This window comes from Mus pahari, chromosome 1, assembly GCF_900095145.1.
Source record: "Mus pahari chromosome 1, PAHARI_EIJ_v1.1, whole genome shotgun sequence".
Taxonomy (NCBI): Eukaryota; Metazoa; Chordata; class Mammalia; order Rodentia; family Muridae; genus Mus; species Mus pahari.
The window spans coordinates 159,189,121-159,259,133 of NC_034590.1; the positions used below are offsets into that span (position 1 = coordinate 159,189,121).

General features: G+C 48.4%; 3 protein-coding genes and 1 pseudogene across 8 annotated transcripts; 2 read left to right on the plus strand and 2 right to left on the minus strand.

Moving 5' to 3' along the window:
* Positions 1–192, minus strand: part of LOC110317410 — a 395-nt pseudogene extending 203 nt beyond the window's left edge.
* A 6,481-nt stretch (positions 193–6,673) lies between these two features.
* On the plus strand, positions 6,674–16,747 carry Gsto1 (glutathione S-transferase omega 1). The gene is made up of 6 exons (XM_021191855.2): positions 6,674–6,781; positions 6,874–6,982; positions 9,620–9,842; positions 11,862–11,960; positions 15,322–15,428; positions 16,206–16,747. The coding sequence occupies exons 1-6, from the start codon at positions 6,748–6,750 to the stop codon at positions 16,357–16,359; spliced, it is 726 nt and encodes a 241-aa protein (XP_021047514.1). The 5' UTR covers positions 6,674–6,747; the 3' UTR covers positions 16,360–16,747.
* Positions 16,748–17,734: 987 nt separating this feature from the next.
* Positions 17,735–36,959, plus strand: Gsto2 (glutathione S-transferase omega 2). Of its 5 annotated transcripts, none has more exons than XM_029541796.1 (9): positions 17,735–17,846; positions 21,548–21,622; positions 22,073–22,296; positions 23,484–23,630; positions 23,834–23,942; positions 26,349–26,571; positions 27,763–27,864; positions 35,424–35,530; positions 36,687–36,959. In XM_029541796.1, the coding sequence occupies exons 4-9, from the start codon at positions 23,597–23,599 to the stop codon at positions 36,856–36,858; spliced, it is 747 nt and encodes a 248-aa protein (XP_029397656.1). In that variant the 5' UTR covers positions 17,735–17,846; positions 21,548–21,622; positions 22,073–22,296; positions 23,484–23,596; the 3' UTR covers positions 36,859–36,959. The 5 variants fall into 5 exon arrangements, with proteins under 5 accessions (XP_029397656.1, XP_029397650.1, XP_029397659.1 ...); XM_029541790.1 differs by having other exon boundaries at positions 22,104–22,296; XM_029541799.1 differs by having other exon boundaries at positions 22,109–22,296.
* A 7,837-nt stretch (positions 36,960–44,796) lies between these two features.
* Positions 44,797–68,392, minus strand: Itprip (inositol 1,4,5-trisphosphate receptor interacting protein). Of its 2 annotated transcripts, none has more exons than XM_021191836.2 (2): positions 68,192–68,392; positions 44,797–48,473 (listed from the first exon to the last, which is right to left on the minus strand). In XM_021191836.2, exon 2 carries the CDS (start codon positions 48,458–48,460, stop codon positions 46,802–46,804), a length of 1,659 nt encoding a protein of 552 aa, XP_021047495.1. In that variant the 5' UTR covers positions 48,461–48,473; positions 68,192–68,392; the 3' UTR covers positions 44,797–46,801. The 2 variants fall into 2 exon arrangements, with proteins under 2 accessions (XP_021047495.1, XP_029397647.1); XM_029541787.1 differs by lacking the exon at positions 68,192–68,392 and adding an exon at positions 53,196–53,259.
* Between the last annotated feature and the right edge of the window lie 1,621 nt (positions 68,393–70,013).

The window sequence follows — 70,013 nt, forward strand, 5'->3', positions numbered from 1 at the left end:
CAACTTGACATATGTGGGTTCATCAAGTACATCATGCAAGCACGCAGATGGGCGTGGCACTTTTCTACGTAGGCGTTGGCAGCTTTATACTGGGTGCTACGTGCTGGACCACCGTGGACGATGGTGGTCTTCAGCACCTCTTGGAGTATTGACAACCATCACACCTCTAGCGGCAATGCTTTCCTTGGCCATGGTGGTAGATCACAAGCCTCAGCAGTGGCAGGGAAAGGTGCTTGTCTATTCTAAAGAATCCAGGTCCTTAGCTGGGTTCGGTGCACACCTTTATCTCAGCCCTCTGGAAGGCAGAGACAGGTGGATGGATCTCTGTGAACTGGTAGCCAGACTGGGCTACGAAGTGAGTTCTAGTGTAGACAGGACTATGCAAAGAGACCCTGTCTCAAAAAGAAAAAGAGAAGATCATGTTCTTACTTTCTTTTCTGCATTACATAGTAAAAAATTGCACAGGAAGTTTTCTTGCTCCCGCCCCCAGTTCTACTTCATCCTGTGTCATAGCAGGGCCTTGGCTAGAAGCCATCTTCCAGTTGAACTGAAAGTGGACGAAACCCTTGAATCATCCCTTGGACAACATGAACTGGCCCTCCCTCCTCCCCCATTCCCTTCCTTCCTGTAGGAGGGACACACTCTCCTAATCGCTGGTCATAATGGTTTTTTTGTTTGTTTGTTTTGTTTTTGTTTTTGTTTTTTAATTCTGTCACATGCATGTGTGCTGCAGTTGCCAATGTCTTTCACTTTGCACGTCTGAAAGGTGACATGCATTCATAACATGCCTCCTATTGTTCCTTTCTTTCATGACCAGTTATATTTCTGGATGCATTTGAGTTGGTAGTGTATGAATGCCTATTAACTGTTCATTATATGAATAAGCCCAACTGCTATATCCACTCCAGTAGTGACCTGCCTGACAGGCCGAAAAGCCTGGGCGTGGTCCAGAGGCGAAAAGTTCACGGAAACTTAGTCTCCTGGAACCGTGGCATCCTGTATAACGAATGCTCCAATGTCCTTGTCCTTGGTAAACAGATCCGCGTGCTTTCCCTTAATATTGCTTTATTATAAGTGCTTCTAAGGATTGAATTTTTGACATATAGCTAAGTAAGATTCTTCACCAGTCCTAGGCAGTCAGTCCTTGAGCTGACCCTGGACATGGATAGTTATGTCAATGCCCTACCATTATCTAGGAAGAAGGAAGGTTGCTGTCTAGGGAGGAACCAGAGTAGATACTTACAATTATAGATAGCTGAATTACACCCATACACAGGAATTTACAATGGCCTAGCAGGAAGGTGTGTTATACAAGATGCTCAGATTAAAAAACATTAACATTTGAGTTAATGCAAAGTTCAGAGCAGTCTCAGGGAAGCTTGTGTGCGATGTTTCTTGTGTTTTTCAAACCGTGCCTAAGGAAGTTCTTGGGACCTCACCCCTCTCTGCCTTCAGGGGAATTTCTTTTTAGCTAAATGACCTTGTTTCAGATCTACCCAGGTGTTGTTCAAAGTAAAGTTTAAAGTTTAAATTCAAGATTTATAAAAGGTCAATCAGGCTGTAGAACTTATAAAGGCATTACAAGATGGGTTGCCTACTTCATATAAAATTATTATTATTATTATTATTAATTATTATTATCATTGTTTTGTTTTGTTTTTCAAGACAGGGTTTCTCTGTATAGTCCTGGCTATCCTGGAACCCACTCTGTAGACCAGGCTGGCTTCAAGCTCAGAAATCCACCTGCCTCTGCCTCCCAAGTGCTGGGATTAAAGGCGTGCCACCACGCCCGGCTATCATATAAAATTATTATAGATTTGAAAGTTTGTTTTTTCCTTTGCATCCTGTTAATTGTAAAGAGTTTGCTTCTAGTGAACTGGTGACCATTAAAAAGTTTTGCCCCTAGGTATGGCTAATAGTCTTACATTATGTAAGAAACTTTTATTTTCTCGGCTTCAATACAAGAAGGTAAGACTTTGAATCTTTCAGTGTACTGTTTCTTAAATGAAAAGTAATTTATTAGCAAATGCCTCTAAATAAACATTTACTTCAAATCTTTGCTGTCACATAATGAACTTTAAAGTTCTAGAGAGTAGCTGTTGCTCCATATAAGAGATTCAGAGGCAATATCTTTTTAATATTTAGGGTTTTAGTTATCCCAGAAAAATTGTGGTACAAGAAATTTTAAGAAAAAAAGGGATGTTGCTTATTACAAATTATTTTTGAAAGTTTCCAGGAGATGTTAATTGGCTAAGACCTTACCTTAAACTCACCACATAAAAACTTAAGCCTTTGTTGGATGCTATCAAGTGAGATTCAGATTAACTGGTGAGAAACAAAAAAGCTTTGCAGAAAGTAGAGAAAGCTGTGATCAATTGTTTTCAATTATAGTCAATGGTAATCAAATATTAGCTGCTTATTCTAGTTATTGTTACTCAATTTGCACACAGCAATTCTTTGACAAAAAAAAACATTAATGTAGAATCATCTTCCTCCATGTACAAGTAAAGTTTTAACATTTTATTATGGCGCTGAAATTTAGATGCCAAAAAAAAAAAAAAATCTCCTTGCTGAGCGAGTGCCTTATAATAGTCTACAACCAGGCCTAGGTGAAGTGAAAGGTCCACTTATTGGCACATGGCATGATCCTGTTCAGGTGTTTAATATGGGGAAGAGGGGGCATGTTTCTGTTTTTATTTTCCACAGAATGCTGCAGGAGCATGCTACCTTCCAGAATGATTCGTGTGACAGGCTGACCTATGATTTGCTGAGTGCCCTGACAATGGTGACAGGAAAAGCTGTATTGGGCGCACAGAGAAGGAAGCAGGGAGAACAGACACTTGCAAGGAGAACGAAGAGACTCTCCCTAGCTCCTGCCACAGACTGCGGCAATGAGAGCCGACCTGGTGTCAACTTGGGGACACTAAAGAAGCTGACTCATGAGGCGGAGGGACAGGTACAGAGAATGGACACGACGCTTTCGTCAGAGACAATGTGTTTGGCCATTCAGGCCAACTCCCCTTTAGCTGTGAAAGCTTGTGTTCCTTACCAGTTTGCTATATTGTTAGAAAATTTTGATAGAGTTAAGATCACCAATCTTGGCAAGTCTTTTCATATTCATTGTAATTCTTGTCAATTAACTAACTGTGTAGACCCTAATTTAGATAAGGGATCGGCTGTTATGATTTTGTTAAAGAAACCTGCTTATGTTTTGCTGCCTGTAGAGTTAGGATATGATCCTTGGTTTAAATATTCAGAAATGCAAACTTTGAAAAGGTTAAATGAGCTTAGAAGACCAAAGAGATTTGCTGCAGCTCTGATTTTAGAATTACTGCTTTAATTGCAGTTTTAACTTCTTTTGCAGTATCTACCACAGCCTTAGTTCAGCAGCTACATACCTCTCATTTTGTTAATGATATGCATAGGAATATTTTCGTAGCTTTGTCAGAGCTACATATTATAGATAAGAGACTGGAGGCAAAGATTAATGCTTTTAAAAAAGGTAGTTTTAGCAATAGATTGAGACAGGATATAGCAAATATTAAGGCTAGGTAAACAGAAATTTCAGATATTAGCAGAAGCCATTTGGATACTTGGAACATTGATGAATTGACCAGAGATTTAAAGAATAACCTAAGTGCATTGTTTTATATTTTGGGCAGATAAACCAAGCAGCAGACCAGGCCAAGGTGTTCCATGTGGGAGAGGTTTATTATGCGGGAATGGGGAGGCAGCGAAGCAGGTAGAAGGGTAGAGAAGAGGAGAGAGAGAGAGAGAGAGAGAGAGAGAGAGAGAGAGAGAGAGAGAGAGAGGGGAGGGGTTGGCTTCCTCTCTTATACAGAAAGTGACATCACACCAGTGAGGGCGGGAACTGAGCCAAGTGGATTGTGGGATAGAAGATCTTTGCCCTGGCAATGCAGGTAAAGAGTCACATGTTTAGGCGGGGCTTGCAGTATCCTGGTGCTAACACATTGAACTATTGGATTATACAATAGACTAGAATAGGAACTATGGCCCCTGCCCCTGGCTTCTAAGATTAAGCTGACCTTAGGTGGGGCTGCTTTTGATCCCAGTTGTTAACATTGAATTTTATCCCAGATGGTTCCTGCCAGTCCTTTGTGTTTGCATTCCTCTGTTTTGTGTAACAATCCAGTAACCTCATTGTACCTTGGTGGTGTGTCACCTAACTTCCCTATTTTCTTCTGTATAAAAAGTTTGATGCTCGATTTGACAAATTACATTCAGATCCAACACACTCTCTCGTGTCTGCGTCTGTCTGTCAATTCTCGCTGACTCTATGCCCATCTGTCTGAACCCCTGATTCCTACGGATTGAGGGGTGCCAACTAGGCCCAGTCCGTGGTACCCAACTAAGTCATTTTCCTCGCCTCTCCATTTAATTTAAGCTGCTTTATTTGTGAGCCATTTGTCCCTGCACGGCTTCTTATTGTGAGGTATATGTGTGTATGTGTATATATATATTCACTGACCAGACTCTGGGCCTTTCTAGCTTGTTCATTCAACTCTTTAGCCGCCAGTATCTTTCCATGGAAACTCTAATGAAGTCTGTTTTCCCTGCTATGGACAACTACAGACTTAATGAAATCAAACAGAAAAGTTTATGTAACCAAAGTCTTAGGCTAGAGGCCCAACTCTGACCCAAAGAAATAAATGAAAGTAATCGTAAAAATGTATGAAAAGGTTTTAATCAAAATTGTCATTTAATTGTTTCATCCTTTAAGCCATGCTGACATGCTGTAGATTTAAATAGAGGATGAATTTGGAGGAGTGTTGAGAGGCAATCTATTAAACAGTGCTGGCCAGGTTATGGCTTGGTCAGGCTGTGGTTTGGTTGAACAGTGGCTCAGTCTGTTTTTACAAGATGACCTTGAAGGAGTCTTTATCCCTTGTGTGGACAATTTGGTTCCCAAAGGATGGTGGCTTCTGTTTGGGGATAATTTTCTTTTTTTCTTTTTGTTTTTTTCGAGACAGGGTTTCTCTGTGTAGCCCNGGCTGNCCTNGAACTCAGAAATCTGCCTGCCTCTGCCTCCCGAGTGCTGGGATTAAAGGCGTGCGCCACCACGCCCGGCTCTGGGGATAATTTTCGCATGAGATGATCTATCTCCTGAATCCTTTTACTCCCAGAATTCATGGTGTCTTTGGGTTTATAGGAATGACTGGAGCTTATCTGGAACATTCTCTGATATCTGGAATGAGATGTTATAAAAGCTAATAGTCAGATATTTTAACTATTCGTAACTTATAGAAATAAAAGTTTGTATTAAAACACCATCTGCGAGGCAGTTAATAAGACCTTCAACAACTTGAACTTGATCTTGTCAATATAGATTATAAGTTAGACAGTATGAAATTACCCATCACTCTCCTGAAAAGTTACAGGAGGTTGCTGCATTGGGTGGACACATCTGGGCAGTGAAGGTGGACATTACATAGAAGGTTAAAAACTATTTCTTATCGCTAGGGTTTTTAATTTTTCATCTTCTTGCAATATAGTCGATTCAGATTGATCTCTTCAGGTTAATTATTGAAGGTTACAGCTACAAAATATATAGTCCTGTCGCATTTTGACTGTGGCCAATAGAGATATATGCCCAGATGTTTGAGGGCTATATTCTCAGCTGCTAGGACTTAGGCATGATCCTTACTATAATGGCCACCAGGAACGTAGCACAGTGGTTTTCTGTAACTGTATATTTTTCTTTCTTTATTTGAAGAATTCACTTTGGCACTTTGTTCTGTAGTTCTAGTGAGCACAAGGAGAAGCCAGGATCAAAACTGGAGCTAGCTCCAAGGGCATTCTCTGCTTCTCCAGTAATAGAGCTGGAAACAAAACCCAGGCACACTCTTTCATAAATAGCCCCGGAGTTAGTAGCTTTTGTTCACTAGCTATGTGAATCCTGGCGTGCAAGCTCTCCTCACGCCTAAGTAAGAAGACAGCAGATTTCGCATGCCCTCTGGCCAGATCCCCCCCCCCCCCATGGACTCAAAAGGCTAAATTCCCTCAGCCCACTTTGTTTAAACCAGCGTGTGCTCTTTCTAGGCTTCCAGACAAATGTTTTATGGATGGAATTTTGAAAGCACAACCGTGTCCGGAGGCTAATAACATCCAGATGTGTGCTCATTTCTATTATGCCAAAATATGCCTCTGTAAGTGACTATGGGGATGGCAGCTTATACTAAGCTAGTACTGACAGAAGAAAAGACTGTCCAGGTGGCTAGACCACCTCCAGGGAGTCATAGGTTACACCTAGACCCCTCTGGAATGTTGGAAATTTGGGGGCAGAGCTAGAGCTCACATACCAGTAGAGTGGGTGTGGGAGGTATGGAGGTCAGGGCCAGAGTCCTGTATGAAGGCAGACAGGAAACCTGCCTGAAGGGATGGGGTGGCTCTCTCTGAGCATCTCTGCTTTGGCCATCTCCAGGTGGTCATCACGTGACACAAGAAACCACAAGTCCCCTTGTGTGGAGGCGGGGTATGTGTCTCTGGTTTTGTTCCTCCTTGCACTACCTTGCAGCGAACCTGGGAGCCCACCGGTCAATGTTACACAGCATCAGGATCCATCCGCAGCGGCCGAAGCTTTCCCTTTAAACTCGGGGGCGGCTCCGGGCCAGGAGGCGCGGTCTGGGCGGGGCTGAGTTCTAGGACACTGAATAAGACCTCGTGGTTCCAGAGTCGCCCACAAACGGGAGCAGGACCCGCGTGGCTCTCGGCTTACACGGCACAGCGATGTCTGGAGCATCCGCCAGGAGCCTGGGGAAGGGTGAGGCTGCCGGTGGCGGGGACGCTCCGGGTACCGGGGATGCCCGGGATCACCGTGCGATCCGGGCCGTGACCGTCTCCTCTCTCCTGCAGGAAGCGCGCCCCCCGGCCCGGTCCCGGAGGGCCTGATCCGCGTCTACAGCATGAGGTTCTGCCCCTTCGCTCAGAGGACGCTGATGGTCCTGAAGGCCAAGGGAATCCGGTGAGGACGAGGGTGACGACTCCCGAGCCGCTGGCGGCCCGCTTCAACCCCTCGGGGCGTTGGCTTTGTGTTCAGGGGGAAATATTCTCAGCCTTTTGTAAGAGACTTTAGTTACTCACTCTTTTTTTCAAGGGGAGAATTGTCATGGACTCTAGGGCTCTGGGGCAGCCTGTTTAAGCAGTCTGGGGCTCAAAAAAGGCGCCCCCCCCGCCCCCGTGATGTTGGTGGAACCTCAAGATTTACACAAGATTGCGGAACCCTGGGCAGCTGTCTCAGCTCGGGTCCTGGGATTCTTGGTGAACTGGAGGCTTGCTTCATGCTGCACAAAGGTCACCAGCCTAGCAGAGTTCTGAGCCATGTGCACAGCCATTTGGGTTGTAAACACAGGGAAGTGTCAGTCAAGCGTCTGCAAAGCCTCCGGATCCAAACAGTCTTTGACCTACGCGTTATCTACAGTTGGCGAGTCTTTTGGCTTTTCCCCGATACCATGTTCGTTGGACCATTTCCCTTCCAATGTCTTGGGGGATCTTTTGAACAAGTATTAGACACCTGCTGTTTGAAAGCTCACCCTTAAGAAAAAATTCATGTATACAGTTACAATTCGTAAACTACTTTTAGTCTGTGGGGAGAATTGGCTAGGCAGGTAGTTCTTTTCCCTAAATGTTAAAATATGTAACCTAAGGAAGTATTTGAAAATTAACTGTCACTTTGTAACGATTTTAATTTCATTTGGATGGGAGATTTGGTTTTGAACACAAGAAAATATTTTTTTTCTTAAAAAGCAATTTTTCTATATTAGTTGGAACTTTCACTCTAAAAATAAATCAAACTGAATAGAAAAAAAAAGATATTGTTCTAAAACAATGAGAGAGTCCAAGAACAGGGCACAATGCCTTGTGTGATGTTTCCTACTGAAACTCTGTGTGGAAAAGAATTATATTTCGCACCAGGATTTTCCAAAACAACATTGAAATTACTTTACCATAACAGGGGTGGGGGCCCTAACGGGGAGAAGGGTTACTTCAGATAGTTGTTCACAGACTGATTTTGAACCAGGAAACTTTTCCTGGGGCAGTGGCATCTTACACAGGGCGTGTGTGTTGCATACTCTCTGTAAGGAGCATCCTCCAGCCAGTGGGCTCAGTGTGCTGAGTGTTGGCTCAAAATGCCAAGCTTCTAGCCTTCACTTGTGTTCTTCATCTCCAGAGCCCAGGACTTGCCTTCCATTTTCAAAATATAATTAATTCTCAGAGATGGACACTATTCTATGGCAAAGGCTTTGGTTTTTCCCATGACAGATGGCTTGTATGTTCATTATTCTGTAAACCTTTTAACATGCTTGCACACACACACACACACACACACACACACTTCAGTGTTCACACTGGCTATTTGTTCTTATGAAGGATTATGCATTGAAATCCATAAGCTAAATCTGATTTGTTGTGGGTGAAGATACAGGAAATGAGACGTGTTGGGATGGCTTACTTTTGAGTGGTCTCTCCTAGTGGACATCGTGCCTGATTTGAGTTATCCGGACATCTCTTTAAGGATTTGAATACTTTCCTTTCTCTTACAGTCTCTGCAGGATACAAGGCGTACACAGTTACAATCTGGATATAGCCTGACTCCAATGGATTCTTTTTTTATTTATTTTGTATACTTTTTAAAAATTATTTTTCTGTTCATGTGTGTGCACTTGTGCATGCGTTTATGTGCTTGCAGGATGCCACAGAGCAGAAGAGGGCATTGGATCCCCATGTACCGGAGTTATGACCCCTGATGTGGGTCCTGGGGACTGAACCCAAATCCTTTGCAAGAGCAGCAGGTGCCCTTACACTGTCTGTCTAGCCTCATACTTTTTATGATTTAGAAACCTTTTTAAAGAAAACACACCAAAGCTGGGTGTGGTGGCGCACGCCTTTAATCCCAGCAGAGGCAGGTGAATTTCTGAGTTCGAGGCCAGCCTGATCTACAGAGTGAGTTCCAGGACAGCCAGGGATACACAGAGAAACCCTGTCTTAAAAAAAAAAAAAAAAAAAAAAAAAAGGTCCATTTTATGAGATTTTTTTAGGATTAAAAAAAATACCCTTGTAAACAAGGATTTCAAAATTCATATTAGCAAAATGTATTCAGTTGAGTCCATTCAACTCATTTTGAACTGAATCAAAATGAAATGAGGTTTTGTCAGGCTGATTCCAATATATTGAGTGGACATGTGCACAATCCAGTTGGTTGCCTCCTGTCAGGATGCAGAAGACACCAGCCTTTCCATGTTTAGTTAGTATCGCACTGTTCACCATGGTGCACTGCCAATGGCCGCTGACAAATGAGTGGATAATGACAATGCTCAATACATGGTATTCCACTGTTCAAGAGAAGGAAAGTCTAAAGTGTGTGACCGAGGTGGATCATGGAGATGCTAAGTGAAGCAAGTCAGATGAACAGAAAAGTGAACATTGGCTGCTCGCCTGCAGGAGGGCATCTGGCCCAGGGTCTTAAACTGTGGGTGCAGCGCGGTCAGAACTCTCCTCCTCCATCCAAGGCTCCTCCACTAAGTGGATGGTGGACTCGGTCCACACTGATTCTGGGAGACAGAAACTGCCTTGCTCTCTTCAGTAGCCTTGTATCTTTCAGGCACGAAGTCATCAATATCAACCTGAAGAACAAGCCCGAATGGTTCTTTAAGAAGAATCCCTCTGGGCTGGTGCCGGTTCTGGAGAACAGCCAGGGTCACTTGGTCACTGAATCCATCATCACTTGTGAGTACCTGGATGAAGTGTACCCAGAGAAGAGGTTATTTCCAGATGACCCCTACGAGAAGGCGCGCCAGAAGATGACCCTTGAGTTATTCTCTAAGGTGTGTTTGAAAAAAAAAAAATTAAAACCAAAACCAAAACCAAAACCCTTGTTTTGTTCTAGGCTAAATCAGCACTGCCTTTGTGACAGTTCAGGCACTGGGGACCTTAACCAAATTCACCATGCCCTGCCACTCTGTGCTCCCTGCTTGCCTTGCAGTCAGCCCAGCCCTCCAGGCTCTTTTGCCTGACCCACCCCTGGTGAAAATATGTTTTTTAAGTCTGCCACACATTCTCCCTTCTCTCCCAGTTCTCACTGCGTGTCTTCTCTTGTTTTCACTAAGATTGGTCATTTTTGATATTTATGCTTTGTCCTGCTGCCTTTCTGAAACATGGCCAGGCTGCTCAGGACTACAGCTCTGTTCCTCACTGAGCTTCTCCTCATTGAGGCTGTTGGCCCTCTGCCCTCAGAACTGCCTGCCTTCTTGGCCTTGTTGCCCCAAGAACATGAGGACTGAGTTTCCCCTGCTGGTCGGTCGCTCACTATCTGGGTGTGCGAATAGTTTGGGAAGCTTCATACTGTGCATTTTGGGCCAGCCTCCCTGTTTTACTTCTAGTGGGTTAGTTCACCTGTGAATAGATCCAACATGGATCGGCTAGAGCAGACTCTGACACTGGTTCCTATTGTGTCAGCTCTTAATTGTCACTGCCAGTCTTTAGCAGGGACAGTGCACTGAGGTCTCTGGGGGAATGTGCCTGCATCTTAATTAGCATCAGAGTGGATTCATTCAAATCAATATTAGTAAAGAGACGGCCAACAGGTATGTTTTTAGACACCAAGAATAGCAGTGCTCCACTACATACGTTCAGATGAGTTACTTCCATAGTATGCTAAGTCTATAAAGGAATATTTTATCTATGAATGAAGAAAGAGCTTTTTAAAAGTATTTAGAAGAAGGGAGATTGACAAGGAGAACATTCTGTTTTGGAGATATTGCAAATGGCAAGGGAGTTATCTGCTTAGTAGGATAACAGTGAAAGAATAGTGGAGGTGGCTAGAACATTTATATGTCATACTGGGGAGATGAAAAATTAGTGTCAGGATGGCTGGGGATGCTCTGTGGGCAAGAGTGCTTCTGCAAGCACGAGGGCTAAGGTGCAGCTCCTCAGCACCCACATAAAAAGCTGGGGTGGCTGTGTGTGCCTGTGAGCCCAGCATCACATCGTGTGCGTGTGCATGTGCGTATGTGCGTACGTGTGTGTGTGTGTGTGTGTGTGTGTGTGTGTGTGTTGGCTGGGGGTGGGGGATGAGCAATACCCAGATCCAGAAAGCTTACACTGCAGTGAGCCCAGCCGGAACAGCAATCTTTCTTCTGACTCAGTGAAAGATTCTGTGGTGGCAGTAAGATTGCAGACGACAGAAGAAGTCACTGATGTTCCACTTTGACCCCATGTGCACATACACGGGTCTGTTACACCTGCACACCCCTGTGCATATAGCTCCTCCCCAACACATGCACACACACACAGAGTGTGGTCAGGGCATGCCTGTAACACCAGTCAGTACCCAGGTGACTGAGGCAGAAGGTGATGGTGTCTCTTGTCTGTTATAGAGGTGGTGGCAGTGGCTGCAAGACTAAATTCTGGGGAAGCAATGCAAGAGCAAATATCTAGTTACCTCAGCATGCAGCAGTACAAATGCCCGTTAGTGCTCGCTGGCACTGGCAGCAGCTGGTACCTCTTGGCTAGTCTATTTCTCAGTATTATTTTAGAAATTTCCCATAGTTCCAGGCCTATTTGTTCAATTCTAGTGCACTCAGTGTCCATTTATGAGATTTCTGGTTCAAACTTGATAAGTGGGTTCCGTTATCTGCAAATGACAAAATCTGGAGCAGCCCCACATCCTAGTCTACAAAAGAGGTTTGAAATGCCAGGCCATGGTTTCTGTAAACACTGCGATTTGGGCTACCCTTGGTCAAGCACTCTGGAGGGATTCTAGTATGTTTGTTATGTGTGTGTTGGCAGGGCAGGCCAGGGCATTAGCTTCACCCTGATAAACTAAACACTTATTTTCCCTTCAGGTGCCGCCTTTGGTTACAAGCTTTGTTAGGGCGAAGAGAAAGGAAGACTATCCGGGCCTAAGGGAAGCGTTGGAGAGAGAATTCAAGAAGCTAGAGGAGGTACTTGCTTCTCTTGGCCTTCACCGTAAGAAATGACAATCTATATCTGCATTTCTTTGTGCCTTTACAAGCTCACACTCCAAATCACTGACAATTAGAAATAGTATCCAGTCAAAAATAAATCACAACAGATTTCTGTAAGCTCTTCTACGCATGATATAAATCAAGACGCCTAAAAGTACCATCATTGACTTTAGTTTTAGTTTTTTGAGACAGGTGTCCCAGGCTAGCCACAAACCCACTGTTCAGCCCATACTGGCCTTAAACTCGTGATCCTCCTGCCTCAGCCATGTGAACGCTAGTGTTACAGGCATGCCTGACTACACATGGCTTATGGCTTGAGGTCCTTAGGACATCAACATTAAAATAACACCCAGGTTTCCCAGTTTTTTATTGTCCCCATTTTCTATTCTTGTTTTCAGCCTATGCTCATATATTTAAAATATAGATACCACTTCTTTCCTCCTAACGTAGTCATGGAGAAGCAGAAGCACTTCCTTCCATTGGTGTATCCTGGCATCCAATCCTAAGCATGGAGTTCCTTCCAGTATATATATATTTTCACTCTATTCTTAAGATTTTATTTTTGTTACTTTTGATTATGTGTATGCAAGAGGATGGTACAGGTGGGTGTGGCCATAGGTGTTGGATCCCCTGGAGCGGGAGTTACAGGCATTTCTGAGCCACCTCATGTGTTCCTCTAGAGAAGCAGGTCATGCCCTTATTCCCATCCATGCCCTTAAGCATCCATCTCTCCAGTCTTAATCTGCTAATTCTTACACTGTAAATGCTCAGTGTTCCTGGCACCTGTTACATTGACAGAATGTTCCCAGAGCCATCCCTTTAGCCTGATGCTTGGGGTCTCTAAGTGTCCCTGCTTACTTACCAGGCCAAGGACACCTGATATGGGTCCACAGCAAAACTTAAGTTGTGGCAATTTTTATTGGGAGCAATCAGAATTTTTATTCCTTTATCAGGAACAGAATATAATGGCAATTGCCAGGATCAATACGGTTGTAGTTGCCAGGATACAATGACATTTGCAAGCTATACCTGGTACACCAGATCATTAAGAGCAGTTGTTCTGTCAAGCTTCCACACTTCCTTGACTACCAAGGGAATACAGAGAACCACAGAGAGGCCCGAATGCTCGGCTCCACTGCCCGAGGGAGTGCCTCTATTTCTCAGGAACTGAAAGGCTCACAAGTGCCTGGGAAAACTACAGACTCTAACCTGAAAACCCTGTGACTCATGCAAGGCCGACTTCATGATTCCCTGAAGTGGTCTTACAGGTAGATTTTTCTGGTACTGAGCTATCTTAGTGTCACTGGGATGGCAGCTTGGTCTTAGTGGACTTTCCTGTGTATTATAGGCTTAATTAATGAAAGATTTCTCTTTGTGTACTCATGGGTTTAACTCATAATTTAGCATTCTGACATCTTTATTTGGGTCTGGCATCATGAATTTTCTAATCTCCTAAAATAACTTCTCTTTAATGGGGCATTTTGATTTGTGCCTACAGTAGTGTATAGTTCAGTTTCTTTACTGGTAGTTCTTTGTGGAGTTATATGTTTGTTCTTAAATCAAATTTTCTAATTCCTGCTTTTCTGTGAGACAGCATGGAAGTTGGAATCAGGTTCTTATTTTAGTGGAGAGAAGACAAATAATCATAAAGACATGAACAATCTATCCACAGTGCATAATATTACAAGGATCTCCAAGGAAAACCAGAGACTGTTTATAATGGGAAAGTTGGTTTGATTCTGGTCTTCTAAAAATCCTTTGGCTGTGTTATAAGTAGATAATGAATTTTAGTCATATGCACCCTATATCCTTCAGATTTAATTAACCTAATAATACTCTCGATTTCCCTCTTCGGTGAAACCTTCGCATCAATTCACCTTATGTTTCAGAAACATCCGATTTGGACTTTAGGGTTATCCAAATAATTGTCACCTGTTTAACTGTCAATTCTCTCTACTCCTAGGATGTTTTAACTGTGTTTCCAACTAAAAACTTACATGCAGAGAAGCACCTCATGCATAAAAGTGCATCTTGACAAATAAAAAAACAAACAAACAAAAAACAAAAACGAACACATCATAGTCCCGAGCATCTGTATTAAGAGCCAAGAGCTGAGTTTAGGTTGTTTCCTACTTTATACAAATGCAGCTGTGTACTGTGCAGGTTTTAATGGCTTCTTGCATTCCACTTTAGGGTTATAAGATTCATTTACGTTATGTGTCGTTCCTTCCTGCTTGCAGTAAGTGTTCTAAGGTTTGATTGTATCAAAACTTCTTTACTCTGGACAAATAACACGGTCTGGTTGAGCTATTCCATCAGTTTGGGGATCTCTGACCACTAGGGTCTCATCAGAGGAACATGTTGCATGAAACAAGAAGGAAATCTGGTTCAACATGACTCTGGAGTGGTGGGTTCAAACACCTAGAGTCAGACAGACATCGGGCAGTTTGTTTTAGGCAGTTTTAAACACACCGCAGTCCTCTGTGCACACAGGCATCATTCCAGTGAACTGTTCTCAAGGTACATGTCTGTGAAGATGGGCTCTGGAGATAGGTTACATGTATTATCTTAAGGGCCTCTGGGAGGATATGGTGTGGTCTTGGTCATACAGATAGTAGAGAGGTCATTGGGCTATCAGCCACTGTGGATGAGCCCCTGGCCATGCAGATAACACAGAGGTCGGCTAGACTGTTAGCCACCCCCAGGCCTGGCTGTGGAAGCTTTTGGGAAGCCAGGTATGGCTTGGCCCTACAGAGAACACAGGGGTGACCTAGGCTACTAGCCGCCCCCATCCCCAGCCTTCTGGGTAGAACAGGTTATACACCTTTTCTTTTGAGAAGACAACCCTGTGTGTTTAACATTCCTGGTTTCCCTGTTGCTGTCTGTGAGCACAAGGACCTTTGTACTCCCAACATATCTGTATATTATGGCAGTTTCAACCTGTGGGTTGTGACCCCTTTGGGGGTCAAATGACCCTTTCACAGAGATCACCTAAGTCCATTGGAAAACACAGATATTTACATCATGATTCATAGTAGTAACAAAGTTACAGATAGGAAGTAGAAATGAAAATGACTCTATGGTTGGGGTCACCACAGCATGAGGAACTGTGTTAAAGGGTCTCAGCATTAGGACGGTTGAGAACCAGTGGCATACTATCTGTCAGATTTCCGTTAAGAACTGCTGGGTTATGGAGGGTTTTGGATCATATTAAAATCCAACTTGACTATATCAGGATAGCAGGAGACTTAGACATTCTCTACCTAATTTGCCTCTGTTGTTTTTAATGATGTTTTTCTATCTGCACAAGTAAACTTCTTTTTCCTTTAACAATCAGGCTTTGACCAATAAGGAGAAGGCCTTCTTTGGTGGGGATTTAATCTCTATGGTTGATTATCTTATTTGGCCTTGGTTTCAACGACTGGAAGCACTGGAGCTCAATGAGTAAGACATTTGAATATTTTGTGCATAGTTTAGTGTGAGAGCTGTATTATTATATATGGATATATGGAATTTTTCTGAACCTAGATAGATATTGATATCACTGGCATGAATTGAGCCAGCAAGAGGGGAACGTCCTGGGGGTACACACAACCTGTCAGGTCACCCATTCGTTCCCACGTTCAGCCCATGGGAGGATGAGACATCTGTCTATGATATCAGGGTCTTAAAATTTACCCTCTGCTGGCTCAAAGTCCACACGGGTGTAGATAATTTATGTTAGTCATATGTAACCTACATCAGTACAAGTTTAATTAACCAAATAGTGTTCTTCATTCCCCTGTTTGTTGAAACCTTAGTATTAACACATCTTTCTTACTTCCTTCCTATTGTAAGAGTTCCACACTGCTTTTTAAACTCATGCTTTGAGTTTGTAGTCAGCCACGATGGCTTACTTCTATGTCCTAGAACCCATGGCAATCTGGGGCTACCTCTATTCCCGTTTCCTATAGAACGTTGGTGTTTAAGGCAATTGTCTGGCCGTCTCTCAGTTTGAAGTTCTGCTGACTGACCACGCAACTCTCAACTCGGCTTCCTCTTCTGAGAAACAAAGACCCCAATGCCACTCAAAGCTAAAGCCTTTTAGTCTATGGCTTGCATTTTAAAGAGTTGTGTTTCAAGATCAATTTTAAGAGTTTAGGGGGACTGTGGTGGTGGGCGAGACTCTGGGGGGCTGGTCTAGTTCCTCTGGCTCACAGCTCTCATCTTGTCTTCCCACAGGTGTTTAGCCAACACCCCAAAACTCAAGCTCTGGATGGCAGCCATGCAGGAAGACCCTGTGGCATCCTCCCACATCATTGATGCCAAGACTTACCGCAATTATTTACATCTCTACCTACAGGACAGCCCAGAGGCCTGTGATTATGGGCTCTGAAGGGCAAGAGCCCTCAGCAAATGCTGTTTCCCCTCACTGATTGAATAATGATTGCTTATTTTACCCAGTATTCTCACTGGTTCCTTTCTCATAATTTGACCTTATGGACTAAGTGGGTTTCCCCCAGGCCCCACTACTGCATTTCTGTTTCAGAACAATCCGTTCTAATGGTCCTGACAGTCTTCACTGCCACCACCCCCAAGACCATCACCTCTGGTTTGATCCAGACTTCTAGATTTGGATTTCAAGAAAAATGTCAAGTTTTTTGATTTCTCATGTCTGAAAACTGTGATTTCCCCATTCTTTCCATCATTATATCTTATTCCTCTTGTGAGCATCAAAAACTGAGTCCAAACCACCTCAGGTCAACATGACTGGGTAGCCTCTTGCTTGAGCTCTCAGCTTCTAATTTCTGTGTGTGTGTGTGTGTGTGTGTGTGTGTGTGTGTGTGTGTGCCGCGCTCGCGCACACGGGATCCCTTGGAGCTGGTGATCCTGGCAGAGGCTGTGGGGTGATGGGAAACGAATCTCCCTTCTGGAAGAGCAGCAAACACCAAACGATCTCACTAGCCCCTACTTCTAGCTCTTTCAAAGCCTTCCTTCCAAATAAGGCAGATATAGTTCTGTCTTATATAGGTGTGTCACATGCAATACCGTTAAGGTCACATCAGCCATATAGGTATATAAGACTGAATAAGTAATGGATGAAATCTCCAAAGGGAAAGGTTAATCTTAATACTTCTATCACTTCCATAAGAGAAGGTAGTGTGGGACCCTCACTCCATTCTAGGGATGGTGGGTCTGGTCCAGAGGTTAAGTGAGGCCTTAAGATGTTGGCAGAAGGATCTGGAGGACAATGCCCATAGGAATGGCACCCACCGACCGGCAGGTTTTCTGTAGTTGTTTTCTGGCTTGCCTGCGACAATCACGGGGGTGATTCCTTAAGGGCGCCTAATCTGGCAAAGCTCAGGGCCCCATTTAGGGTTTAGCTTCACGGTGATGGGGGTCGCATCCTGGGGAGCCAGGGACTGGCTGACTTCACAAACGGGACAACTAGCGTCCTGCTCCGAGCGGAGCCACCTGTGCCGCCGACCACCGGCCCCTGGGCAGGCCCTGGCGGTTCCTCGCGGATTTCCAGTAGGATGTGAGACCAGCGGCTGAGAGGAACCGCCTGCTACCGACTTCCTCTTTCGGTAGCCATAGATTTCCGACCTGACCCTCGTTTCTCGAGCTAGCTGCTGTAACGCGGTCGCCTATTGGCTCGCCCTTCCAGATGAGCCAGGTATTGGCTGGAGCGCGGGGCTCGGCGGCCAATTGCGGAGTAGGACCGTGAGAAGGGGCGGGCCCGCCTCCGTGTCCGCCCCGGGCGACCCAACTCCGGGTTGGAGCCATGGCGGCCCGAAGGTTGCTCTGAGATGCTTTTTCTGCCACCGCCACTGGGGGGTTCGGTCTCACCTGTGCTCCGTCGGAAGGGAAGAGGATTTTGAGGTCAATTCTGAACTTTGGGGACTTGTTAAATCTGGGCTTTTCAGAATAGGATCGCCAACTTTTAATTTTGCAGTTACATTTTAAAAGAAAACCCAAATGTTTAACCATAGCTAATGTTTCTTTCTCCTTTTTAAAATTTTCACTAAAAAAGTATAAGGGAGCCTAGAATATAGCACTAGGGTAAAGAAATCGTAAGAAAGAAAGAATAGTCAATAGTTTTAGATTATTGAGTGTTCTTTAAGCCAGAAACCTGTAATTGAAATTAATTTTCTGGTTTGTATGAAGACAGCAAGCAGAGTTCCACAGCTCTGGACTTTCGTTCCTTCAGTTCGGCATTACCAGTTGATGACACAGACAGGCAGGAGAATTTCGTTTTTTGAGACTGCCAGTCTTTTGAAGGCTACAAAAATCGTCCCTGCTACGTCCAAATAATAATAAACACAATAACAGCTAATGCTAAGTATTAGATGTTTGCCATACCGATCGAAATAACACTTCCCTAAACCACATGGTACTCTTACCTCTGCATTACAGATTAGAATGCCAGTGTGTTAGAAAATCAGGGTGTTGGAGGCTTTTATTATTTGCCCAGCTATTAAAAGGTGAGGTGATTCAAATGTAGCCTATGTTTGTTGTAAAAAAGACTGCTTTTTAGATAAGTTTATATATAAAGTTCCTTTTCTACAGCTCTAACATTTAGAGATTAAGTCAAGACAGCATATTATCTGTTATCAGTGGATTCCACATCATTCCAATTTGATTACCTTAGAATAGAAAAGAAAAATTGCATCCAAACTGAGTATATTCAGACTTCTCAAAATGTCAGTATTCCCTAAGCAATGCAATGTAACAAAGTTTACCTTGTGTTGGCTATTATAAGTCATCTAGAAGTGGTTTGATGTGTATAGGAGTGTGTGGGTAGATGAGTTGCAAATGCTACGTCATTTTATATAAAGTTCTTGAGCATCCATGGAATTTGATGTCCAAAGAAGGTCCTGGAAATCTGGGCATGTTCATGTCATATCTCTATCATGTCATATCTCTACCATGTCATATCTCTATCATGGTTTGGTTTCAGCAGGAGAGATGTTGATGCTTTTGCATGAGTTTACAAACTTTGATGTCAGACTCTTGAAATTTTGCGTTTTGACTATTCACATATTATTATCAGGATGTATAAATGTGTCACATGTCATAAAGACACAGGGATAAGGAAACAAGCACTTTGAAATAGGTCTCCTTTGACCCAGTTTTCCTTAAGTGGAAGGGAAGGTCCTCCTGTGGTAACTTCAGTAACCTCATTTCATATGTCCCAACGTGAACGCACTGGGCCACGAGCTTCCCTATGGTCCTCACTCCTTGCAACCCCTGAATAAAGGCAGCTGTGAGGGTAGGGCCCTTGCCCTCATCTGGCCCATGGAGTTCAGTGTACGATAATGGTCACCCAGTAACGTGGCCTTTTTTGTCAAGTGGACTTTCAAAGAGGCAAAATATAAGCATAGTCTAGAATTTGCTAATATTAGACTTGTGACCAAAAAGTTGTTTTTTTAAAAAAACAAAACAACAACAACAAAACTCAAGCTGGCATAAAAGTGCACACCTTTAATTCCAGCACTCAGGAGGCAGAGGCAGGTGGGTCTCCAAGTTTGAGGCCAGCCTGGTCTACAGAGTGAGTTCCAGGACAGCCAGGGCTATACAGAGAAACCCTGTCTTGAAAAAAAAAAATGAAGAAAGAAAGGCCTCTTTTCCTTAAAACAAACTGAAATCGAGTGAAGAAATTATTTCCATTCTGTAAACACATACGTCATTAATCACCATGACCAGAGATTCCTCTATTTTCAGAAAAGCAGCCCTGGGACAGGGGAGGTGGCTTAGTGGGTAAAGTGCTTGTTGAGGGAACACAAGAACCCGACTCCATCCCCAGACCCACAACAAGACCTGGTGTGTGGCCCGGGTTTGTAATCCCAGTGCCGAGGAGGAGGCTGAGTTGGGTTTCTGGGACTTTGGGGCCAGCTCAACTGAATTAGCAAGTTCCAGGTAAAAAGGTGTCTCAAAAGACCTCTGGCCTCTGCCATCCACGCTCACACATTGTGTGTGTGTGTGTGTGTGTGTGTGTGTGTGTGTGTACCTTCACACACAGAGATACAGTGGATATGGTTATATTTCAGATGTCTGAAAACTTATTTCTAATAGATTTCCGTGACCTTATTAAAATTGTTTTGTGCTTGAGTTGGTCAATATAACAGAGATGCAAACACGAAATAGCATACATGGAACATTTGCAAAAAAACCATTTAGGAGTTACCTACTGAAATTTTAAGAGGAAGCAGAGAACAAGCTTAAAGGTCATGATTAAAATCCTTCTGGGGAAACTGTTGTGATCTTTGGCGAGATTAAAAATCACATTACTGAAATGTAGCCTGAAGCATTCAACACGGTCAGCCAGCATTAAACTGTTAACGGGAGGAGTAAGTGTGGTGAGCTAGATTCTAATTCTCATATGCTCGACAAAGCTGAATTGCAACGTGTGTCTTCTTTATGGGTGCAAAATGGGAAGGTGTCGTGCTATAAAAATGCCTTCTTATTCATTAGTATTTCTCTTTAATTTTGAGGGTCACTGAGATAGAACTCTGCACAATTTCACTCCATACTCAAAGCCATCATGTACATACTGGTGGTTGTCATCTTAAGGAAGATGGAGGGCAAAGGGGCTAAGCATTGTGCCCAAGGGCCAAGACAGGTCTCAGAGCCCATCTGGTTCCATGGCCTATTTTGAGAAACCTGACATGATACTGTCTCCCATAGGTGGAGAATATGTTTCACCTTTGTCCTAACTACTCCAAATAGACTTGTATCTCAGAACATGACCTCCCATATAGGGACATACTTTTTCTCTTGAGACGTTGGTCACTCTGTAGCCCTAGCTGGCCTCTAAATTTGTGATTCCCCTTGCCACAGACTTTCAAGTTCTAGGATCATACCACATACCACAACAGCTTGCTCAGGCAAAGCTGTTATAAATGACATTCCCTGCTCTCAGATTTCGTTTCCTTCAGAAGGAGTGAATCATGAGGGGAAGGCTGGAAATGTTTGCCCTTCTGGCACAATAGAACCTCCCAGTTTGCAAATGGAATTCCCATCCTGACTGCTGCTATGTCAGCCACTGCAACATAAAAAAAGTATGAATGACCAAATCAAAACCACCTGGCTAACTCAGGCCGCCGGCTGGATTTCATGCAGCTCAAAGTGCTAAGAATGCTTTTCCAAACTGTCATTTTAAGCAGCTGAAAAATACCAAAATATATATCATAACACGTGATGTTGAGATCAAGTTGACCAGTACCGAGTTGTTTTTGTGAATTGGGGACCTGGAGTGCTGTGTCGATATATGTTCATCTATAGGTGCCACTCTGAAGAGATAGGAGGCTGTGTGTGGAGGTAGGGAGACTGTGAGGAACCTCTGTATGTTCTCCTTTATATTGTTGTGAACCTTAAGCATCTCTAAAAGTTAGAGGCTATTGAATATATATGTGTGTATGTATACATACATATACATATATGAATATATATGTTCATCTTTATTCATCTTGCCATTGGGATATCCATCCTGTAGGATGCATACGTACAGGCCAGTTTAAGGGTAGATAGGACCAGTCAAACACCAGCAGGTCAGTAACGACTCATTTTTGTTTTCCCTTTAGAACCTGGATGTGCACTCCTCGGTGGTTATCTGCTGTATTTATGTGAAAGGTGAATGAAAGACAAGAAATAAAAAGGTGGGCATGGCTGCTCCTGAGGTGGAGGGTTTCACAATATAGATAGAGGGGAGGATACAGGTGAAGTCAGAGGCAGAGACATCCGGGAGAGGCCAGAGCAGACAGAACCAGCAGACTGAGTTGGGCCCTGTAAGGAGAGGGTGGAGGGAGAGAGGAGAGCCAGGAGCAGAGGCTAAGAGGTTCAGATGGGTAAAAAGGCTGGGGTAGCCAAAATGGCTGCGTCATATAGGGAAAGCAGCTGGGGGAAGGGCAGCCCAGCATAGTCCCTGGGCTGGAGAAGATTAGGGTAGGGGGCAGGTGTGCCAGCCAGGAGGACTGCTGGGGAAACCTGGTGGCCACAGGCACCTCCGCTGTTTGTCCCGGGTTTGAGCCCTAACAGAAGGTACTTTCTTCTTCTCAGAAGCCATCTCCTTACCTAACAGGGCGTGGTTCTTATGCTCCTTGTTTCAGTCTTACCATCCAGCCTGTCTGTCTTGATCAGGGTAGTTCCAGGGGAGTAGCTGCCTGTGAGACCTGCATCTGCTGCAGTGGAAAGTGAGCCGCCTCCTCCCTCAGCGTAGCAAGGCAAGAACCCATCTGCACCAGGTTTCTGGCGATTCCTGTGCACTGAATCCAAGCATGATGCAATCCAAGCATGGATCCAGACATCCCTGCTGTTTCCTAAATCACACAGAGTAACTATTGACACGGGATCACGGATGGAGTTCTAGACTAAAACTGTGGTTGAGTCATTGTTCTGAAGATTTCAAAAGATTTCCTATTCTGTAGGGAAAATAATATTATCATCATTAGCCAAGACATTCTGGAGGGGTGAGAATTCCAAAGGCCCAGAGTTGCCCATCTTGCAAGACATGTGATAAGGCTTTGCTATTTTAGTAAAAAAACCGTTTAGATTAAAAAACGAAGCTGCCATTGTGTGCTCCGTTTTTCTGGACATAAACTCTCCATCATTGCAGCCCAGACAGTGGACCTTTTAAAAGTCTTTGAACTTTCAAAGTTCTTTCCCTCGATTAGGTGTTTAGTTTGGACAAATCATTTCGTTTTTTCTCGGGACACTTTTGTGAAGGAGTAGTATCGATTACATGACACAGAAGTTTGGGAACGGAAATAATTCAGACATAACTGAGTGTGAATGAGACTCTCAATGCTTTTCTTTCCTTTCTTGCTACTCTATAAACAGAATCATGTTGGTAAGCCATTTCCACTCCATCTCAGTCCTGGAAAATTTCACGAATTCCCCTTTTCACCTATGGAGGCGAGAATCTCAGCTTATCAGCCACTCCCGCCTCTCCCTCGTGTGGGAGTGGCCGCTGTGTTTCTGAGCTACATGTCCTTGGAAACTAAAACAACGTTTGTCAGAACTTGAGGCTGGAGGACTCAAACAGTTCTTGGCCTCCAAATGTTTTATTCACTGACAGTTTCTCAGAGGGTAGAAATCTCACAAATGGGATGAGGGAGGCCCAGGGAGAGGCGTGGCGTGATGCCAAGGTTGGTGTTTACTTCCCAAGTGATGCAAGGGCTCACTCAGCATATTCTAAGTCTGTTGTACCATTTGCTGAACCAAAAGAAGATGTGGCTGGTTTAAAAAGACTAAGTGTGGTGAACAAGATACAGAAGGAATGGTTATTTCTCTATCCAAGACTAGGATTTGTGATGGAAAAGAAAAATTAGCATTAGCCTGGTAAATTTGTATTCAATTTCTTTGAAATCCAAGTTGGGGTTTAAATGTTCAGTCTTTCCTGTGTGTCTAAAGCCAGAAATACTTTCTGGGGCTTGGTTTGGACTTCCATATCTGGGGCGGTATCCGTGAGGGGTTAGGTTATACCGGGGGTCCCAGTTCACTTCCTCTCTGCCCCACCAGTGCTGTCGACTGTTGAGAAATTCAGTTTGGGTCTGGAGGGAGCGCAGTAGCAGCAGAGGCCCACAAGGCGGCGACTGTGAGCTTTCCGGTACCGCATAGACACCTGGAGATTGATGTCCGGGGATTTGTCAAGATGCTTGGGAAAAGGTAAATCCTCTAGCCTTGGCTGGAAAAAGACACACGACGGAGCTGCTTTCTCTGGATAGGAGCACAAACTATGTGCAAAGAGCCCCTCTGGAGCCTTCGGCTCAGTGCGCAGACTCCTCCCTGAATGTCCATGAGGTGAACAAGTCCCCTCCCCCCTGGGCTAACCAGACTCTCCATCTTCTTGCTCTTGTTCTTCCCTGTAGGAAGCTGTCCCCCAGGGCCTGTCCCCGAGGGTGTGATCCGAATCTACAGCATGAGGTTCTGCCCCTACTCTCACAGGGCACGCCTGGTCCTCAAGGCCAAAGGCATCAGGTGAGACGCAGAGGCCAAGCGCTCCCTGGGCAGGGGGCGCACCCACCATCTCTGGGGGATTTTTAAAGTCTCTGGCTCCTAGAAGGGGCCCCTCTTCCCTTACTTCTGAGTTACTCCAGTGACTGATTTTTGGGCAGGCTCCCCTGAACTGCTGAGTTCTTTTCCAAATCAGGTTTCCATGAACTTTCAGACCAAGCCAAGTATACTGAATGCTGCCATTTGATTAAATGGCTCTCCCCATCCAGTTTGTTTAGAAAGGGCGCAGCCAAGCTCACTCAGGGCCTCTTAACTGCCCCAATGTAGCCCAACCTCTGCTGTAAGCAGCTTGGATTAACTCTTCTATTGACTTCTTCATGCCCAACATTTTCTAATTTGTTCTTTCATGTCTTCCCCTCTCCCCCGTGCTATGGCAATCATAGAATTCAAGAGAGGTAGGGTCTGCCTCATTTGAGGACTAGAACAGAGCCTGACACAGTAGGTATTAAAAATGAGTTTGTTGGGCTTGGAGAATGTAGCCGAGTAGGAGCTGCTTGGTCAGCATTCATGAACCACTGATTCTCACCCAGCTACCACATAAAACCAAGTGTGGAGGACCATCCCTGTGCGCCCAGAACTTGGGAGGTAGAGGCAGGGGGATCAGAAGTTCAAGACCACTCTTGAATGGCTTACATACCAACTTCCAGGTCAGCTTTGGCCACATGAGATCCTGTCTCACACAGAGAAAACAAATGTCCCACCAATCCTTCTGGGATTGGGAAGTCGTGGGAGTGACATCAGTTTCAGTTCATGTCAGTGAATAGAGAGACCAATGTGGAGATATTTGAAATGATACTATGTTAACTCTGCGTAGATGCATATGTAAAACATGCATTTCTAGATTCTTTTCTCTTGCTCAAATCTGTCTGGCCCTATGGTTACCTGTTCTTTGTTTGGTTTTAGAAAAACCAGAACAGTACAACATGGGGACAAGCGGGCAGCTTAGGAACTGATGCAAATATTTGTGGGGTTTCTTTGTATTTGAGACTGGGTCTTATGTAGCTCAGGCTAGCCACAAACACATTATGTATCTGAGGGTGATTTCAGACTTCTGGTTCTTCTGACTCTCCCTCCAGAGCATCACTGTGCCTGGCCTATGTGATGCTGGGGACAGAGCCAGGGGCTTCTTGTAGCTAGGCAAGCGCTTTACCAACCAAGCCACGTGTTCAGCCCTGTAGCTTGTTCTTCAGAGCGGACTTTCTCAACCTTAGCACCACTGACTGACATTTGGGGCCAGGTAAATTCTTTGCTGGGGAGAAGGAAAGGGGATTTTTCCTGTGCACCCCAGCTCATTTGTCAGTATCCCCCCTTTACCCATTTGGAGAATATCCCACTCCCAGGGTGAAAGCCAAAATGTCCCTAGATACCAGTATACATTCCTTAGATGGGAAGAGGTGGGGTAATCTTGTTGAGAGCCTACACTTGGAAGAATGTAGCCATCTGTTTCCTTTAATCCTTTTAAATATGTAACTGGCGGCTTCCTGGTTTTGATTTTATTTTTATTTGTATGAGTACACTGTAGCTGTCTTCAGACACACACCAGAAGAGTGCGTGGGACCACATTATAGATGGTTGTGAGCCACCATATGGTTGCTGGAAATTGAACTCAGGACCTCTAGAAGAGCAGTCAGTGCTCCTAACTGCTGAGCCATCTCTCCAGCCCTAAGTCTGATAATAATGGAGTAGGGAGGACTGAAAAGTGACCGATTGCTAGTGTACTGGACACTCCCAAGAGCTGCACATGATCAGGGTTTGGATGCTACGCTGTTGATTTGGGCACAGTTATCACCTCCTTACAGCTATGGACACTGAGCACTGCAAGGGGAAGGGGCCAGCTAATATCTCAGCTTGACCATACAGCTTGATGTGGGCTTGGTATTAACTGTTACCATTTACCAGTGTCTGTCCCGACCTGTAAATAGCACACTTGCGTTTTTTGTGGTTGTTAATGCTTTGGTTTGCAGACGGGGGTCTCACTGTGTAGCACAGACTGCTCTCTAACTTACAATCCTCCTGCCTCTGTCTGCTGGGTTCTGGGATTGTAGATCTGAGCCACCAAGTTCTGCTGGATTTGTCCTTTCAGGCTTTAAGCTCTAAGTGCTGTGCCTGAGTGTTTGAATATATAGAGCTGCTCAGCCTGGCTTTCTTCTTGTTATAGCTTCTATTTAGTAGATGATATCAGGCCTGGGATTCAGTCATAGGGACAGGTAAGAGAAGCCATAGGAAATACCTAATGCTACTGCAGGAATGAACACAAAGAAACAGTTCTAAGTACGAATGTCCATGTCATAGCTGTTCCTGCTTCTCACTTCAAATCTTCTTTTGCCTTTGTTTTTCTTTTTTGTTGTTGTTATTGTTATTTTTTTTAAGGCATGAAGTGATCAACATTAACCTGAAAAGCAAGCCTGACTGGTACTATACAAAGCATCCTTTTGGCCAAATTCCTGTCTTGGAGAACAGCCAATGTCAGCTGGTCTATGAATCTGTCATTGCTTGTGAGTACCTGGATGACGTCTACCCAGGAAGAAAGCTGTTCCCATATGACCCGTACGAACGAGCTCGCCAGAAGATGTTATTGGAGCTATTCTGTAAGGTACACTGAAGAGCCGCGCAGACCTGGCTTTGTTTGTGTGTGTTTCCCCAACTTCAGTCCATTCCAGAGTCAATCACGACCTGGTTTGATTTTGACGCTGTGAACCTCTGAAGAGTAGATCACCGGGGATTGGAGTCAGGTGTGACCACGGACATTAGTGGTGGGAGGCAGAGACTCACGAGGCTAGAAATGGGGGTGTTGAGACAGCTGGGCTTGCTGAGCCTTTAAAAGGAGCGTTTCTCAAGCTCCAGGTACAAAGTGTTGGCGAGAACTTAGGCCTGGAAGAAGGGCAGGCATGACAGCAATGTAGGAAAGATGAATAATGATAATGAGAGAAAGGTGATGGGGACATTAAGACCTTTGAAAATAAAGAAAAATGACTCAGTGTGGGGCTGCGGAGTATGCTCAGTGTGAAGCACTTGGCACACAAGCGCGAGGACCTGATTTTGGATCCTCACCATAACATAAAAAGCCACCTGGCAGTGCCTGACTGCAACCCCTGTGCTGGGAGGGCCACAGGAGGGTCCTTGGGACTTGCTGGCCACCTAGTCTACCTGAAACTGCAAGCTCCAAGTTCACTGAGAAATTCTGTCTTAAAAAATAAGGTGTTTGCCACCAAGCCTGATGACCCAAGTTTGAGCTCCTGGACACATGTGTTGGAAGGAAAGAATTGACAACTGAAAGGTGTCCTCAGACCGCCACACGCATTTGGTGGCATTCACACATTCATGCCATGGGTGCATGTAGACACACACCCCCCCACACACACACAAATATTCATGTGCCCAACTTAATGCTGTTAATAGCTGACATGCACTGATCATCAGGATGTTCCAGAGTTTCTCTGACTACTGATTCCCTCCCAACTGCCCTTGGAGGTGGGTATTGTTCCTGGATCAGTTTTTCACCTAGCGACACTGAAGCTTAAAGTGTCCCACCCTAGAGGATATTACAGAACGGAAGTAGCTGAGCAAGCAGGGGGCAGTGAGAACCCTGCTAAAGCCCTTGGCTAGAGCAGCTGCGGCCAGAAGTGTCTCTGGGCACAGAGATCCCGCACACCCACACCCCAGCCTCTCACCAAGGAGGGGCCAAGTCCCCCTGTGCTGGAGTCGGGAAGCTTCGCTGCACTCCGGTCAGAGTGGGAACAGTTCTCACAAACATCTTGACTAAGAGCCTGTGTCTTCTCACTAGGTCCCACCTTTAAGCAAGGAATGTCTGATAGCGCTGAGATGCGGAAGAGACTGTACAGATCTGAAGGTCGCCCTTCGTCAGGAGTTGTGCAACATGGAAGAGGTACAAAGGGCCGTCTGTCCCATCAGAGGCAGTGACTGGTCAAGCTCTGTAGTGTCTCTGACCTCGTCGCCTGATGTCGCCTGCTTGCAGACCTTCTGCTAAGCCTCCGTGTGGTCCCTTTCTAGTCATCCAACTGTGGTCCTCGGATGCCTGCATCCCTGACCTGCTCTGAAATGATACTTGACAAATTGTCCAGGTCGAGCAGTGAATTTGTCCTTTCCTGGTATGGTGGCATTCCCCAAGTATCTCTGCGGGGCTCTGCCGACGAGGCTGAAGTATTGGTTGAAGGCTTGTCTAATAATGGTTTATTCTCTCACATTATGAAGCCAGAAGGGGGCAGTTCAGGACCATCTCTGTGCTTCCTCATGAAGCTAGCAGGGACGGAGGCTCCTTGTTCTGTCTGCCACATTTAGTGCAAGGTTTCATCCTTCATCACAAGATGGTAGCCGGAACTTCTGCCATAGTCTTCCGCTCAGACTCTAGCTAAGAGAGTGGAAGGGAAGAGTGGCATGCCGCACCCTCCTAAAGGACTCACCCAGAAACCCAGCAACTGCTTACACCTTGGTGGCCAGACTTTAGCTGTCAGGTCGTGACCTCCAGTCAGCACTGGAGGCTGGCGGGGGTGGGGGTGGGGTTATTGTCTAGTTGGGGCACCCTGGGTAAAATAGTGTTGTGTAGTTCAGAAAAGGAAGGTAGGTGTGGATGGACGAGGGGCATCCTGCACAGGGCAGACATGAAACCGTTTTCTACCCACCCATCCTGGGGGTCATCTGTGCAACTGTGATTCCCTTTACAAACTGATGAATTCTTTTTATGAATGAGGTTGTTCCCCAGTACAACCAGGAAAAAAAAAAAGAGTCTTCATTCCTTTCAGAGAAGGCTAGCCACTCCTATTCTTCCATTTGACTTTATCAGCTAGAAGCAGAGAAAATTCACCCACACTCCAGTCCTGTCTTGGAGATGGACGGTTGCAGTGTTTGTGCCAGATGACTAGTGAGAAGTATTAACTTTGTCTTGAGGCCCAGAGGCAGTGGGTGGGAGGGTCTTGATTTTAGGTGTGGCTTGGCTGGATCCTAGGCTCATGGGCAGGAGGAGGTGCGGGTGGTGGTGCCACAACTGTGTCACCTACACCAACACTTCCTTTAGTCACAGCTGAAGAAGACATCTAGTAAGAGCGTCTTTGCCCAGGAAGGGCAGATGCTGCTTTATAAGGAGTTGAGGCCTTTCTGAATACAGACTTTAATGTCTCTATATTTTCTATATTTAATGGTGACTGTTATTTGTGTGTGTGTGTGTGTGTGTGTGTGTTGTTGTTGTTGTTGTTGTTGTTATTGTTGTTGTTGCTGTTTTTGAGACAGGACTTCACTATGTAGCCCTTGAACTCACAGAGACCTGCCTGTCTTTGCCCTCCAAGTGCTGGGGTTGAAAGTGTGCGCCATCACATGCAGCTGCCATCTTTTCTTAAAGGTCACCTGAACCAATCCCATCCTGCCTAGTTACTGTCTCACGGATCCATGAGGACTGGGTCAGATTAAGGAGCCGAAAACCAAACACTGAATTCAGAGACCCCTGAAAGTGTACTGCGATTGTTCTTGTGATTCTTGTACATGAATCTGTGACGTTAGGATGCAGGTGTGCATCTCTTGGGCCCCCTCTTGGGACAATGAAGCCATCATTCTGAGCCACACACTAAGATGCGGTGGTGCTCTGTAAATGTGGCTCACTGTGCTGCGTGGCATCCTGCTGAGGCCATCAGCTGGGACAGCCTTGGCTCTGGCAACTGCCATTCATGCCACATCAGGCCTGCTGAGGGTTTGGTTCTGTCTCAGTGGGTTCAGAAGGGAGTTGTGTCCCACACAGTGTTAGTAAGAACATTAGCTGTGACATATTGGACGTCAGACGCTGAAACAGCCAGTGGACATGAACCATTCGAGCCATTCCTCCAGATTCTAGGTCCTAAAGTATAGACTCTAGGAGATCCTCGTAAAGTTAAAATTGACGAGAATAATTCTGACAGAATTGCCCCTTAGTTCACGTTAGCATTGTTTTGTTGTTTGCTTTTGAGACAGAGTCTCACAGTGTAGCCCTGGATGTTCTGGAACTCACTATATAGACCAAGCTGGCTTTGAACTCAGAGATCTGCCTGCCTTTGCCACCTGAGTTCTGGGATTAAAGGCACGGTAAAACCCTTCAAGTGGGGTTTACAGTGGGATTTTGTGTGGACTGAAAACTATTAAACACAGATGGTATTTCTGATGGACAAGTAATCTGATATTCATTCTCTCTCTGTGTCTGTCTGTCTGTCTGTCTGTCTGTCTGTCTGTCTGTCTGTCTCTGTGTATTTCATGTATGGGGGTTTAGGAGGGCTAATGCAGAGAACAGTCTCAGGTATTTGTTGGAAACACAGTGTCTTAGTTAGGGTTTTACTGCTGTGAACAGACACCATGACCAAGGCAACTTTTATAAGGACAACATTTAATTGAGGCTGGCTTACAGGATCAGAGGTTCAGTCCAGTATCAAGGTAGGAGCATGGCAGCATCCAGGCAGGCATGGTGCAGGAGGAGCTGAAAGTTCTACATCTTCATCTAAAGGCTGCTAGCAGAGTACTGGCTTCCAGGCAGCCAGGATGAGGGCCTTAAAGCCCACGCCCACAGTGACACACTCCTACAGGTCACACCTACTCCACCAGGGCCACATCCTCTAATAGTGCCACTCCCTGGGCCAAGCATACACAAACCATCACACAGAGCCTGTCTTGTGTTGTCCTCTGTGTATGCCAGGTCTCCCACTGCACCACAGTAGCACTGTGATTACTGACACGTGCTCCATGTGGCCAGCTTGGCTGGTCCTGGGATTTGGTCTTGGGTTCTCATGCCTGCACCCACTCGGTCATCTCCAAGCCCAAGTTCAAGATTTCAATGCACAACATGACACGTGATAGCCTAGCAAGAGACTCAATCTGCATTTTGTGGCCCTGAGCTCCAGGGGATCCTTCTCTGTTGAAACATGACGTGTACTCTTTTTATTTAAAAGGATCTTTAAAACATCCAGTGTCCTGGGCCTGAAATTCAGCACGTAGAGGACAAGGGTAAGAGGGTCCCAAGTCTGGGCTAGCCTGGGCTGCGTAGTGAGATGCTGTCTCAGAAAAGAGCAGCAATCATGAAACCTTTAAAAATATTAAGAATTCACTTAAGGCTATATAAATAATATAAATAAAATCTTCGGCTTTGATGGTCAGACCAACAGCCTGCCGTCCTGTCTGTCTGTCTGTCTTGAATGCTGGCACGCGTTTTATGCTGTCGGGATGCTGTGGACTAAGCTCACATCAAACCTGCCTCTGAGGTTCAAACCTAGCTATTCTTGAGTCATTAGTCTAAGATGTTCGCGCTTTATGGTTTGCTTCTGTGTGGTATTGACTTTACCATTTCAGCCCCACACTCCGCCGGGCTCTGGCTTTCTCGTTGTTGTAGATTCCAGCGCGGCCGGGCCCCTCAGGGCTCCTTTGCTACCAGGGACTTACTCAGAGCCCCTTGACGGTGGTGCTTGTTAAACCCAGCCCTGTGTGGTGCAGCAGCTTCTGGACTGGCCAGGTCTTCTTCCTGATGCTTTGGGTTTCCCCTCACAGTCTGTGATCCCGCCACTGGGCACCTTCTCTGTGTTCTGGCTTTGCTTGGTGCCTCTCCAGCTGTTACCGGACTTGCTGGAGAGAGGCCTGAAATAGCAGGGAGGGAGCCAGGACCACAGGGCACCTCACGGTCTGCCTCTCGGTGTCTGCAGGCCTGCTTTGTATTCCTGTCCTTTGCAGACTCATGCAGAGTTTCCCACAGGGCCTTGTGTGCACTGTTTGCTGGAGGGTTGTATCCTTGTATCGCTTAGTAATGTGTGCACCACTCAGGAACTCCTGTGGCTTACTGAGTTTAAATTTCACCCATAATCTTAACATCTCTCCCTCCCTCCCTCCCTCCCTCCCTCCCTCCCTCCCTCCTTCTCTCCCTCCCACTCTTCTTTGTCCCTCTTTTCTTCCTCCCACCCTCCCTACATGTTTTTCAGACAGGGTCTCGCTGTGTAGCCCGGGGCCGACTGCAAACCCTTCACTGCCTTGCCTCGGTGTCCCTGTTTCTGGGGTTAAGGGCATGCTGTACCATGCTCGGCCACAATGTTAATGTTTAACTTATCTTCTCTTCTTTACAAACAAAAAGATGTTTTAGCCCAACAGTTTGTGCTGCTTGGCTTAGTTTACCGTTTAAGGAAAGTTGCCTTAAGCTCTTGTCTCTCTCCGTTCGAAGATTCTTGTTAGTTTGTAGAGTTCCGTTTAAAGAGTTTCTCACATCTGAAGGTTATTTGACTATCTTTTAAACACTTGTTTGGTTTTTTTGTTTTAACTTTTGATCCACTTTATCTCTCTCACACATCTGGAAGTGTAACATCTGTGAACACCGAGCAGTGTCTCCTATTGAACTTTCTTCCATTGCTCACAGGCACAGGAAACCTCTGCATCCTCAGAGGTCCGAGGGGCATTCACTTGGATTTGCATCCACCATCCATTGCTTTACAAGAATTTGGTTAGGTGCCACCTAACTTTTACAAAATATATTTTGAATAAGAGAATTGAGCCCATTAAAAGGATTGCAGCTGAGGATTTTCATATCCTCAGTATTAGGGGTCATCAATCCCTAAATACTGACGAGTTGTATTTTGTATTTTCATAGAATAACTTGGTCCTAAGTGACAGCCACATATGGGGAGGGTCGGGTCCTACTTCCTGACAGAGCGGTGATTCTCCTTACAGAAAAATCTCATTGTGGCATGAGCTCAGCCAGGGCTGGCCTGTTTTGTGTGGCAAGGACCTGGAATTTCAAACTTTGAACCCTTCTCTTATTTTCTTACAAACTCAAAAGATCTTTATCCCAGACCCAAGTCCTTTGCTCCTGCCTCTGGGTATGGGCTTGAGTCTACTGCTCCTGTCTTAGAGGGTGCCTTCGTGCCTTAGCAGAAATGTGTGTGTGTGTGTGTGTGTGTGTGTGTGTGNGAGAGAGAGAGAGAGAGAGAGAGAGAGAGAGAGAGAGAGAGAGAGAGACTTCCAACTCGTAAGAACTAGTCCCCTCCTCCATCAAGTGCAGAGTGTCCAGCAGGAGACAGCGCTGCTTGAGCACTGAGGCCAAGGATTCCCTGTTGTTGAGCTAAATGACGTCGGTGTAAGGCAGGTGTCTGTCCCAAGTGTGGAAGATCTTAGGCTGGGCTTATTAGAATGCTTGATTTGAAGCTTTTTTTTTTTTTTAAAGATTTATTTATTTTTTATATGTAAGTACACTGTAGCTGTCTTCAGACACTCCAGAATAGGGCATCAGATCTCGTTACGGATGGTTATGAGCCACCATGTGGTTGCTGGGATTTGAACTCTGGACCTTTGGAAGAACAGTCAGTGCTCTTACTCACTGAGCCATCTCACCAGCCCCCTGAATTAGCTTTTAAAAGTATCTCTTCTGTCACCAAAATGGGGTGTTATGTGGCCCAAGCAGTAGATTCTCCCGGCTCTGTACCAGTTCTTTCTCAAAAGCCCGGCAGGTTTCTTTCTTTTCTCCTCTTGAACTGAGAGAAGGGAGCTTTGTCCGCTGTTCCACACCACCGATGGCCACCAGGGGGAGCCGCACACACTTCTTTCTCTTGTGTTCCCTGCTGATATTTCTTCTTTACCACGCCAGGAGGAGCCCTAGGGTGAGGTGAAGGACTTCATGGAGATGTGCATCTTCACCACACCAAACAGTCCTCCTCTGTTGCTGTCTGTCACTCACTGGGTACTTCCTGTCACACCTCTCGTCTTCCTCCTCAGTCACTGGGAAAAAGAACACACTGTACTGCCGTTTTAAAAGTGTTTACACATTTACAGTTTTAGTGATTATTGTGTGTATAGTGTGTGTGTGTGTGTGTGTGTGTGTGTGTGTGAAAGCAGGCATGTGTGAGCAGAGGGTAGCCTTGGGCATTGACCTCACCGCTACCTTGTTCGAGGCAAGGGTCTCTGCCTTAGGTTGTCTCCGCTTGAGCTTCCCCAGATGCCCGTGTGTCCACAGGAGTGCAGGGGTCACAGATGGTCCTGTTACTCTATCTGGCTTGAACTAGTTTTTTGTGGGTTTTTAGGATTTGAAATTAGGTCCTCACACTAGCGTGACAGGCATGTTTATCCGCTCATCCTTCTCTGTAACCTCAGAATATGTTAAAGTAGATTCTTTTGAACGTTGCCTATACCAAATACCCTTTGCAGGGTCTTCCTGCCTCAGTGTCTGGGATTCGAAGACTGAAGTAGTATTGCGTTTCTGAGAGGTACCAGGTTTACGTAGAAGGGAGCTCCTGTTGAAGACCCTAAAGACAAGTCTCCAGGGAGGCCAGGCCAGGGAGCCTAGTGTCACCAGGAGGAAGCTGTAAAGGAATCTGTGGGGAGGCCACTCACTCTGTAGTGCAGGAGTATTAGGCTGGCCTGTGCACCAGTCCCCTTCCTCCGTGCTGTGACAAGTGTGTGACAGGGCAGCTTGGGAGGAAGGACTTATTTTGGCTCAGGACTTAAGGGTACTTACTGTCAATCAGGGCAAGCAAGGCAGTAGTCTGCAACTATGGAGGCAAAAACCTAAGCTGCTGTGCCTTCTGTGGGTGACCGGAAGAAGGCCCCGGCTGCTGAGAGTTTGCACGGTCCCTGGCTGGTTTAGTACATGACAGCAGTTGAGAGCCTTCTGCTCTGTTCTTTCCCCTCTGTCTCACTTACTTTTCCGATGCCGTGAGAAAACACCAGGACCAAGGCTACCCGGAAGGCCCTTTCTTGTGGCTCTGTGGCTATGGTCTGTTGAAAGTATGTTTTCCTTACAGCCCAACTGTGTGGGATGATTTGAGAAAGACAAGTTTTGTCTTATGGTAGAATGTCAATGATGTTGGTATTGTGAAACTAAGAATTTGAATAAACAAAGGAGGTATGGTAAAGGTGACATGGGATGTAAGGAAACCCACTAAATAGCGTTGCTCTGTCTAGGTAGCCCTCGTGCCAAAGCCGCTCGAAGAAAGACCAACGGGGTCTGCAGTACCCCCTTGACTACTAAGAGTATGTAGGAGATGACGCCATAGCTTCAGCAGTGGAGTTTCTAACTGCTGGGTTTTAGCATCTGGCCCCCATTTTCACATCCCTGAGGAATGGGCAGGTGCCGGCTTGAGGCAGGGCATCCTAGCTCCAAGCTCATCTGATCTGGAGACAGCCTAGGACTTGGGGGCATCCGTGTCAGGCTAAGGGAAGGGCTAGGCCACCTCTTCCTGAATTGCTCTTTCCAAATTCTCCAGTCAGTGAGCCATGGTTTTTTGTTCAGTGTTGAAGAAAGGCAGAGAGCAGCATGTGGTCAAGACAGGCCCTAAGGGAGTTGGAGGAGGCACCATGGGGAGGGACGAAGTGGTCTCTTGAAAATAGGAGACTGACAAGCTAGTTCTCCTTCCTTGTAATTAATACAATACTTATATTTAGCATCTGCAGCACGTGTCAGCAAATGTATAAATTAACTGGCTATTGTTCTGTGTATATTTCTAGATTCTTGAATATCAGAACACTACCTTCTTCGGTGGAGACTGTATATCCATGATAGATTACCTCGTCTGGCCCTGGTTTGAGCGGCTGGATGTATATGGACTGGCTGAGTAAGACATCTGATTATGTGATTGCAAATTCAATGAGTGCCAATTGTTGAGAAGCTCTGGGTCCCACCGCCTCCCCTGTGGACTGTCTCAGGCTGTTTGTGAAACAAAAATTAGGGCTGGGCTCCACCCATGCGTGGTTCCCTGTCCAAATATACCTGTGTTCTCCCACTGAGTACAAATCACCCCCCACCCCCACCACTGCGCTTCAGAGACCACTGTCCCCTGTGCATCCACAGACACACAAAAACATTATCTGTAGCTCCCTCCATGGCCACACACACACACACACACACACACACACACACACACACACACACACACACACACGGTCCTGCTGAGTCACTCGGCGTATTCCACGTGTCTGAGTCCCATCTCATGTCCCCCCAAATAGAAGTGCCCTTTGAAAACCAGGTTTCCAAAGCAACATGTTTAAAGCATGGCAGGGATACTTAAAGCTTTGTCACCTCAAAGCTCAGAGGTGACACTGGCCATGCACAGTGCTTCTGACTCGGATACCAGCCAGCCATGTCAGGCATTCCTGACATCTGTAGGGTTTGGAAAGTAGCTCTTTGGATCAGACACAAGACTGGGTGGCGAGGCATACAGGTAACTTATGAGCCTACCTCCTCCCGCGGCAGGGGGTTGAGCCCCAGGTTAGTAAGGCTCTCCCAAGTGTCCTGGCCTCCAGCCTACCAGCTGTCTTACCTTAGCGGGTCGTCTGCCAGACCCTAGACTGGAATTCTCCGGTCTGTGTTTAAAAAGCCTGGCTTTCAAGGGTTCATGCTTGCTTTAAATTTATTTTTAAAATGTTGGGAAGCTACTCTTTTTCAAAGCCTTAAAAGTAAAATCTGCAAATGGTCTAAGACTGTTGGCCAGAGAGGCTGTCAGTCAGTCAGTCTGTCAGCCATGAAATCAAGATGCTGGATTCCCCTGCCTCAGTTCACAGGTGCCCTGTCACTTTCACAGAAGCTACTGTGACAGTGTCAACAGTTGAACACACGGTTCCAAGTAAGCCCTTTTCCTCAGGAAAGATAAGACTTACCGGATAATAACCAAGCTTACCATATTTCCCAAAGAAGTCCATAGTTGTTTTTTTTTCTCATCTACGGAGTGATAATTGTCCCTGTCCCCACCCTGTCCCTTTCCTGTCTTGCAGCTGCGTGAATCACACCCCGATGCTGCGGCTCTGGATAGCCTCCATGAAGCAGGATCCTGCAGTATGTGCTCTGTACACTGATAAGAGCGTCTTCCTGGGCTTCTTGAATCTCTATTTCCAAAACAACCCTTGTGCCTTTGATTTTGGGCTGTGTAACCCAATCATACGGTAATTCAGGCATTGCCTGGGATTCTCATCATTCTGATGTCTGCATCACGGGTCATCTTGGGGTTCAGTGTATTTGTTCTTTTATTTTGAGGTCCCTAATAAATATGGATGTGTAAACTATAGTCTAGTTATCACGTGTCTAACTCCTGAAGCCTGTAGCCTCTAATGATTCTCTAGAAAGTGCCCAGCACAGAAGAAGTAGTGCATTTTGGGAGGTAGTGTGACCTCTGGCTGCCTGGCCTCTGGCTAGTTTGATTTCCAGACTACTGGTCGCTGTGCTGGTGTGAAGGGCCTGATTGACAGACGTTTGTCACCATTGGTTGGAACTCATCACAAGCTTCTCTGGTGAGAAGAAAACTTGAGAAGATGGAGAGAAGGCCCACATGGGAAGGCATGTGTATCATTCCTGTTCAAACTTTGGCCATGAGCCTGGGAGACACCCAGGGTCTTGTGACTGGAAAGAATTCTAAAGCAGGAAATGAAACACCCATTTATCACCCTGGACTAACTACGTCAGGAGCTCACTGGTGTTGCTGGAGCTCAGGATGTCTCACAACATATTTTATTAACCAGCATCCTGTCTCCAAAACACCCTCCCCTCTGATCCCACTCACAGGCAAAGGTCACCACTGGATACGTGTCACATATGCAGTTGGTTCCAACGGATGCCTCTGGTTGCTTGGTGAGTCCATCAATCCTGGACCACGGCAGGATAACTGATGGAGACTCGAACCCTGCCCATGGAGCTCTCCCATCTCTGCACCAGCTTGCCCTGGCTGTTAGCCCAGTGGCCTGGCTGTTAGCCCAGTGGCCTGGAACTTGCCCTGCAGTGGTGGTCTGGCTTGGCTTCTTTGTAGCCCTCTATCAACTTGACCAGGCAGTGCCGTGCCTGAGGTGGCTGGTCTGCCAGCAGGTGACTTCAGCAGAAGGCTGCCGTCACCACTTCCTCTGCAGGAGGATTGTCCCACGCTGTTTTAGCCGATGTATCCTCCTCTGCCTGTGGTTGTTTTGCTTTGTTGTCTCTTACGATTCTTCCAGCCTTTCAGCATCCCCGTCCATGCCCAGAGGCCAGGCAACTGCGAGTGTGAAGTTCTGACTTCAGTGCGCCCCTGCTTTGGACTTAACCCAGACCAACCCTCCCCACTCCCTGCATTTCAGCTGGCTCTGCCTGCTGTTGGTTCCCCGCTTCCTTTTCCACCACATAAGTAGTTACCAGGTGCTATGCCATGCCGGTTGGGCAGAGGCAGGCCTGTTTGGCAAGGTGACCAGGCCTGCCAGAAAAGACAGGCATGTGACAGACAGTCTGTGGAACCATCTGTTCCGGATGTGGTGCCCCGTTGCCGTGGCACCCGAGCTACTGTAGAGTCTGTGAACCACTGCTTGCTGGGATCTGTGCTCAGAAGGAGGGATTAGTTCCTGTGGTCTCTACTAGGGCTGCTGGATCTGATTAACTCTGCAGGTGTCTGGAGAGGATCTACCCTGTGACCAAACTGTCTGTACAGAAGTGGTATATCTCTGGGTTAGATCGTTGCTTTCTTGAGGCTTCACTGTAATTTACAAAGCTTGAAGAACCTGGAAACATAGGCTGGAGAGAAGTGCTCACGGGGTGAGGTCGCAGGCTGATGCCCCAGAGCCTGATCTGGGGTCCGGATGCCCTTGGGTGTGTGTGACTTCTGCAGGCCACCAGGGTCCTGGTTCCCTTCACTGCCTTGCTCTTAGTATTTCCTGCTTCTCTTTGCTGTTATATTTTCTTTCTTTAAAGTTGTTTTTTTTAACATGTGTATAAGTGTGTTGCTCTGTGTATGCATGTGCACCACATGTGTGCCTGGTGCCTAAGGAGGAAGTCAGAAGATTGCACAGATTCCCTGGGACTGGAATCACACGGCTGATTTCCCTCACATAGGTGCACACTCAGGTTCCCTGCAAGAGAGCAAACGCTCTCAACCGCTGATCCATCTTCCCTGCCTCTCCTCTGGTTCTTGATGTCACCTTCCTAACCCATGCAGCAGATGGTGTCACCAATCTCTGGTTGAAACTAAGACTGAGCCTGAAGAATACGAAACAAAAAAAATGCTATTTCATGAAGAGTTCTTATGGGAGCTGGGGAAGGAAAATGTAAGTGTTAAACACGAATGATGGCCAGGGTGGCTGCTCAGTCAAGTGTTTGTCACACAGCATAAGGACCTGAGGTTGGATGCCTGGCATTTATGTACAACGCTGGACATGGTGGGCACATACCTGTGATCCCAGTACAGGAGAGCCAGGGACAGGAGGAATCCAGGAGTTCACTGTCCAAGCTCGTCTAGCTAGATTTGTGTGCTTACAGAGCAACAGCAGACTTGGTGTCAAAAAATAGAACCTGGAGGGATGCTCAGAGGTTAAGAGCAGTAGCTGCTTTTTCGAAGGACCTGAGTTCGATTCCTGGCACCCACATGGCAGCTCACAACCACCTGTAACTCCAGTCCCAGTTGATCTGGTTCGTTGTTCTGGCCTTCAGGGGCACCGCCCTCATGTAGAATACAGACATCCATGCAGGTGAAGCACCCATAGATGTGAAGATAATTTTTTTATTGGTTATTTTATTTGTTTACATTTCAAATGTCCCCCTTCCCTGTTTCCCCTCCGCAACTCCCCCCATCCCCACCCTCCTGTCCCTGCCTCTATGATAATTCTTTTAAAGGTGGAGAACAATAGAAGAAGACGCCTTACGTGACCTCTGGCCTCCATGTGGCCACATGTGCACAGGTCTGACCTTTGGCCTCCATGTGCGCATGTGCACCCCATAGTCACAAATTAAAAAAAAGTACAATAATGTGAAAAATAGGCAGTCTCATGTTCTCCCAAGACTCTGTCGCTGATGGTCTGAAGGCAACATGGGGGAGGGTTGGGTGCCCCCTAGAGGTCCCAGGCACGGTGGTAGAAGGGGACACTTGGCCTGAAGCCAGGGAAAGAGGTCACTGGGACTCACCTAGGAAGCTCTATAGGAAGTCTTCACTTAAAGCTAGCTTCTCACCATGGGAGAGGAACAATGAAGTTGTTTATTGAGTGCTTAAGGCATGCTAGGAACTTCACCTACAATACTTATTCTTCAGAACCTTGCAAGATGAATAAATAATAATTGCCCCCATCCTACAGACGGGCAAGCTGAGGCTTTCGGTCCTGTGATTTGTCTAGATGCCCTAGAGCTCATCACCAGTTCTGCCTCCCGAGCTCTCAAGCAAGAATCATCCCTTAGACTTCGTTTTCCTAGAACCTCTCCGATAGGGCATACAGACAGTCGTGACTGCCGACCTGTGTGCTTGCCGAATGCACACCCGGGAGACCAGGATGGGGTTGGTAAGTTGATAGGTGGGTACGCCCGACCCAGCCCAAGGGCTATCTCGTGATTGTTACAGCTCGCTTCTCCCTTGCTGTCTAAGAGGGAACCCCGACTCCGGAGCTGGAGGGGTTCTGCTGTGGTTGCTTTCCAGACCCTAAGAGCCAGGGAGAGCAGAAGTGTGAGAGGGTCAAGGCACACCTCTTCACGTTCTCAAAAAACTGGGGCAGCATCCCAGACTCCCCCGGGGAGACCCATAAATGTTTCCTAGGCTCCCGGGGAGATATGAGTCAAACAGTTCCTGCCGACCCTAACTGTGCTGAAGGGGCCCGCAGGGAAGGCAGACTCCATGTGGGGGGCATTCAGAAGTGGGGATTAAGCTATGAAGAGCTCATGTGGGTGAGAGGTATGATGGGTGCTGGCTTGAGGCCGTTCTTTGGGCCCTAAGCAAAGCACTTCACAGGTCTCAGGGGCATCTCTATCCCCATTTCATGGCGGAGGTAACAGAGGCAAACCCGAGACTTAGAGTGAGCCTGAGATGTGCTGTGCTAGGATGAGACACAGCTAGGACTGGAACAACCCCAGCTACTAGTTCCAACGGCCATGGGCTCAGCGGGATATGGCTGGGTGCCCAGAGAGCAGCCTCACGTGCGGGCCTCTACACTTGGATGGTGTATAAGTGGTGGCAAGGGCCTGCTCTTCCCAGAGTCTCTTTGTGCCATTAAGTACTCAGAGCACCTCAATACTTAACGGTTGTGTGGGTCTGGATGTCTGTGGCTCCTGAGCATCCTGTCTGTCCAGGTCATAAAGCACCCAAGGAAACAAGGACAGCGCTTCTTAGACCCTTGGCTGGGTGAAGCTGTGGACTCCAGAAAGCCTGGTTCTTAGGGCATCTGCTGTGGTCCGGCTTGGCCCTGATTCCTGGAATGTGGCTCCGTAACGGCTGCTTCCTCATCTCCCATGAGGATTGACCTGCATCCTCTACAGACTGCCTTCCGGAAGCTCCAGTCAGCATTATTTATGCCATTTGGAAGAGACTCTAGGGCACAGTCAGTCTTTTAGGGGCTCTGTCTAAACATGTTCCCCCTGAGTACTCGCTCTCAGCCCACCCTCCAGAAGTATGTAAGTCACAAGGCTGGGAGGATGTGAATTCAGTCGAGGGTGGGAGGATGTGAATTCAGTCAGGGTGGGAGGATGTGAATTCAGTCCAGGGTGGCTAGAAAGGGGAAGCAAGAGGTGGGTCTTTACTTTCTGTTTCTATTTGAAATAAAACCAGTCCAAGGGAAACCAAAAGTACAACCATGTGCCGTAGAGAAACAGACAGGACCTAAGTCCTCCCGACTCCCCTTCCAACCCATCTTGCAACGCCCCACTTTGCACTTCTAAGACCTTTGTCCCACGGAGGAAAGGACTGTGTTTAAACACCTCTGAGGTCTATGTGGTTCCACTTTGCTGGAAGATAATTTGTTGACAGTTTTAACTCTCTGTTCTCTTTGTGGAGCAACAGAGGGACATCAGAGGGCTGGTACATCAGGACCTCTGAAATCTGTGACATCACATAGGTGGGTCCTGCAGACCGGTTACCAAGACAACAGGCACCATATTCCTAGAATCCACTTGCCTCACCTCCCACCTCTACCTGCTTTATGACATTTTCTATATATATATATATATATATATATATATATATATGGGGAACGTCCCTCCCTCTCTCTCTCTTTCCCCCTTCTCTTTCTGCATCCACCTTCCTCCCTCTCAATAAACCTCTTACACGTGGAACTGTTTTGGCCCAGTGCGCTGTGTTCAGATGCGAGCCGCCACTATTTTAACATATCACATGTACTATGCATAAATCAGAGAGAGTTGGGAGGAGACACAAGAGACAATGTGCGTGATCGGTTTCTGGGGCATGGACTCAAGGGTTAGCATGAAAGCATGTATGATGCTTGATTTGTCAGCCTAAAACATTCATAATGGTATTGCTGTGTGTGCATGTGTGCATGTGTGTCTGTGTAAACACTAGCTAAAAGAATAGCTATCCTTAGAAGGCACTGGGAAAAGTTAAGTCCAAAAATTTCCCTCCCTGGGCAGGGCAAAGCAGGGTACAGAGAAAGGGGGGCCAGGCAGCTTCAGGCACGTATTTCCCCCTGGGAGTGATTGGCTCTGCTTGGGGCTCACTCCTGGCCAAACCAAACAGGCTCTCAGCTCTCCCGGGGGATGGAGACTAGACTGGACAACTTCTGAATCACAGCCTCGAAGAGCCTGGACATTCACTGACAGTGGGCACAGCTGCGGTCAGCCTTGCCCTGGAGGCTGGCCACATACCTCTCTCCCCTCACACCACACTGAATGCACAATCCCTTACTCTATAGCTGTAGATGAATCAGGTAACTAAAATGTGGTCGACTCTTGACCACTGCTTACTGCATGAAGTCAGATTTTACTTTAGATTAGCATTCAAGATGTCCACAGTTTGGCCTCACAGGCCCTTCTCCATCTTAACTCACACGATGTCTCAGTGTATACAAACACATACTTTCTTCTGGATCTGGTTGGACTCTTAACTGCCGCATGCCCCCATGGGGCCCCAGTCAAGTCCACTTTGGGAGTTCACTGGAGTTCACACCTGTGTGAGCAGAACAGGGTTGGATCACAGCAGGGGTTGCTGTAGTGTGGCTTGCCCACCCATCTCCAAGTTTCTCCAGGACTTCCCTAACCACCCTGGCTATCAGTGGCTCTGGGAAATCAGGGTGTGGATTCTTTGATGTAGTGAGGTCACTGAAGCCTGCAGGGAAACCCAGGAGACTGTTCCCTGTGACATGATGGTGAGGGCCACACAGGGGTGTGCTGGACCTAGTAGCACTGGGTTTCAGTCTTTGGGGGTATATACTATCACACCCAATTTATGTGGTGTTGGGGGTCAAACTTGAGGCTTCACGCATGCTAGGCAGGTCTTCTACCAACTGAGCCACCCCCACAGACCACCCCCAGGGTTTTTAGGGGTGCCTCTCATAGAACTTGGAAGGCCACCTTGCACTTCCCTCCCAAAGTCCTAGGCATCAGGCTTCCAGTAAGTGCTCTCAGATCTGTACCAACCTGCCAGGAATCAGGGCCTCCCAGCCACCTGCCGTCCTGCTCACTTGTGAGACTGCGGCTGTGCTCAGGGAAAAACCGTGGTATAGCTTGGCACCACACCGACCGTATTGACCAGATCAGCCTCCCCCAGGCCTGTCTTTCAAGAAGGCAGCCCATTGGGGTTTTTTTTTGAAAGGAAGTAAGGATTTTCCTCAAATGTACCACTGAGGGATGCTTAGAGCATTACATGGTCACTTCAGATTGGATTCAGAGCACCATGTAGGTTCAAGGCAACCGGCCACGCTCTCTGCATGATTTGGGCAGCCGCTTGGATAATGAATCTATGCGCTAGCTCTTTCCAGGGAACTAAGGTTTGGGTGGTGTTGCCAGTCCACACCTACCAAGGGTTCTTGCTTTGGAAGACCTGCGTGGGGTATGGCAACTTTAAGAAGTTAAGTCTAGTGAGAGAACTCCAAGTGAGGGGTCCTTAAAGGAGATCAGGATGTTTCTAACTGGACTCTGGTCCAGATCTCACAAAGGTTACTGTAAGAGCCTCAGCCTGGCTCTTAGCCGGAGCAAAGCAGTGTCCTCCCACATGCCATCCTCGACAGATGTCAAGCACAGCCATGCGATCTGGAACCCAGAGCCTTCTAAGTGGTGAGCTATACAAACCTCTTTTCTTCCTCAGTAGTTCCTTTTCAGTTATCCCACGGTAGTGAAAGCTTCCTAGTGCAGAGGGTGTGTGTATGTGTAGGCCACGGGACAACATCCAAGTCTCTCTTTGGGAATGGTCTACCTTGTTTTGGAGACAGGGCATCTTATGGGTCAGCGAGGCGAGGAAGCTCTGGGGATGCATCTGTCTGTCTGTGTCTGTCTGTCTGTCTGTCGGTCTGTCTGAAATTACAAGCGCTCATTACCACGTTGGCTGTTCATGTGTGTTCTGGGGATTAAATTCAGATTCCTGTATTTGTGTGGCAGGTGCCTTATTAAGCCATCTGCCCAGGCCCTGGCCCTGATTTTTGAGGACATAGTAGTACCCTCCCCTAACACAAACAAGCTCACATCCCTACGTAGCTTATCCTTGCTAACAGGTATAGCAAACGCGGGCCTGAGACGTACAGCAGAGCAAATGGGGAGATGCCAGTGCTGTCCAGCGTCTTCAGGAGGGGAGAGGAAGACTTTGGTGCAATGGGGTCGGGGTAGGGGGTTGTCATCTGTGGAAAGGTCCCATATGTTCAGAGGACGAAGAGTTCTGGCTTCAAGACAGACTCTTCAAAAATCAAAGGCTCCTCATTGCTTCCAGGGCCTTGTGTCTTTGCTCTATGAAGTAAGGCCTACTTTTGGACTCTGCCCTGCAGCCGGCTTTCAAAGGCACTTTGGGGGACCCTGCAGGCAGTGCATGAGCTGCCTCAAAGGCAGGTATGTTCCATTTTGTTATTTTAAATAAATTTCCCAAAGGCATTAAGAATAAAACAGTGGTGTTGTGTGTGTGTGTGCGCATGTGTGTGTAAGCCTTGCTTGCCTATAGGAAATCTATCCTGGTCCCCAGCTCTGCTCTAAAAGAGTCCCTGAAGTAAAAAGCAAACTCTACTCCTTACAAGAATTTAATTCGTCTTTTAATATAAATAAGGCAGCATGAAACCCTAAGAGCCCCGCTGCTTCCAAAGCAGCCCTGGAGTGGGACAGGCTCCTGTTCTGCCCGGTGCTCAGCAGACAGGAGCCAGAGATGTTCTTCCCGTGATCTTCTGGAAGCGAAGGGGAAGCTGGAGGAGGCCCAGGTTGTGTCTTGGCTTCTGGAGGCTGGTTCTTGGTTGCTGGGCTCTCCTGGAAGCACAGCTGGATATGAGAGAGCCGTGAAAGGCACAGGTGACAATGAGGACATCTGCACCCCCTCTGGAAGGTACCTCTCGGGTGAGGCAGCTCAGGCCTGTTGACAGAGCTGCACGTTGAGGAGGCCCCATGACTGGGTGATAGGGTGACACTTTGAGCTGCTGCGGAGGGGCAGGACCGGGCATGCTCAGTTTACCCCCCCCCCCCAGCACAGAGGGGTAGGACCGCGCATGCTCAGTTTAACCCCACCTCTGGCACTCGAGCATCCTAGTCTCTGGCCACTGTGCATGCAGCAGATCCTCTCCACCACCACTTAACCCTGATGGCAAAATAGTCCACCTTCTGGAGATCTTTGCGATCACATGAGACACACGTGAGGTGAAGGGAAGCCTGATTTTGATGCCTGCACTTCTGGAAGGCTAGCAGGCGCTACCTATTTCTTCACCCGCGTTTCTTTGGTCCACTGTAAAAATTCCTAAGGAGATGGAACTTGGCGAAGAAATCCCAAACAGCCAGTCAAGGTCAAGTGGCAAAGAAGCTGCTGGATCCTCGAGTCCAGCCTCAGGCTCTGGTGCTTGTCTGGGGCCCACAGCGTTCCTTTGGGTAACCAGGCTATGCTTGAACGACTCATATAGATCCCCAGTGAGCCCACCACCTTCTTTAAGTCTGGGTCAGCTTCGCGGTCACCATGGCCTGTGCAGAGAAGACTGGAGGCACTGGTCGAGACCCTCTTGGAGTTAGGAACTGGGAGATGCTCTGGTTTCGAGGACCAGAGCTGGGTTTTCATAGCGCCCGTGACTTACAAGCCCATCCTTCCCTCTGACCAGGACCCCCGTGAATGGGTTAGAGACATCCTAACCCTTGTCCCAGGGTGCTCTATCTTTCCTCAAAGTGGGTCAAAGTGGAAGCCAGGCACGTGTCCCTGTGTCCTTCTGCCATACTGCTGGCTGGTAAGACCAGCGACGGAGGAGAGGGGCTTCTGAGCCAGCCCACAGTGTGGTGAATGGCACCTACTGTGATTGGGACCCAATACAAGGGTACAGGGGCAGGGTGAGGGGGTGCACCTGAGTAAGATGTGTGCCTGAGAAACGGGCCAACTTTAGACACTCCACCACTAAGGCCCCACTCCCTCTGTAGTGGAGACATTAGCCACCAGGCCCCTAGACTTCTGGAAGGTTCTTTTAGCCAACCCAGCCACTGTAGGACCTCTATTACTGTCCACGATGCGGTTCAAAGGCTCTGAATTCCCACATCTGTCCCTATTCAAGATTCATCTGCAGATGACTGGGGCCTGGAGTGCCTGGGGTGCAGTGCTGGGTCTCAGTCTGATCCGCGGCAACATCCTAGTAGGTCCTCTTGCTATGGAACACAGAACACACTGCGATACGTTAAGGACTGCATTCAAATCAGTGCTTGAGCTCTCTCTAACTCAGTACCTAGAGACGGTTCAGTCACTGTCTTGGTCATTCATAGTGATCTAAACCTAAGCTACAAATGATTGGTGCCCAAACCCAAACAATGGTTTTACCAATAAGCCCCCGTGGCAGAAAGGCAAACCGGGGTCTAATTGTAACTCTTGTTTCCTTCACTCTGTAGGGCCTGGCTTCCTGGGGAGCAGAACCTCAGCTCCCTCTAGACCTACTGTGTTTCCTGTGTGAGGTCACAGAGCCCAGGAAGGTAGACACATGGGATGGCTCTCCCTCCTCAACCCCCAGATCTTATACTACTACGAGACGGCAGCTTTTGGTGGCGGGCTGGCACGGTCTGAAGGGACATGGAGGGAATACTCGCTAATGAGTGCCGGGGCGTTCTTAAGCATTTCATAGAAGGAGTCCACTGTGTTCCGGTAAAGAGTCCGCTGCAGGACGAAGGGCCGGAAGAGATTGAGAGGCTCGGCTCTGCGCACAACCTCTGGGAGACCCAGAGCCTCAGACACCTTGTGGTTGCCCACGAAGAAGTGATAGAGCCTCTTCTCCAGAAGGCTCCTCTCCAGAAAGCAGAAGAGCTCCTGCAGGCGCACATCCAGCTGGCTGGCCTGCCAGTCAGCGGCCTGCCGGGACAGCAGGAGATGCAGCAGGGCAGTCTTGAGGTGGTAGTCACTCAGCCCACTGGGGCCCGTCAGGCGGGCCTGCTTGGAGAGCAAGAAGGAGGCGATCTGCAAACAGCTGAGGTGGCAGGCACCCTCCGGCAAAGCCTTGCCTGTCATCCGGAGGAACTGTCGCTCATAGACAGCAAAGGACAGGAGCCAGTGAGCGCTGGAGCCTGGGGGTCCCCCGCAGGGCTCCTTGGGAAGTTGTAAGATGAAGTACAGGTCTGAGTCATTACACTGGATCACAGGAGTCAAGATGAAGGGCATGGACTTCCCCGAGCGGAACTTGATTTTGAGAGACCCTGGGGTGTCCAGCTCGCCAAAGGCAAGGTCAAACTCATACTTGTGGGAGATGCGGTGCCATGCTCTGGTGAGGGCCATCTGGAACCACTTCATGACCTGCATGACATCGAGATAGGAGGACTCTCTGGAACACAGCAAGCCCTCCATCTCCCCGCTCCCAGCACTGCTGGGCCACGCCCCTCTATTCTTGCTGTAGAGGAGACACAGCATATCCTCCTCAAGCTTGGCCTTCCCGCAGACACAACCTAGAGGGTTCCCGTCAGCCAGAGTCACCTTGATCTGTCCATAGCCCTGACGTTCCAGGGGCATGGAAAGACTGGAGCACCAGAGCTCTGGGTGGAAGCTATAGGGCTCTGGGGGTCTGAAGGGTACAAACAGGTGGCACAGTAGTGGCCTCTCCACTTGCCAGTTCTCGTACATGCTGCCCACACCGATGAAGTCCTCCAACTCCATGTCAGTGTTCCGGTTGTAGGTGCTCCTCAGGGCTTCCAGCAGATCATCCACGAAACCTTCCACAAACTCCCGGGTGCGGGTGGCATCCCCCGTGGCGCTCCGGATACAGTGCTCGTAGAAGTGGTCCAGGGTGGCCCTGTTGGGCAGGGGAAGGCCCTGCAGCAGCGTGCCCCCTAGTCCAGACAGCTCGTCCTCATCGCCACCCAGACACTCCGGGAAGGTCCCGTCTTGGTGGTTCTGCCGCAACACCTCGATGATCAGGAAGAGGACCATGCAGAGGGTGCTCCAGAGGTCCCAGGCGGTGTGGGCCTCTGGCTGCTGCTGGTCCTCCTCTTCCACCTGCCGCAGAGCCTCCAGACGTGACACCTCCTCCTCCAGGCGCAGCTGCTCCATCTGCAGCTTCTCCTGGTGCTCCTGCATCTTGCGTATGATCTCCTCCTCGTTCTCGGGAACCGTGGCATTCTCCCGTGGGAACAGCAGTGGATGGTTAATGATGGCCGTCACCACGACCAGACAGACCCGGAAGAGTCCCATGGCCATAGCTGCAGTGTCCCTAGGAACAGAGAAAGACACTGCTGGTCACACCTACGTTTCCTTCAAGGACCCTTTGCTCTGGACCCTTGAACTAGCCTCCATCCCCAAGAGCTGGTGATGGTTCTGGCTCTCACACTCAGCTGCTAGCTGTCTCCAGTGACCATCTGCCGTGCTCCTGTTCATCCTTAGAGGAAGAACCAAGGCTTACATGTGTCATAGACATTTCCTTCTGTCTGCCGGAACACTCTTGACCCCAAGGGCCAACCTTCTATGCTCCTGGCCCTTTGGCTAAGGTAGATATAAACAGCTCGAATCCAGAAGGGAGCATGGAGGCCAAACCCAAGACAACAAGCCCATTCCGCGCAGCTACAGTCACACCCACACTGATTGGTTCTGTGATGAATATATGAATAACCCGAGCCAACGGGAAGAAAGCTATTCCTTGTTGCTAGGGCTGTCGATAACAGGGTTGTAGCTACAGTGTGGGCTGCTCTTTAGCTACTACCAAGGGGAACCTGCCGCTGACACGGGGTAAAGCACACCCCCACACCTAAATGTGTATGAAACCGTTGCTTCTGGTCTTTGCAATCAGAGAAGTCAATAAACATGCCCTTTCTCTTTAAGCTAAGCCAGGTTGTTCTTCAGCCACCAAAGCTATGAGGCCCCAAATGCTGCTTTCTGCCTCCACTGGATTTTGTTTAGTGGGTGTGTCTTCTCGCAATAAAACCTGGCCATTAAGAAGGACAGGTTCCAAGGTAGTCCTGTCACTGGGTAGTGATGCTGTGTGATGCTGAGTGTGTTAACTCACCTCTCTGAGCCTAGGTTTCTTGGTTTAGACAAAGAAGATAACACTATCCCCACAGGGCCGTTGGACTGATGTCACTCCACTCACTAATCTTATCAAAGCATTTGAACTCTGAACCTGACCTCTCAACAGTTTCTCTAAAACGTAAGATTTTAGGACTTAGATAATTTTGGGATACAGAGGTGGATGCTCACAGCCATCCTTTGGACAGAGCCCAGGGCCCCTAATGAAGGAGCCAGAGAAAGGACCCAAGGAGCTGAAGGGGTTTGCAGCTTCATAGGAGGAACAATATGAACTAAGCAGTACTCCCAGAGCTCCCAGGGACTAAATCATCAACCAAAGAGGACACATGGGAGGACTCAAGGCTCCAGCTGCATATGTAGCAGAGGATGGCCTTGTTAGACATCAATGGGAGGAGAGGCCCTTGGTCCTGTGAAGGTTCTATGCTCCAGTATAGGGGAATGCCAGGGCCAGGAAGCGGGAGTGGGTGGGTTGGTGAACAGGGGGAGGGGGAAGAGGATAGGGGGCTTTCGGAGGGGAAACTAGGAAAGGGAATAACATTTGAAATGTAAATAAAATTTCTAATAAAAATTTTAAAATGCTAAAAAAAAATAATTTTGGGAAGAAAAGCTAAATTCTCAACCTTTGCAACTCAGATTGTGATACACGGAGCACCGGCTGGGATGGAGCTGGGGCTGACACACATGGGGGACAAAGGCAGGAGGATTGCTGTGGACTCAAGGTTAGCCTGGCCCACACAGGGCGGCTACCAGAAAACAAGCCCGGCCAGGGAGAGGGCTTAGCAAGTGAGAGCACTTGCTGCTCTTGCAGAGAGCCAGCGTGTGTTTGGCACCTATCACTGTTACCACAAGCTCACAGTTACCACCTGCCCTCTGGCTCCAGGGCGCTGATACCCTCCTCCGTTCTGCAAGGGCATAGACAGACGGATGGACGGACAGACAGACAGAACCCCCCCCCCCCGAAAGATAAAAACAATGCAGCCCCGCTCCTGACCTCCGTCAGAATCTGTATTTTAAAACCATACTGAAAGGTTTAGAGTTGGAGAGATGGCACAGTGGTGAAGAGCACTGGTTACTTTTTTCAAGGGCTGATGTTTGATGAACCCACGTGGTCACCCTTGACTGTCTGACTCTTGTTCTAGGGGGAATCTGACGCCCTCTTCTGGTCTCCGTGAGCACTGCATGCTTGTGGTTTGTATGATAAAGTATAAGCAGCCTTCAGCGTTTGGGCACCACAGGGAGGTCAAGGATGAGAGGCATTTCTGTGTTATTAACCTCACCTGTACTCTCTCGTCTCTCAGCAGGAGCCTTGGGAATGAACTGTCTACCCCTTTCCATACCTGTCCAGCCCCTTTCCTTCCAGAGACCTCAGCAGTGAGAGCGAAGATCTTGAGGCTGTTGGACAGCAAAGAGAAGAACCCAAAGGGCTTCGCCTACCCTCCTGGGGCGAGCCAACATTGGCTGACAGGAATTTCCCGGCCCTTCGGCTTGAGTTCCCTGACCTTGAACTTGTGTGAAGAAATTCCTACTCTTGTGGCATTTAGGGGAAAGGGGTTCATCAGCATGTAGGATTCTCCAGCAATGGGAAGACACATGCTCGTAGCCTGTGCTGTCCAGGGCAAGCTACTGTTCAAATGTGACTCAGACAGCTCCACCCCTACGTGCAGTCACTAGTCAACAGGATCCAAAGGGGCTGGGAATGGAGATCTAGCCCCAGGGAAGGAGGAGACAAGTTCAGGCTCAGCTCTGAAGAACTCACAGGTTTCTAGACGCAGGAAACAAGGGATAAGAGAAAGTGCAGACGTCAGACTAGTGGAGGGTAGGATCGGGGGCGGTGGGGGTGGGGGGAGTCCGAGGGCAGCCTCCCACTCCTGAGCCTGGAAAAGCATGCTGGGTAATTGCAGAAACAAGAGTGGTCACGTTGTCCTCGACACAGAAACAGTCGAGGATGAGCGACCCTGACGGCCCTAGGACAGAACTCTGGTTGGTTCATGCTCACTCATGGATCAGGGCTTTACGTGGAATACCAGGAGTATATTACCAGATGGCAGTCTGGTAGCTAGGTGACCTTAGGAGGCTCCAAGGTCCTTCAAGGCCCCTGTAACACAGGCAGTGGCCTTTTGGCACAGCTGAACCCATGCAACTCCCATCACGGGAAGGAATCAGTTTCCGTATCAACCGAGGAGGGAAAACACATCACCAGTAGAGGAGCGTGGCTAACGCTAACTTCCAGACTGGAGAGTTCTCTTCCCCCTCATGCAAGAGCTTTAGCGATGCCACCCAAGCAAAGCCTTGTGCCTGCAAGAGGATGCCCGGCTCTCGAGTCTCCTTGTTGAGGAGTTAAGAGAACTTGGAAGAAACAGATTTAAGTTCGGAAAAGCATGGGCACCTTGGACAAATGACTCGGCTTTTCCGATCCCGTCTCTGCATCTGTCAAACGAGAAGAGAGGTTCCTGGTGTCATTTGCTTGAATAAGGAGAGATTCCTTAGAGTCCCGGTGAAGTCCTGGCTACTGATCAACTGCTTTTGTCAAAGAGTAGCAGTGACGGTGACGGTGACCTGTGTGAGAATACACAGGTGTCCCTGCCTGCAGGGGGCTCTGGAAGGGCACAGGCAGCACCCATGAGGGTTACAGACAAATTATGCCAAAAATACCAGGCAAACAGCACAGCAGACACAAAGGCGTCTATCTTTGGAGATGGTCAGTGGACCCGGCCTTGAACAAAGCTCTACCCCCGGGAGGTGGCCCACTCACTTCCTCTCGGGCTCCCATCCTAATCAGAGGAGGTCAGAACAGTCCTCCCTTTGCAAGGATGCTGAGGTCAAGTGCATGTGGGCGCTCGGGAAGTGCCTGGCACGGACGGGGCAGGCATCCCACAGGTAGGAGCCTCCACAGGCCTGAGTTCTCACCAGCCAAGCGGCCCTGCCCAAAGCTCAGGGTGTGGATGCACGCGCACTGGAAAAACGCTTTGGCAGCAGAAAACACTCCACTGCTACTGCTGTTCCTTGGCACAGGGCTCCTTCCACCCCGCCCCTTCCCCACCTCCCAGCAAATGGGGGGGAATCCTTCAGAGCCCTGACCTTCTTGCGAGTGGGGAGGCTCTCCGCTGACTCAGCTCCCCACTCATCCATCACCTCCTGCCCAGAGATCCTATCCCAGCTGTCATTCTGTCCCATGCTAACCTCCACATGTGCTCTGGGGATGGGTAGGAGGGCCAGACCAAGAGACTGGATAGGTTGTAGCCATTCTGTGCCTACCGCCCAGAGCTGCAACTGAAGTCTCTACTCTTCTGCCTCCCAAACCGGTTAATAGAAACCACTGCCCTGAAGGCCCCGGGCAGGAGGGTTGGGGAGGGGGGGGGAGAGGATTTTGTGTTCTGATGTGAAGCTCTTGGGAACCAAAAGTACACGCACGTGCACGCACACTTACATGCGCCCACACCCTCCCCCAAGGGGTGTCTTCACCCCATTCCAAGGATGGCTGCCTCTGCTGGCTCCAAAGCGGTCAGCTTTGAGACTGAGCCACACCTGTGGCTTGTGACATCTGTTGGCAGGCCTTGGCTTCGGGAATAAACCTGGGTTATTTGGCGGGCTTTGGCCTGCTTGCCAGGAAGCAGACAGGAAGCCTGCTAAACTCCTCTCCACCCCAGCCTAGCCGGCAGGGAGAGTGGCTCAAACAGCTAAGTTTAGCCTGGCAAAAAGCCAGGTCTTGGGGTACAGAGGCTGGAGAAAGATGGTGACCTCTGGATGTCTGGGTGAATGTGGTTAGGGAAGGTACTCTACCAGGCTCTTTCTGCAGGGTCAGAAGCCCAAGGCCCTAGAGGAGAGCCGCGAGGTGGCTATTTACTGGGGTCCCTTACTTCTGCCCTCTAGAGCATTCATACAATAATGGCTTTGGTGAACAAACCCTACTTACTGGTCATAGCTCCTGTCTGTCGAGCCCTCACTAGGCTGTGCTCAGCACTGTCCACAGTGACAACCGTGACCTTCCAACAGGAGGCAATGATCCCTGTCTCACAGATGACGTAGTCAAAGCTCAAAGGACTTTCTAGTCACGTGACACCAGAGGTCAGAGCTAGCCAGAATTCCGGCTGCTCTGCCTGCCTCTGCCTGTAAAGCAAGGCTTTCCCACGGTGCTGTTGTGACAAGGCAGTGTTGGGAGAGAGCTGGACGCTCAGGATCCTCAGTGATGGGCAAGGCTCCATCCCCTTGCGGGAGTCGGACAGCCACAAAGCATGCTGTCATGAGGGGCCACACAAACACATAGAGAAGCCTTATCCCTGTCCTTTGAAGCTCCCTCCCCTTATTGGTGGTGGTGGTGGGGTTAGGTCCCTGACTCTAGATTAACACCCTTCCCTTCTTCCAGAAAATTCTGCAACAAGTCTGGGCCCTTCTCTTTCTGCCACATCACCAGCCTACTGCCACCTGGGGTTGGAATGGATGACTCTAACCTTAGCCACTGGAGAATCTCAGGACATTTGTCGGTGACTGAGTACCTCCCTCTAGGATTGTGACTCTGCAAGGCTCTCAGGAGCAGCACCACCTGGGGACTTGCTGGACAGATGCATTTTCAGTGCCTGCTGATCAGAAATGCCAGGGTACAGACCAGCACCCCGAGTTTTTAGCAAACTTCCCTGGTGGTTCTTGGACCCCCACCCCCACCCCCCTGCTCAAGTCTGAGGAACACCTATTCCAAAGCCAGGTTTCTAAGCCAGGTGTCCTCTGGGGAGGAAGGAAGGTGGGGTCCCGCAGTGTCACAGCTGGATTTTGGAGCTTGCCAAGGTTTCCAGCCTGTCAGATGTAATTAGCTTGGCTAATTAATTACAATAGCAGCCACAGTCCTGGGAGGCAATCTAGCCAAGAGGAACTGATGGCTTTCTCACTGAGTAGAGAGTAAAGGAGGTGGATGCTGGGAGATGGGGTGGAGAACTACTTGGATCCATCCCCCCCCACTGTCTAAGTTCTAGACCCTTAAAGAGAGGAATCAAAAAGACCAGACTAACCTGATGGTGTTGAACCCTACTGTGTGCCTAGTCACTGAGTTTCCAATTCCAGCTAATAGGGCTCACAGCTGTGTGAGAGAAATAAAGCCAATACTAAGAAAGTCAGAATTTAGAGTTGTACTCATCTAAGCCCCATTTTACAGATTTGTAAACTGAAGCCCAAAGAGGAGATAGGTTGGACCTGGAAGGTGATGTAGAGGGGGTTGAGGTAGAATGGGTGTTCTCTCTGGGCCCTCCCAAGGGGATGACGTCTGATAGGAATTTCAGTGCAGAATAGCAAAAGATGTTTTCAATCGAGGCAGGGGTGGCACATGGCCTTTAATCCCAGCAATCGGGAGGCAGAGGCAGTGCAGGTGGATCTCTGAGTTCGAGGCCAGCCTGGTCTACAGAACAAGTTGGCTACACAGAGAAACCCTATCTCTAAAAACTAAAAGAAAGAAAGAAAGAAAGAAAGAAAGAAAGAAAGAAAGAAAGAAAGAAAGAAAGAAAGAAAGGAAGAAAGGAAGAAAGGAAGGAAGGAAGGAAGGAAGGAAGGAGGGGGAGGAAGGAAGGAAGGAAGGAAGGAAGGAAGGAAAGAAGATATTTTCATTATTAAGTGTTCCTTCATGCCAGGCAAGACACTAAGCACTCTGCATGTGTTACTGCATGCCAGGCACAAGGCTTGGCCTTTGTATGTTGCCTACCCATGCGGGGCAGTGCTTAGCACCCTGCATGTGCTTGTTTAGCTTTAGAACATGATGTTGGCAGCCATATTATTTCTGTCTTACAGAAGGGGCCGATGGTCACTGATGGTCTGCAGCGTAAGTGAGTGTCTCCACAGCTGAGCCTGGCCTCTCTCGGCTCTCTCTCCAGTCCTCAGGAGGTTGAGGGGAACTGAGTGAGTGGGTCCATTACGTCCTGCTGCCTGGGGGCAGGCACCTCCTGGCCACCAGTGGCAGTGGCAGTTGACCGTATCATCAGGACGACTCTCTCTCACACATCCTAGACCCTGCAGAATCAGGACCATATCATGAAGGCTCAGTTGACTGCAGAGCCCATTTTGGCCTCTGTCTTGGTTTGGAGTCTTGGAATCCAAGACGGGGATAGCCTGAGCCCTATAGGGACCCCCCCCCCCAATATCCCAGCTTTCTCTCTCTATCTCCAACCGCACACTTTCTTTAGGGGCGTGGAGCCGACTAGCTTCCCCAGGAGCGGGCTGACCACATCACCCCTTCTGAGAACGGCTGCAAGCTTGGACCACTGCCCTGCCCTCCACTATATCAACCTAGCCAGTGGTTCTCAGCCACAGGTCCAGCACAACAAACCAAGCATCCTCCTGCGGCTTCCAAGGCCCCCTGCACGGGCTGGACACCACACAGTCCCCAGCTTATCAGGGGGAGCGGACTTAGCCTGTGCTGGGAGATACTCATGGCAGATACAGATGCAGCAGTCACCTGCCTCTACCAGACTTGACTGTTGGCTAACTCTGGACCCAGCACCAGGGCTCAGTCACCTTAGCCCAGTGTGCACTGCCTGCCATGAGACCACCACTAACATTTTAGAACATGGGGGGGAAGAGAAAGGCCTGATAAAGCTGGCCCTTGTCCAAGCAAGGGCCAGGGGAGATGCAAGGCACTACACTACTGTAGCATCTCTGGCTGGACCTTTCTTCATCCGTACCCACACAGGGACGGGGTGGGACATCGCTGTCGGGGGCTGGGCCGTGGCAGTCCTCCTCAAAAGAGGGGGAGGGGCAGACAAAGAAAGGAAGTAAAGAAAGAGGAAGGAAGAAGACCAACCAGAACAATTGAGAAAGTGGGCAGCAAGGGTGTGGTCCGCCCCTCCCCACCTCATTTACCCAGAATCCTTGTGGCCCCGGCCTTCGCTACTGTCTGCCTCTCCTGCTCCGTTCTTTCCCTTCTTGCCTTCCAGTTGCTCTCTCTGGAGCAGTGGCGGTGTTGGGGAGGAGACAGGAGAGGACACCAGGGGTAAACAAACCAGGCTGGCATGGAGGGTGGAGTAGTGGGGGCATTGGCCCTGTGGATGACACATGCTTCACCTGCAGGCAATGGCCCGCAGTACACATTCTGTGAATTTAGAATGGCCAAAGAAGCCAATCATTGAGATTTCTATCAGAATCTTCCAAGTTTAAAGGACTGGTTACTTAATTTTTTTTTTTTTTTTAAAGCCTCTTGGATGCAATCAATGGTTCACTAGGGCCTGTGCACCCATCTGCAGCTCCTCAATACCGGCGCTGCTCTCTGCCTCAGTTCACTAGGAAGCAATCCTTTAGGCTCCTGCCTCCAAACCCCTCAGCAACTACTTGGCATAACTACTGACTACTTCCCCCGGCTAGGCCCAACCCCTGCCCCACAACCCAGTCCCGATCGATCACTCTGACATCTCCTTCTCAGCCTAGCGGCCACCCTGTCATCCTGACGGCAGCGGAGGGATGACTGACTGTGTGTCAGGCCTGTAGTGCTAAGATGCTCTCTTTCACACAGCTTCTCCAGGGATTTGAAGGGCTGACAGTCTCAAGAGTATATACTATCGGAGGGTGTGGTCCCCAAAGACCAGAGAAATCCCTCTACCTGAGCTGGAGGACACCTAGATTGACGGAGCAGACCACCAATGAGCCGGTGGGAAGTGCCCACTGGCTGGGAGGTGAGCCCTTTGGTGTGGTAGGCTGTGCTGCCCACATGAGGATGCTGGCTGGACCCAAAAAGGATACCAGGTCACATCGCCCAAAGCGATCTTCTAAGAGGGAGGGACTTCAAGGAAGCCACCAGGAGACAGATCCTCTTGTCTGAACTGGGGTCATGAGAATGGCCAGGGCAGTCAAGGGACAGGAAGGACAGGGGCCTGGACACTGCGGCCCCTGGCAGGAGGGTTCCATCCTTCCTACTAGTCAGTGTGCCTGCATTAAGCATGGCAGGGAAATCATTACTCTCCGAGGAAGGACAAGGTGTGCCTCTGAGGACATGGTGCACAGGGAGTCACAGATAACTCTTGGGAACAGACAGACAGAGGATGGGGTGGGGGCAGGAGGAAGAACTGCAGCCCTGAGCCCTGGCCACACCCTCTTCCCTTCCATTTATTACCTTTAGGTCACCTGGAATCCAGCAGTCACCCTGTGGACTGAATGACAGCCTTCAAGAAGATGTGACTCTACCAGACCCTGAAGCAATCTTATTTGGGACAAAGGGACTTTGCAGGTGTGTTAAGATGAAGGAGTTTGAGATGAGATCCTGGATCCGAGAGAGTCAGAAAGGATAAGATGGAGGAAAAAGCAATGGGAGACACATCTAGATGGGAGATGCTATGACAATTTAGGGACATCTGAGCTGGGAGAAAGATGGAAGAGTCCTTCTGGAACAGGTAATAGTATGGCCTTGAGGATACCCTGTCACAACGCCCGCAGGAGACCGGTGCAAGTCTCAACAAGAAAGTAGCCGCCTCTCTCTTGGCAAACAACTCCCCAGCCATCTCTGCTCTGACCTTAGATTTGCACCCATGACATGTGAGACAGCACAGACTTTTGGGGTGAGGTGCTCTGGGCTCTCCCCAGTACCCTGTTTCTCTACTGCCTGCTTCTCAAATCCTGAAGTTCTCCCCCACTTCAGTGGAGTCCTCTTTCCACTCAACGAGATCAAAGCTTTAGACGTTATGTTCAGAGCCTGGCCTCAGCCAGACTCGGGGACCCCCCTGCTTCCCTCTTTGCCTTGCTAGGTCACCTCAGATCATCCCCTGTCCTCTAACTACCGCCTGCATGTCTCCTGCTTCCACACTCGTGCCTCGGGTTCTGTAAGCTAAAGCTCTACCCAATGACTTGTACGAGCTCCTTCCACAAACCATTTCAAGGAGCTGTCTGGACTCCTCTGACTGTTGGGATGATGAAGGGAAAGAACAAGGGAAGGGGACTAACTATACGTGTTTACCAAGGCTCAGAAGGTAGGCAAGCCTCTGGTGCCTTTGTAGGTGAGGCACCTCATAGGTGTGTCTGACATTCAACAGGCACACCCAAGTGTGGGTTCCCTGGGCCTCTAACCTTAGTGTTTTATCCCACAATGCAGCCCCGGGGGAGAGCGTCCCCAGCCTTACATCACAGATGGGAAGCCAGGGCACTAAGGTTGAACAGTGTGCTTGAGGTCATTCAGCTGCTCAAGCTCCAGGCCCACACCTGTGCACATCCCTCCCTCTGGCCTCATCAGTTAGCTGCATTTCTTAACTGCTTGGCTTCTCCAGGGCCAGGCGAGGGAGGGTCTTCTTTGCCACCAAGGTTCTCTAAAGAACCTGACATGTACCTGCGCACAGTGCCAGAGACACACCGCTTACACATTCCAAGCAAGGCTGCGCAGACTCAGACTCTCCTTTCTCACTGACTGCTCTTTCCATGAGTTTCCCAGAGTGCACAGTGGTGGGGTGTGGGGTGGGGTGGGGGTGGGGCTCCATAGAGCCCAGGGATTCCTCCACAAATCTCTAAAGCTGAAACAAAACAGGCACTGTAACTCCCAGCAAGGGGCTGTTAACTACACCCCAGACTTGTACTGGGTTGGCTCAATAATCCAAGCAGAAACACACACACACACACACACACACACACCACACACAAACACACACACCACACACACACACACACACACACAAACACACACACTTCCTCTCAAGATACAAGGTGGGAGGGGACTTGAGGCCAGGGCATGCCAGGGCTCCCACTTGCACCCTTTCTGCTTCTTCATCTTGAGGTTTTGTACACACACTGCCTCCCAAGACTCCCCCCTTGGTGGAGCAGGCAGAGCGGGCTGCAGGGTGGAAGGGGGATCCCCACGCCAAGCGGAGTGGGCGTGGGCGGCTGGACGCAGAGAAAGGGAGAAGGCTTACGCAGAACCAAGGAGTAAACACGAAGGAAAACAAAGCCCTCCCCAGCTCCTCCCCAGCTCCTCCCCTCCCCTTCCAGAGGCGCCGGGGATGGATTATTGCCGGTGCCCAGCAGCTCAGTAGCCAGTTCTTTTTGACCCTAGCATGAGAACAAAAGTCAGCTCAGAAGACAGCCAGTCTGAATTCTCCAGCACCTCTAACCTCTAGGCCCAGAGGAGGATGCCCCGTATCCCAGACATTTCTGCGGCCAAAGAAAAGCCCTTACCGAAGGGGCTTTCCCCAGCCCACTCTCCTTAGGTTCAGGCAGTACCTGAAACTAGTGTTTGGGCCCCAGATGGCTAGAGAGAGGACGGGTGGAGAGAAAGGGATCTCTCTGCATTCTCGAACACACACACACACACACACACACACACACACACACACACACACACACGGGTGGGGGTAGTCTATACCTACAAAGATCTCAAAGCCCTCAGAGCCCTTTCATCTTCTTAAAGAGGAACAAAGAGGAGAAGGAGGCCAGCCCAGCTGTAAAAAAAACCCCAAGAGCTGTGGTCAGCTTCTCTGCCTGTGCTGAACCTCAGGTTCCTGTGCTGGGATACAGGCTGAGCGGAATGGCTGCCTGTCTGTCTGCCCTCCCACACCTGTTGGTCAGAGCTAACACAGTCTCCTTTCTGAAACACAGAGGACCTAATCAGTCCAGCTTGGAACAGTTATCAAAATTACTCTTTGGATTATCTGAAACAGCACAGCCATATTTCCTATCAGTTACCCAAAGCAAAACAACAAGGGCAAGCAAAAATACCACATCATTTTTCCAGCCACGGGGATGAAGGACGAAGTGGCTGTGTGTGATAACGTGTGCTCTACTTGGGCTGTGCCTGGCATGCCATAAGGGGGTCCGGATGAACACAATAACGATGACTGGTCCATCAGCACCCAAGGATAGTGTCAAATTCAAATTCATAAGTTCACTGGCACAAACTTCTACCCTTCCCCCCCCCCCAGGCCACTTAGAAACAGTTCAAAGCTCTTCAGCTAGCAAGAGCTTTAATACTTTGTAGAAGCTTAGAGGGGATGCCTGTGTGTGATCAGAAGAACTGGACGAGGTCCTGGTTCTGCCATGCACGATGACACCATCACCTGTTCCTTGGCTTATAGCCAACTGGTGATGTCACACTTGGTGCTGTGCTTCAGAAATGGCGTCTGCATTGCTCCTTTGGGACAGTGAATGCCCTCCTTCTTCAGAAGCCTGTGCACACTAAATTATCTCTCCTCTTCTTCTAAAGGTCACAGAAGGAGAGGAGGAAGTCTGGTGATGTGGGAGGCTCACTGGCATCCTCCTCACTCCAGTGGGCCACCAGTACCACTGTGGCTCTCGAAATAGATTCTGAGCCGAGTACAGGCAGCTGTGCTATGAATGCTCACTGAACATGTGAATGGATAAGGGAATGAATGGAGTCTTATTCCCAGGAGCAGACATGTGCTGTTCTTAGAGTGGAGTGGGGAGTCCTGGTTGGATTCACACCTATACAGTCTTTCTGGGAGGGGTCCTACACTCAAAGAAGCAAGGCTAACGGTGATGGGCAGCAAGTACCAGCAAACGTGACTCAAACCCTTGCAGATGTAGCCTGGGGAACAACTGCAAGTTCTTTTTGGTCTTCAAGCCAGTATTTACAAAGAAGACCCGAGAAGGAGGCCCACAGAAAGTTTTAAAAGGTCTTCACTACCTTATGCCTTTCAAGGAAGTCTCGTGGACATAGAAGGTAAGCAGGAAGATTACAGAGTTTGATAACGAGTCAGTAAGGCAGAGTAAGCAAGTGTTTCTCCTGGAGAAATCTGGACAAGTTTCTGGCATCGACACACGCTAGGAGGGCTTAGGAGCTGCAACCAAGACATGGTGATGGATGCTTAAGCTTTGTGCCATAGGCTTTCTATGTATTGTACTTAGGTTAAATCCCCGAGGAAGGCATTTATATCCATCTGCAGATAACAGAGGCACAGAGGAGTGGGGCCACTCGCCCAATACGTCAGGGGTGGGATATCAGTATCCCACAATGCTATACTGCTGAGTAGCACATCTGTCAAACATCGGATGTGTGCTTCTGGAGCGCTTTGCCTTTATATATGGATACTGAGAGACTGAATGAACTCATGAAGCGTCTTCTGAGAGAGGCTGTGTGGACCTGTCAAGCCTTCTCACAGCCGATTAGGAAAAGGAATGGTGGATCTTCTGACAGGGGCCCGGGATTGCATGTGTTGGGTTAAGGCAAAAGGAAGGAACAGGGCATGGGTGGTCAGGATGTAGGAGGGAGTCTGGCATCATTTGCCTCCTCCTTTCTAGCCTGGGGTGCTGTCCTCCTCGGAGATCCAGAACAAAGTCTCAGCAAACAAAGGACCCGTTCATGAACCTGAGGTAACACCCCTGACTGCCTCTATAGAAGAGGGCTATTGGAACAGGCTCCCGTGGGAACTGTGCTATGAGCTCATGCTTCTCTCAACAGGAAGGATCACGATGCTGACAGCATTCACTCCTCAAGGTTGCATGCTGCTGCTGGTGGGGAACTCATCTTTGGGCATCCACAGTGGTAGCTCAGGGCAGCTCTGAAGTAGTGTTCCTCCTCCTGGGTAAGCCATGAATGGTCTTCACTCATGGGAAGTCAATCTCTCGATCAACACAGATTCTGTGCTCTCCCCAGGGACTCCAATGGGAGCATCTCAATATATATATCCTACATATTGTATATATCCTATGTATGTATATCCTACATATTGTATATACCCTATGTATGTATATCCTACATGTTGTATATATCCTATGTATGTATATTTTACATGTTATATGGTAGTTGTTACCACCATCATTAAACGGACAAGAAACCAGTTCCCTCTGCTAATATCACAGAGTAGACAGGGGTTGAAGGCTCTGACCAGGAATTGACCCGCCTGCCAGCTTCTTATTTTGACCCTCCAGCTGTGGTCTTCCATATGTGACTTTCTTAGTCTGGCTGTGGAGTATAGGCACAGATGCCTGAAGTGGAGAAAGGCAGGCCTGGGAGACCTCAGATCTAGGTTGGAATCGTGTCTTGGGGTCAAAGGGCAAGTCTCAGCCTGTTCCTTTTATCTAGAAAACTTAAGTGCCTTGAGGGGCTGTTGAGAGGAAGAGAAACAGATGTATGTGAAGGGTCTTGGGCGGGCTTTGATGCGAGCAGGTGTTCAGTGCGTGAAGTTGGGTGTTTTCTATAAAGATTATTCTTCTAGTAGGAATAAAAATAGTAAAATAATAAAAGGTCTTGATGGGTGGTAGGTTTTTTTTTGGGGGTGGGGGAGGAGAGGGACCGGTTTTCCAAGTAGAAGTGTGAGCTTGCAAAATGTCTACCCAACAAAGGTTATTTTAATTTTCAGCTGGAACCCTTAAAAAGGCTGCGTTCACGTAAAAATCGGAACTTTCGCTTCAGCCACTGACCTGCTGGATGACGGGGAAGCAGATGAAGTTCTGTCTACTTGCGCCCAACAGACTTGAATCGGGCCCTTTGAAGTTGAAAGGCCTTGGGTTCTGAAGCTCTGCAGAGACAGATCCACCAGGTCATCTAGTTTCCCACGTCTCTCTGGGCGAGCACCTCGCCTGTGCCTGCATCTTTCATTTGTAGAGTTGGCTCGTGGCAGCCCTTGCTTAGGAATTCTGTCTGAAGGGACAGCAGCAGGCATCACCTTAGATCATGAGGCCGAAGCCACAGGCCAGCAATTAAGGGTGTCAGATTGCCGTGAGTCCAGAGGGTGCATAGTACTGTCCTCAGTGTATCCCTTTGATGGGACACAGTGGGCAGCTGTGACTGCCTTCTCTACTACCACTCCCAAATTACCAAGTATCTTAAAAAAAAAAAAATACCCCTAGCTTCCAGTACAAGTTCCCAAAGATAAAAGGAGGACTCCACGGGATTAATTTACCACAGGTAGAGTCCCACAAGACCAGTGAGAGAAAGGTGATAAGTAACTGTCTGCCTCTTAGAGAGTGGCTCCGCACGTTCCTTCCCTTCCCTGCCTTGGGTTATAAAGCTCCCAGAGGCTACTAAATCCCTAACACAGTGCCTTGCTTGTCATATTCACTTGATCAGTGAAAAACCCTTATAGTAAGGACACGGGGAAATCATGTTTCTGGTGCTATTCCACCACATCAGACGATTCCACGCCCCTCCTTGAAGATTCAAGTTACGGTCAGTCAGTCTGCCTCAGAGAAGAAAGAGGATGGAGCAGTCATCACTGTACCTTCCCCTTGGGACACACCTAAGGCCTCAAGACCCTCAACCAACCAGCTCAACAGTCCAGACCACCAACTCAGCTCCCACCCACGGCCAGCCCTCTCTACAGCCCCTGAGAAACACACCTGTGGTAGTTATATCTTCTAGGGTCCTTTCCTGGAACATGTGTCTTACAGTTGATGCTGGTTTATGTCCTTCCTGTCTGCCTTAAGGTGGAGGTGTTGCCTGGGCAACAGTAATGCCATCTGAGGGGCCTCCATTCCAATGATGTCACCGGGTGGGGCACACGGGCACAGAGGAGACATATCCTCTATGAGAAGATATCGGGGGGTTTAGCCATTGAAGAGGACCCTAGAGGGCCTTGTGGACATTTTCAAGAGACCTTTTGTCCTCTAGGGACTTCCTCATGATCTCCTGTCTTGGCACCTGCTGTGGGACAAGCTTGAAATTGGCTTTCCTTTATTTTCTGTGGACCAGCTTTGTCCTCAGCTTCTGTCCCTATGGGACAGTCTGGGTCCCTGTGGCCTTGTTCCCTTCTGATCCCTCCCCCATCTAGGCCTCCCCTAGCATAAGCCCGATGGGAACTGGGAAGAAGTTTGAACTAGCCACAGTATGGCCTGGACCGGGCACTGTGCTAGGTGCTTCATATCCAACTTCATATCCAATTATTCTGATTTTACACATGAAACTGAGACTTGGAGTCGACAAGGCACTGCTCAACCATTGAGAACGCCCAATTACAATGCAACGGAGTAGAGACTCAACTCCAGGCCTACCCAGTCCAAAGCCTATGCAGGTCACATCTTGATTCTGTGGCACTTGCTAATATGGCTCAGTAATTGTGAACCTAGAGTAGCCCCAGATAGAGAAGAGAGAGAGAGAGAGGCCAGCTGGACAGGGCAGGTGGCCTGAGGCAGCAGAAGGGGACACTGTCCTTGGTAGGCTTCCCTCACTTCTGGGCTTAATCAGGGGTTCTAAGTGGGTCCCCTTATTCTTCCACTCCTGGGGCCTCAGTGTTAAGTAAGGACTGTGTTTCTTTGTTTTGTACTAGGTTTCATTGACTCACCTGGGTCACCTGAGCATCTGATGGATTTGCACATAGCAGAGAAAGAAGCCCTACAACCCTGAGATTGTATGATGTCCACATTATGCAAATCTGTGTAACTGAGGGTTAATGCTTGCAAAGCACTAAGAAAACAAGTAAAATGGGGGTGGGGAAGCTGCATTATGAAAACATAAAAGGAGAAATTCTACCAGGAGGCCTCTTCTAAGGCACACGCAGGTACAGCTTCTTAGTGGGTATGGCTATAAGCAGCCAAGGCCTGTGATATGATGCACCCAGGTTAAAGGCAATCTGCTGGCTCCAAGCATCATGGATGGCTTATGCTTTAAAGTGTTCCCTCCCAGAGACTGAAGGAAAGGCCATGCAGAGACTGTCCCACCTGGGGACCCATCCCATATACAGACACCAAACCCAGACACTATTGTGGATGCCAAGAAGTGCATGCTGAAAGGAGCCTGATATAGCTGTCTCCTGAGAGGCTCTGCCAGAGCCTGACATATACAGAGGTAGATGCTCACAGCCAACCATGGGATTGAACACAGGGTCCCCAATGGAGGAGCTAGAGAAAGGACTGAAGGAGCTGAAGGGGTTTGTAACCCCATAGGAAGAACAACAGTATCAACTGACCTTCCCCTCCCCCCACCAAGCTCCCAGGGACTAAACCACCAGCCAAAGAGTACACATGGCTCCAGCTGTATATGTAGCAGAGGATGGCCTTGCTGGGCATCAGTTGGAGGGGAGGCCCTTGGTCCTGGGAAGGCTTGATGCCCCAGTGTAGGGGAATGCCAGGGCAGGGAGGTGGGAGTGGGTGGGTAGGGGAACACCCTCATAGAAGCAGGGGAAGGGGGTGGGATAGGGGGTTCTGGAGGGGAAACTGGGCGAGGGGATAACATCTGAAATGTAAATAAATAAAATATCCAATAAAAGAAAAAAAAAATAAAGGGCTCCTTCCAATTAACTGCCAAGACAGATGATACAGGTGCTGAGCAATCTCTGAGTTGGAGCGGAGAGAGGGAGTGTTAGAAATGGTTTCCTCCACCATACTGGGGCAGACACATGCACATAAACAGGATTTCATGGGGACAGGAAGAGGACACAGGGGACAGAGGGTTTGGAAGAGCAAGTCAGCCTGTGAGATCTCTTTCATCTCCTACTTCTTGGGAAACTCCACCCTGCCAGTAGCTGTCACCTTTTCCCTCTGCACCACACCCAGGTACCACTTACTCATCCCTGCCACTCCAGGATGCAAACTGGATCTGCCACCTCGCACCTCGTACCGCTCAGCAACCAAGAAGGTCATTTGATGCTTGGCCAAACCTCACATCAACCATCAAGGCTGGGCATGCCTCTTTCCTGACTGCCTCCTGTCCACAGCTCGGAGTCTGCCATTCTTTTTTTAAAAATTATTATTATTTTTTTAAAAATTTATGTATATGGGTCTTTTTGCTTGCATGTTTGTCTGGGTACCACTTGCCTGTCTTAGGTCTCTGGATGCCAGAAGAGGGTGTCTGTTTCCTGGAACTAGAGTTAGCAGAGGGTAAAGGAGCCAGTGGAAGAGTAGCCAGTGCTCTTAACCACCAAGCAAGCTCTCCAGCCCATGTTAAACTCTCAATAATTGACTGCCACGAATGATTGTTCAGTTAGTGTATTGTTCAAGACCAGGCTGGAGGAGCACGCACGACTGTCAGCAGCTTGGCTATGAGGTAGGTCCTTGTGTTATACAGCATCAAATAGCATCCTCTTGCTAAGAGTGAGAACCATATTAATGCACACAGAGGACTGGTGGCCTCGGAGGTTACCATCCGCTCTCAGCATTCTCAGAGTTCTATTACAACTGGATGAGGGCATCCAAGACGGGCGGACATTCAGCGTGAATCACATTTTGATTTTTTTTGGAAAGACTACTTCAGCTTCACAGGCCGTAGCATCTTCAGGTCCTTATTAGGGGGGTACTCTCACCTCAAACAAGGATAGCCAGAGGCATGTATAACCTCTGCTCACAATGATGCGAGCACGTTTCCCCTTTGCCTCCAATGGCTGTTCTCTATTGAGCTGCATCTCCATTCTAACCAGGGACTCTGGGGCCAGACGGAGCAAGCCATTTCAATGCTTGGAACAGCTGACAGTCACACCCACGCCCCTGTGCTGCTCATCCCTGGGTTACATCTGCTGTAACCTTCCTTTCTCACCGGACGCACCTCTCCCACTGTCCACATAATCTCAGCCCGTCTCCCCTAGACAGGTTTTAGTTTGCAGGCACTGTGCCTCTGACAAGTGACTTTGGGAACTGGGCTAGTGTTCTCTGCTGGCCCAGCCTCACTCTTGTAGGCCGCAGAATGCCAGGTGCATACCGCTGTCTCCAAGGAGACAAAGCATGCTTTTGTCAAACAGGATTGTGCCTGATACTAACCCCAGAGGGTCCCAAAAGGGAAAACCATAAAACCAGGCCTCTTTCAGACAGTGAGCAATTATCTCCCAGAAGGTGTGGCACCTTCTTGCCCTCTGATTAAAAAGTTCACCCACACACCCTTTATGTCTCTCTCCTGGCCCGGAGAGCTAACAATTTTTGGGATGATGGCATCAGGTTAAAAGTTCAGGTCTCTGCCCCCTTTCAGAACCTTAAACTGCTGCGTCTCAGAAAATTACCCACTGAAAGGGAGATGTGTGAGCAGAGGACTCCCCATCTTCCTCAGGGATCTAGGCAGAAAGTGAGTATAACCACCACGTGGTTACCCACAAGTGGAAAAATCTGAAGGCAGAATGCCTGGGGCAGCAGACATTCACACGGAATCAGCAAATAACGAAGGCCACTTAGGCATACCAGGCTGGCAGGCAGGCAGGAGGCGAATGACAGTGGCCTCTGTCACCCTTCTCACCGCTGACTTGGACTAGTGGCCACACAAGCTGTGTTGGGTTCAGCTGGCAGCCTCTCCCCAAACAGAACTAGTTTGTAAAAGAGAAGAAATCCGAAGGACAACAGAAAACCACCCGACATTGACTTACACGGTACCAGTATCTGGCCTCTTCTGTTTTGGAAAGGGTGACCATTCTCACACTAGGTAGAGGGGCAAAAGGCTAAACGAAGTTCTTCCCTGGTTCGGTCACTATTTTCCCATTTTGCACGGGGAACCTTCACCTGTCAGCCAGAGTGAGGGAGGCTCAGAATGGGCCTCGAGGATGGTGTTAGGAATCAAGGCAAAGACTACAGCCCAAGAGAAAAATGTGCAGGGTCTACTCCACTAGGAGTCTTGAAAGAGGAAGTGGCAGGGGCTTCATCCGGCCTGAAGCAACCTCCTTGCGTCAAGACAAGCTATGAAGAAACTAACGTCATTCCCATTCCTTTCTCCCAGGACTGAGACTCGGCTACCCAACCCGGTTTAAGAGATGGAAGGTCCCGGCTCTAGGCACAAACCCGTGGCCCGGCTAGGGGCTCCAAAGTAGAAGCTCCTGCCTCTCAGATTGCTGAAGGCACTGGGGGCTCCGTGGCGCAGACGAGGGCGGAGAGACCCCAGTGCATCACAACCGAAAGGTGATGAGGGAGATAATGCCTACTTCCTGGGCGTGCATTAAAGGAGTTCCCGGGGTCGGTCCCGGACAGGGTCCCCGCATCCTGGTCACGATCTCCCACGCACATCTGCGGGGATCCTCCGTCCCCTGAGCGCCCTTCATCCCACATACTCAGCTTGGGGGGGGGGGGCAGCAAAGCGTCACAGTCCGACCCCGCACTTACGTTCGGCCGCGGCCGCCGTAGGGATACCGAGTGGGCCTCGCTCCAAGTGCGGGTCGTGGTCCAGGGTCTGCAGGCTGCCGGGGATCCAGGGATGCGGGCGATTAGACAGCCGCGGCTCCCGCCTCCTGGACTCCTCCCGCCCAGCTCTGCTGGGCAACAGAGTTACTCATTTCCGCGTTGTCACGGAAACTTTTTGCTCCTTATAAGAACAAAACACCCGCCTTTACTGGCGCCAGGCGGAGGTCCTTAAGGACGACCGTGATGGTTGCCGGTAAGGGACCCTGAACCAGCCTCGGAGACCATCCTCTGGGTCTCCCGAATGCTCCAGGGAAGGCAGCGGAATTGGAGAGCCACCTGTCGAGAAGGATCTGGCTGCCGGAGAGCAATAAGGAGGGAGACAAGGGCTCCGGGAAAGACGCCCTTAAAATCAAGTCTAGGCTGCAGAATGTAAAGGGTTAAGGTGCTGCTAGTCAACTCGCATTTCTGTGGCGCGTTTTACAACCGGTGGAATTCCTGGGGCACCTATTTTGTCCCTCGAGGAAAGCATAAAACGAGACACAAGGCGAACCACTGTCCCTCTTGCATTTTGACTGGATTTAAAACAGTTCGCTAAATTTTTTTGGTTAATGGATGCGTTGTCTCTTGGCGGGAGACGGGCACAAAGGAGGAAGATGGCCAGAGGCTGTTAGGGGGCGCTCTGTTTTCCAGTTGTCAATGTGGTATTGCTTTTAGAGCAGGAAGAGTTGGAACAGAGCGCAATAGAACTCATACTTTAAACAAAACTTTAGTAGTTTATCAACAACCTTCCCTTTGTGAAGTAGCACATTCCTACAACTGGTGGGAGGGGCTGGAATAAACTTTCAATTCGTTTCGGGAGCTCCTAGAAGCTGAGGAAATAACACTGTCTAGAGATGATCACTTTACTCCTGGCATTGGGTCTCCGGAGCACCTCACCTCCTTCCTCCTCCATCCAGCCCAAATGACACTCTCCTGAACGCTTTAGGCTGAGTCTGCTGGATAAACAGACAATGAGAGAATGTTCTAAAAATAGACCCTGGCCCTTGGCCCAGGGTACTTCTAAGTTCAGTCTTTGGCTGCCTGCTGCTCATACCCCTTTCCTGATGAGGGGGGATTCTTATCGCAGAGTTTGGGGGCCAGGGAAGGGCGAGGAACCTTGGGGAACATTCTCAAAAGAGCGGTGTATTTCTAAAATGCTTCCAAGTTCAATGGACAGGACACCCAGAACAGGTGGGGGAAGTGTGTGTGTGTGTGTGTGTGTGTGTGGTGCTTGTGTTATGTGTGGAATGTCAAGGTTAGTGTTTTCAATGCACTCTGGAGTTGTCATCTGCCTGCAAAATCTACTTTAGCAGTTTCTAACAAGCAGCATACTCTTATTAATATAAGGATCATTTGTTATATTTGTTTGTCGTTTGAACCAGATTATCTTACCCCAGGGTTTTTAATGTTCTCTTGTCCACTCTCAGGACTAGCTCGGTCTTTAATCCTAACCTGCCATATAAGCCCTTCTTGAATGGCCTCTTTTCATGTGCCCAAGCTTATATCTCACTTATGTGCCACACTGAATTTCACACACACACACAAACACACACATACACACATTCATGCACCTACACATGCTCACACACAAACACACACACATATAAGCACACACATCCATACACACACAAACACACATCCATACATGCACATAATACACATACATACACACAAACACATACATACATACATGCACATACATGCACTCACACATACACACATGTGCACACACATGAATACACACATACATACATGCACATACAAT

Bases quoted from the DNA above. Each gene is read 5' to 3' on its own strand.
- Itprip (XM_021191836.2), bottom strand. From the start codon at position 48,460: ATGGCCATGGGACTCTTCCGGGTCTGTCTGGTCGTGGTGACGGCCATC.
- Gsto2 (XM_029541796.1), top strand. From the start codon at position 23,597: ATGTCCGGGGATTTGTCAAGATGCTTGGGAAAAG. The intron at 23,943-26,348 runs GTGAGACGCAGA...ATTTTTTTTAAG, and splicing joins CTCAAGGCCAAAGGCATCAG to GCATGAAGTGATCAACATTA. The intron at 26,572-27,762 runs GTACACTGAAGA...TCTTCTCACTAG, and splicing joins TATTGGAGCTATTCTGTAAG to GTCCCACCTTTAAGCAAGGA.
- Gsto1 (XM_021191855.2), top strand. From the start codon at position 6,748: ATGTCTGGAGCATCCGCCAGGAGCCTGGGGAAGG. The intron at 9,843-11,861 runs GTGTGTTTGAAA...TTTTCCCTTCAG, and splicing joins CCCTTGAGTTATTCTCTAAG to GTGCCGCCTTTGGTTACAAG. The intron at 15,429-16,205 runs GTAAGACATTTG...GTCTTCCCACAG, and splicing joins GAAGCACTGGAGCTCAATGA to GTGTTTAGCCAACACCCCAA.